The sequence below is a fragment of the Pagrus pagrus genome (assembly GCF_965226575.1).
Source record: "Pagrus pagrus genome assembly, chromosome: 19".
NCBI classification, from domain to species: domain Eukaryota; kingdom Metazoa; phylum Chordata; class Actinopteri; order Spariformes; family Sparidae; genus Pagrus; species Pagrus pagrus.
In genome coordinates this window covers 27,139,097-27,211,185 of record NC_140203.1, presented here as the reverse complement: position 1 = coordinate 27,211,185, position 72,089 = coordinate 27,139,097, and the positions used below count along the sequence as shown (strand labels likewise).

At 43.3% G+C, this 72,089-nt stretch overlaps 1 long non-coding RNA gene across 1 annotated transcript; it reads left to right on the top strand.

Annotated features, from left to right (window-relative positions):
* The first annotated feature begins 39,704 nt into the window (after positions 1-39,704).
* Positions 39,705-40,062, top strand: LOC311275013. Its single transcript, XR_014624810.1, has 3 exons — positions 39,705-39,746; positions 39,818-39,883; positions 40,007-40,062. It is a non-coding gene; the product is annotated as an uncharacterized lncRNA (long non-coding RNA).
* The last annotated feature ends 32,027 nt before the right edge of the window (positions 40,063-72,089 follow it).

The window sequence follows — 72,089 nt, the reverse complement described above, 5'->3', positions numbered from 1 at the left end:
GTAACTTTAAAATTACATAAACTCACCGGCATTTCAGACATTTATTATTATGGCAGCAGCTGAGGGGCGGTGTGACTCCGGTGTTAGCTCCGGCTAACGTTAGATTGAGAAGCAAAAGTTAAGATTAAACTTTTTTTTTTTATCCCAAAAGCTTGAAAAAATAAACTACTCCTGCCTGTAAAAAGCTCCAGATTTAAAGTAGTTGTCAGTAGCTGTCCCTCGACAAGCAGGAGCTCAATCCCCCGTTCCAGTCCCGGCTCTCTACTCCATAGCTTGACATTTTGCCGTGTAAAGCCAACAACGTCAACCTGCGTTGGTACACCTCCATTTGCCTCTTCAACAACCTAAAAGAGCAACCAAGAAATGACAAGAACCTTCCCTTCTCATTATCTTTAGTCCAAAAATCAGGTGTCTCACCTTTGGCAGGGGTGTTTGGGTTTTATGTAGTTTTATTACAGGAAGCTGTGTTCTTAGGTTCACTATTTTTATGGGCTGCTTGTGTGCCAAAAATATACAGCAAGCTAAGACTCTTTAAATCCTATGCATGATCTTAACATCGCTAATACCACTGCAGATTCTGACATGTACTGCATCCACCTTAAACATTCAAAATATGAAGGGAGGGTAAAGGTCAACTGTTATTTCACAATAAATGTTCTGTTATATCTTCCATGACCACCAAGGCATCCATGTGCAAAGCATCTCTACACATTTCTACTTCACATAATTGTAGAATGGCAGCTCTGTCCCCCTGTGCACACATTCTAAATGTATGTGTGCGTGCGTGCGCATGTGTGTTAATCTGGTAGAAGTTAGAAATGCAATTACAGACAATGAATACAACTGAGGTGTATTTAGTGAAATCTGCTCACAGTGTAGACATTTTGCATAAAAAAGGAGCAGGTCTAACAGAGTTCCTGTTACTGTGGATAATCCACAGAGACAGCTTGCACAGGGACTGCTTCCTTTGTGGGTGTACAATATTTGGATCACAATTAATGCTAAGAAGCTGAGCTAGAGGGCGCTCTAGCTATATTTTTAATCTGCTTTTAACCCCACTCACTCACTCACTCACTCACTCACTCACTCTCTCACACACGCACGCACACACAGACACACACATACACGTGTAAGGGCTTTCTACTCTATATTTGGAATCAATCTGGAAACATTCGGAGGACACATACCCACACCCAACAGATGTGTGTACTCATGGGGCCCCTCATCAACGTTATTCATTTCTTTAGCCCTACCTTACCCTAAATGCTTGAGCTTAAAGCTACAATGTGTTAGGTGTGGCCAGAATTTTGCTTTAAAACAAAAAAATGAGCTAACATTATTAACAGACTGTGAAGAAACAACAGTGTTGATGTTTTGTCAAAAATTACTTCTACGAACTGTGTTGCAGAGATGTCATTCATTAAATTAAAAATTCTTATCGCTATTTTCTTTAATAAACAGAAAAATACAACCATACACCTTCAAGTTTCTCTCAATTACCAAACTAAGACAAATTTGAGTGCCTCACACCGCAAGTCAACATTTGTTTAAAATACTCACAAACACTGTAGCACAGAAAGAACAGGTGAGTTTATGTTCCAATTCTATACTTTCTTTCCTGATACAAATTCCAATATGTTGGTGAATCAAATATATGCAAGTACACATTCCTGGTAGATTACTGTATAAACATGAGGCTGTTTTCTGTGTGAAGCCAATCTGAGGCAGTTTTCATCTACTCCTGGAAAAGAAAATGACAAATTTACAGCTGGTTAGGTCCATGAAGTACTCTTAACAGGTAGTTAACATATTAATGATAATTTTCTAAGTTCCTCGTGGTCTTTTACAAACTGGATACAATCCATTTTTGCAATGGATCAATGTTCCAGCATTCTAATAAGGTGTTCGGTGGGGCAGATGGAGAGCATATATTTTTACTGCAAAGGATCTCCCATGTTTTTGATCTCCAGTGTGCTCTTGGATGTCTTTGTTTGACGATGTTTGTGCTTGCCTCATGTGCAGATTTCTCTGTCATCTCTCTGCTCAGCCTTCATCTCCATTGTCCTCTCCAGCTCACCTGTGCTGCCTGCTATGTCCCTGTAACCAAGTGAGACCACTCAACCCTGCAACTCGTCTCCTCCTGCTCACCTGCCTGCCCTGAAAAGAACAATCTGGCCAATATGGACCCAGCAGAGATCGAGCATCTGTGACAGGCTCACTCCACCAAAGAAGCCATGGTTGGCCAGCATGAGCAAGCTCTTCGTGAAGTCATGGATGTTCTATGAGGACTAACTACCAGTGTGTCTCAGCTCAGCGGCTGCATGGATCAGGTGGCCACACAACTTTACTCCATAGCCCCTAATCCCAGCTCTTCACCCCCTGCCTCATTGTCTGCTCCCGTGGCTTCTTACAATCTCCCTCATAAACCAAACATCCCCATCCCTGCCAGGTACTCAGAAGAGTTAGGTAAATGTGGACAATTCATATACAAATGTTCACTAGTTTTTGATAAAAAAGCCTAACACCTATGTCTGATAAAACTAAAATTGCTTTTGTTATGAGTTTTTAATTGATAGAGCTTCCCAGTGGACAGTAGCCGCAACCAAATTAAATGTGTGTGCCAATCTTATCCGCTATTTGTTGCAGAGCTGCTAAAGATCTTTGACCACCCAGTACAGGGTAAAGGAACACCTAAACGGCTTCTCTCACTCAGCTAAGTATGCTATTGATTTTAGGATTTTGGCTGCTGAGAGCGGGTGGGATGATATGTCACTGCAGGGGATGTTCATTCAGGGGTTAACCCATTAAGACCGGGAGAGCATGTGCGCATTTCTACCTTTGAAGCGGGGGGCGCTGTTGCGCATTTCTACCTCTGAGGCCGGATACGTCATTTTGTAGTTCTCAGTACATTTCATCTAAGGATTTCATCTCATAATAAGGAGGGTGATTCTTACATGTGCTTCAGGCAGATTGTAAACAATGGCGGAGACAGAGAGCTTTACCGGAGGAGAAAAAGATGTCAGCGAGGGCAGTGATAACATCAGTCTAGTTTTAGGAGAAACCACAGTACCGAGACAGCACTTTTAAAGATTTTTTAAACGACATCAGGTGGAATTTAGATAACAAAAAGCTCACAGTGTTGGTTCTACTGGATCTAAGCGCCGCTTTTGATACAGTAGACCATCACATTTTATTAAACAGACTCAGACATCTGGTCGGCTTCTCTGGTACTGTTCTTAACTGGTTTTGCTCTTATCTCACAGACCGGTGCTTTTATGTAAGTATGGATACATGTTCCTCAGGAACCCATGAAAGTGGATGTGGGGTTCCCCAAGGGTCAATTTTAGGTCCACTCCTTTTTAATCTTTACATGCTTCCTCTTGGGGACGTCATCAGGAGACACGGCATCAGCTTCCATAGTTATGCTGATGATACAAAACTGTACATTGCCGTGTCTCCTGATGACACAGGGCAAATTAATGCCCTTTTTAACTGCATTATAGACATCAAATCATGGATGGCGGTGAATGTCCTACAGCTCAACCAGGACAAAACTGAGGTTTTAGTTATAGGTCCTGAAGGCCAGAGAGAGAAACTTTTACCAAGACGAGGACCAGAGGGCGGGAACACATTACACCGGTTTTAGAGTCGCTGCATTGGCTCCCCGTCCGCTTCAGGATCGATTTTAAGGTTCTTTTACTGGTTTTTAAATGTCTTAACGGCCTTGCGCCCTCATATTTATCTGACCTGCTTTTACGATATCAACCCTCGCGGACCCTGAGGTCCTCCGGCACCGGCCTTTTATCCATACCAAAACCAAGAACAATAACCCACGGTGAGGCGGCATTTAGCCACTATGGCCCCCACCTGTGGAACAGCCTGCCGGAGAACCTCAGGTCTGCAGAGACTGTTGATATTTTTAAGGGAAGGTTAAAGACACACCTTTTTAATCAGGCTTTTAACTAATATTTTTAATTCTTCTTACGTTCTTATGTGGTTTCATCTCATTTTACGTTGTTTCTTTTATCTTGTTTTTTAAGACAATATTAATCTTAAATAATTTTATTTGTTTGATTTATCCTTCGGTGCCATTTTATTTATTTTATCTATTATCTTACATATTTTAATCTTTTTAACTGTTCACTCTTTTTATTCATCTCTTGTCAGGGTTTTTATCCTATCTTATGTTTTTAGTTTTTTAGGTTTAACTCCAGTGTTTTCCCCAGGGGGGTCCTCCACACTGGGAGTTGTGCCTGGGCTGCTGCTGGGGGTGCTGTCCTTGGGTTCCTTCGGCCCTGCCAGCTGTTGTCTGTCGGGGTCGGGGGGCCTGGGCACTGGTGCCCCCTGTGGCACAGCCTGTCACTCCTCCAAGTGCGGACGGCCCCGAAGGTGGCGTTTCCTCAATCCTCGATGCCATGCCATGTCTCCCTATTGTCAGTAGTGAGAGTGTGCAGGTGTGTGTGTGTTTGTGTTTGTATGTATGTGTGTGTGGGTGTGCATGTGTGTGTGTGTGTGTGTGTGTGTGTGTGTGTGTGTGTGTATGTGTGTGTAGTATGGAGGGTGGGAGGGAGGGGCCTTCTTTGAAATTGTTTTGTCTTTTATGTGTAAAGCACTTTGTGCTGCACAGCCGTGTATGAAAAGTGCTATATAAATAAAGTTTGATTGATTGATTGATTGATATTGCCGGTGGCAGTGGCGATGATGGCATTGCCGACCCAGATTTTGAAATTCCTGGACCAATTGAGAAAGATGTATGGGGAGATGTTCTTAGAAGATGACGAAGACGAAGAAGAAGATTTTGAAGGCTTCGCGTCTGAGTGGAAGACGGACAACTATCACCGTGTCACCGCACCACTGTTTACCCGGACACCAGACGTGAAGATAAACATACCTGCAGACGCAACTCCATTGCAGGTATTTGAAAAGATTTTTACAGAGGAGCTCTGGTCACGTCTTGTGAAAGTCGGCAAAGTGGGATCCGGTGAGTCACTGAGATGAAAAGTTTTGTGTAGCGATAGGGCTAATGGTGCTGCCTGTTAGACGAGACTACTGGAGGAGAAATAAGGATCTGGTCAAGACCAGCCTCTCTAAACACATGTCCCGGGACAGATTCGTGGCAATCTGGAGGTAATAATAATAATAATAATAATCATAATCATAATCATAATCATAATAATTGAAATAATAATGTTTTTTCTGACTGCACTTTGAAACTGGTAAAATGTAAAGTGCAATATATGTTTTATTACTGTGATCTATGATAATTATAGGAAATTTTGATGATGACAGTATACTTATTCTACATCCTAGGTGTAAATGTAACTTTTTTCTATTTTTTTATTTGTTGTTACACACTTTGCGTCTGTTTGACTTGGAAAGTGCTTTGTAAATAAAAAGTTTATTGATAAGAAATAATAACTAGAGAGATTTGTCATTTATTTTATTGGTTTTATTGTATTTTCAACTTTGTAATAGTTTGTGCAATGTTTTAAATATTTTGATAAAGATTTGCACAAATAAAACATTGTTCTAGTCAAAGCCACAGGTGTAAGCTCTCAAATACATTTTGAATTTTGTTTCTATCTCCTACAGAGGCTGAGATATCAGCTTTTTAGTAGACGTTGACACCTGGGTGCTGTTTTCCAGAAAACCTCAGGTTTTAGGGGTTCTTTCCAAAATCGCCCATAGGTTTTACAGGCATTTTTTTTAGGCGTTTTAGGCCTTAATGGGTTAAGTAATAGCATTAAGGATGAGCTAGCTAACCAACTTCTCTGGAGAGTCTCATAGCGTTAGCCATCCGCCTCAACAACAGGTTGCATGAGAGACATAGGGAGAAGCCTAGTGGAGGAGCCCCCCCCCACATTTTCCACCCCAGCCCAAAAATCCCCCTCACTCTACACCTGTTGATCCTTTTACTGGCGCACCATCTCTCCCCTCTCCCAAGGTACCCATTCAGCTGGGCCATAAGAGACTAACTCCCTCGGAAAGAAATCAAAGATTTTGAGAAAACTCTGCATCTATTGTTGTGCGTCCGGTCAGTTCCTTTCCTGCCAAAAGGGCAGGCTCTGGGGGATGTTGATGAGTCAGACCACCACTTTACCTTCTCCTCCTTTGCAGATTCAACTGCAGGTATCCTCTTGTGCCCATAACACTCCTTAACCCTGCAAGTTCTCATTGACTCTGGTGCTGATGACAGCTTCATTATCCTTCAAGCTGACATTCGACTCTCCCCTCTCCCACTGACTTTTTGCCCTTGATGGAAGACTCCTTGCCTCACACTTCTCCTGTCAGGTAATCACCGTGAAACCATTTCCCTCTTTGTAATTCCCTCTCCACTAGCTCCTGTTGTTTTAGGTCTCCCCTGGTTAAAACTTCATAATCCTAACATTGCTAGGTCAGCCTCTAAGATAGTAAAAAAAATAATTCATAAACTCCCACACTGCTGGACTCATCCGATCCTTGTCTTCTCCTGCAGGTTTCTTCTTTGTGGCTAAAAAGGACAGCTCACTCTGCCCGTGTGTTGACTATTGAGGGCTTAGTGACATCACTGTTAAGAACAAGTTTCCACTACCCCTCAGTGACTCAGCATTTGGCACCCTCCATCAAGCAACCATCTTTTCCAAACTCAACCTCTGCAATGCCTACCACCTGGTCTGGATTTGTGAGGGAGACAAGTGGAAAACTGCTTTCAGTACCCCTCTTGGTCACTTTGAGTATTTGGTCATTTTCTTTGCTCTAAGCAATACCCACTGCAGTTTTTCAAGCACTCATTAACAACATTCTCCTGGACATGCTGAACCACTTTGTTTTTGTCTACTTGGATGACATCCTCATCTTCTCCCGAAGCCCGGAAGAGAATGTCCAACATGTCATGCTGGTACTGAAGAGACTCCTAGAGAATAAACTGTTTGTCAAGGCTGAAATTTGTGTCATTCATTGGTCCACTGGGAGTGTTCTGGGTTTTTGTCATTAACCGGGTGAAGGTAAAGGGGAATCCAACCAAGATACAAGCAGTCGCTGACTGACCTATTCCCTCCCCTCGGAAAAAGTTCCAACAATTCCTCAGCTTCGCCAACTTTTACCTGAGCTTCATCCGTAACTACAACTGTGTGGCTGCACCATTCATCCAGCTTTCCTCCACCAAGGTCCCCTACTCCTGGTCCCCTGAAGCTGAAAACACTTGTTCTCTGCTCAAAGAAATGTTCTCATCTGCTCCAGTGCTCTCACACCCTGACCCCCACCTGCAATTTGTGGTGGAAGTAGATGCCTCAGATTCTGGTGTGGGAGCAGTACTCTCCCAGAGATCCCCAGTTGACCAAAAGCATCATCCCTGTGCCTTCTTCTCATGCCACGCCTGTCCCCAGTGGAGAGTAACTACGACATTACGACAAAGAGAACTGTTAGCCATAGTACTCTCTCTCCAGGGGTGGAGGCATTGGTTGGAGAGAGCTGCTCATCCATTAAGAGACCAGTAGTAGTACCTCAAAAGTAATTGGAATAAAAAAATAACTATCGACCATGCCAAAAGAGTTGAAAAGAAAAGTTTTGAGTGAGAAAAAGAAAGGGATCAATTCTGGCTTTACTGGCAGAGGGATACAGTGAGCGTCAGGTTGCTTCCATCCTTAAAATTTCTAAGACAGCGGTTCATAAGAACTAGGTCAAGCAGCAGACATTGGGGACAACAAAACTACAGACCGGCAGAGGGCAAAAATGACTCTCCTCTGACCGGGATGACGTCAACTCATTCAATGTCACTCAGCAACTGTAGGATGACATTAAGTGACCTACAAAAATAATGGCAAATGGCAGCTGGGGCGAAGTGCATGGCGAGAACAGTTGGAAACTGGCTCCTAGGGGCAGGGCTCAAGTTGTGTAAAGCTAGAAAAAAGCCCTTCATCAATGAGAAGCAAAGAAGAGCCAGGCTGAGGTTTGCAAAAGACCATAAGGACTGGACCACAGAGGACTGGAGTAAGGTCATCTTCTCTGATGAGTCCAATTTTCAGCTTTGCCCAACACCTGGTCGTCTAATGGTTAGATGGAGACCTGGAGAGGCCTACAAGCCACACTGTCTTGCAACCACTGTGAAATTTGGTGGAGGATCGGTGATGATCTGGGGATGCTTCAGCAAGGCTGGAATCGGGCAGATTCGTGTTTGCGAAGGACGCATGAATCAGGCCACATACAAGGTTATCCTGGAAGAAAATGTGCTTCCTTCTGCTCTGACAATGTTCCCCAACTCTGAGGATTGGTTTTTCCAGCAGGACAATGCTCCATGCCACACAGCTAAGTCAATCAAGGTGTGGATGAAGGACCACCAGATCAAGACCCTGTCATGGCCAGCCCAATCTATAGAGCTGAACCCCATTGAAAACCTCTGGAGTGTGATCAAGAGGAAGATGGATAGTCACAAGCCATCAAACAAAGCTGAGCTGCTTGAATTTTTGCACCAGGAGAGCATAAAATCAACCAAAAGCGATGTAAACGACTGGTGGAGAGCATGCCAAGACGCATGAAAGCTGTGATTGACAATCAGGGTTATTCCACCAAATATTGATTCCTGAACTCTTCCTAAGTTAAAACATTAGTATTGTGTTGTTTATAAGTGAATATGAACTTGTTTTCTTTGTTTCATTTGAGGTCTGAAAACACTGCATCTTTTCTGTTATTTCAACCATATGTCATTTTCTGCAAATAAATTCTCTAAATGACAATATTTTTATTTGGAATTTGGGAGAAATGTTGTCAGTAGTTGATAGAATAAAACAAAACTGTTCATATTACTCAAACACATACCTATAAATAGTAACATCAGAGAAACCAATAATTTTGCACTTAATTTTTTCCAGATGTATATAAAACCAAAATGGCACTATGTCACTGTCAGTGCTGAAGAAAAGTTGATGCCAAAAATCGGAAATTCGACAGCAACTGGACTGAGAAAAATGTCTATATCAAAACTGCTGAGGGCAAGCCAATATGTTTGCTCTGCAATGAGTGCACCTCCATTGCAAAGGATTGCAACCTGTGGAGGCACTTCCACACAAATCCTCAGCTTCCCCAGCTTTGATTAAATTTATCCGCCGGGTTTGGAAGTTCAGCAGCAGAAAATCACAATTTCGATGGTGTGTTCAGACCAAACGCGAAGAAAATATTCACCTTGTGTTACACTCGCAAATTAGATCTTGGGATTATTTTTAATGGTGCAGCACCCAGGTCAGTAAAACTCACTGTCTAGAGCTGCGTCTAGATTACTGCAGCTTCCAGTGCCACCTGAGGCTCACGGGTGCCCAGTTCTCAGCTGCAGAGCACCTGTCCATCTGGGTCTGGTGAGTGGCAGCATCTTAAAAGGTGTTTTTAAATCAATAAGTAGTAACTGTTAACAGTAAGTAGATGTAGACTGAATTAATCTGTTTTACCGGCACAAACCCAAAACAAAGCGATTTGGCTGTGATCTGGATGCAATAAATGGATCAAAAGGATGACGAAATAACAACGTCATAATGCTGCCTTGTAAAAAGCCTGAATTCATGCTTTGTTGGGTCTGTTGGCTAGACAACAAGCAAACAACTTTTAAAATGCTCGTTCCCTGGATGGAGTTATGCTGTGCCGAGACCATTTCCATGACTTGCCAGGTAGTCTGACTTCCCTGCTCACTTTCTTGCATGCCAGCTCCTTTTTTGTCCTGTCCCTGTATGAGTAGACATGTAACTAAGTGTTGTGTGGCATTAAATACACTGGCAAGTTCAGTTTAATCTTTAACATTTACAATCTTTTTGCTCTCTTCCGTGGTTTGCTGGTGAGGAAATGCTGTGATGTAGAAAGATGGGACTGTCAGTGGCTGTGCTGGGTAGCTTGTGTCTATGGTGCCTCCAGCTAACCAATGAGAAATGACACTACCTCAGAGGGAGGAGGGCTGATTATTTCCTTCGAGCAGCCCCATGCATTTTAAAATCCTCTTTAGTGTACACATACTTATCACAATGTCATCCACCATGCTCAATAACAGCAAAATCTCACCACGTATCAACCCAAACATGAATTAGAACTTAATCAATTGTGTAAATGAGACATAATAGCAGTATAAATTATCACGTTATAACATGAAACTTTTCACAGTCTTATAACATAAATTATCATGTTAAAAGTTGAAACTTTTCACATTGTCACATTATAACTTCGTAGTGTTGGTTTTTTTTCCCTTGTATGGCAGCAAAATGCTTCCATACAGTAGATAAACAACAGATGTTTTTTAAATACCTCACTCACCACACACACAGCATATCAATGCATGGTACTCCAGAGATGCAGCCTTAATTTATTTCACTCAGCACACAGATATCATGGCACAAATGGCCTCAAAATTAGTTTTGCAGGTAATTTTCTGGTGTTTTCATCAGGGCTCTAGGTGCATCTCATCATCTTAAAATGATTAGTCAGAGAAAAAAACAGAGGTGAAGCCAGACGATAAGTTAAATTTATCTGCTCTTCAACAAAACAGTATGTGATTAAAAGATAAAGATGGAGTGGTGATTGACAAGTGATGTGTATTTTTGGCTGAGTTTTGTTTATACATGCAATCTGCAAGTCCAGAAAAAATCTTAAAGGTCCCATATTATACTGTTTTTCATCAATTTCACACAGCTGTCAGAGATCCAACAACGCTGTATTTGAAATGTATTGCCCCACACCCATCCGTGGTCCTGAATTTCAGCTGTCTAAAAGTTGCTCAAGTGAGCTCTACTGAGAACAGGCTGTTTCTGTGCCTGCACCTTTAATGCTAATGAGCTCCGTCTGTCAGCGCGTGCCTTGCCTGCTACACGCCCCTCCCAGGGAGAGGATGCCGCTTATGCTAGCCGTAGCATGCGCTAATGTTTACGGTGGATGTATCGCTATGGCTCGCTGAGATGCTGTCGTTCAACCATACTGGTTTGACCCAGAATCGGACCTAGAAGGAGAGGCTCAGAAAAATACAGACTCTATGGCTGCAGCAGGACGTTTCAGAATGGTTAGTGTGTCTGAAAGTTACGAGGGAGCTTAGTTACCAAGCTCCCTCGTAATGTTATTAACATTAAACTCGCTCCAAACGCCATTGCATAGTGGACCGAAGCGGAGCTAACTAGTTAGCCAATTTCAAGCTGACTTCACCATACTCGTAGGCAACTGTAAATACTATCAAAACGTGGCGACACTTACCTGTGGCTCGGGTGCAGTTGCTGGGTCCCGTATGGTTGGGACGGACCCTTTTACGAGGGTCAGTACAAAGCTGGCTTTGCCTCGACACTCACTGAACGTCCACGTTACTGAAGCAGTCCAATGTGAAGTGGTTAGCACATACAAACAAACTTAGACGAACCGTAGCTGGCACATTGTCGTTAAAAATGAAACACAATCACTGTCTCTTCTGTTCTTCCGTAGCTGGACAGAGTATAGGAACTTATGTTGATTTTTATAACCAACAACAGAACACTTCTCGTTGCGCTTCGACATGGTGCCTTCGATAGCGTGATGGCGGATCTCCGAGACGGTAATGCTGTACCTGGTGGGTGGAGACACTGTGGGTGGGAATATTCAAATGATCGGTCAATGACGTTGGTGACCGATGCCGAATTTGACTCGCTCATCTGGAAACTGCAGGCAAGACACCGTCAGAAATCTGTATCTCACTCCAAAAAGAATGGATGGTCTTTTTTACAAGTTTTTATGCGTGTGGCAGCACCATAGACCCAAAATAACACCCCAAGTCCCAGAAAAAGTAAGTTTTTCATAATATGGGACCTTTAAAATGCCCTGAAATACATGAAGTGAACTCGTGACTTGAAAGGGCTCGAAATGACGAAATGCAGATACTGTCACTGTTGATGGAAACGCATTGATAGACACATTGTTGCTGTTGAAACATTGATACTGTTGGTTGACACACTGTTGCTGTATGTTGAAACATTGTTTCTGTTGTGCCTAGTAGATATCATGCATTATGCCAACAAGAAAATATGTTTTAAATTCTAACCTCCCAACAGCAATGTCTGCCTTTCATTGACTGCTGGCTTCTTCTGTCCTGGGGATAAGCAATGTGTGTGTGTGTGTGTGTGTGTGTGTGTGTGTGTGCATGCGCAGACTGGGGATTGATCACCCCTGTCATGGCAGGATTGCTGCAGAGTGCTGAACACAGGCTGCTAATTGATAGAGCTCCTCTGGGCCTCGTTCACTGTGACAGCAGAGAGGAGACAGAAAATCTCTCCAGGTTAAAAGGAATGAAGGAATCAAGGAGAGCCCAGTAAATATTAATCTGCATGACAGATAATATGTCATCACCATTGGCACATCATCATCTTCATCATCATCATCATAAGATTCACTCAGGTCAATGTTGCTGCTGCAGAAAGAGGTGTTTCACTTTCAGTAGAAATGTCATTTATGTGGGTAGAAACATCATTTCATGACTATAAATGCCCCTCACTGTGAGTAGAAACATTACCTCTGTTAGGAAAAAAAACCTCTGTAACATCAACATTAGTAAAGTCAAATGTCTTTGTTGCCTTCCACTATTGTTACCAAATGTTACTGTCTCTGGCAACTTATATAGAAAAAAATCATCAGATTTTATGTGGAAAAGTCACATAAGTGAGTCACATGAGTTGGTCAGCCCTTCCGACTGAGTCTTCAGTGAACTTCCTGGTGGAAAACAGCATCCCTCTCCACAAGTGTGAGAGCCAGACAGGGACTGCTATTTACTGATGGTTATTATGTGATGTAATTTAGAGCAAAAAACATATTTTTGTCACTCTCCTTTTTGCAGCTAAAAACGTTGTAGTTGGTTGCCTGGAATGGATGAGGAGGAATAGACCTTTTGCACAGCAGACATATTGACTTCTTATCTGTTTAACATATTCATTAGTCTATTTTTACTCCTTGCAATGCAGACTGGCAGGAGCGCAGAGATTTTTTTATCATGCACAAACATACTCGGGTGTTTTAGAGCAGTGATTACCACAGAGTGGGCCCTGAAGGAACTGTGGACCGCGAGTCATTTACAATACTGTTAGGACAGGTTTGGTTATTAGCGATTGATAATTACTAATACTCTTAATAGATAAATAATAAAATGTATTAATATAAATTAATAAATGGGGCACCACCCTGGGATCAGGGACCAGTGGTGTAGTGGTCACTGGAGAAGTGGGTATACCCTCAATTTTTTCCCTTTTTTTAACGCAGCCCAGAAAAACGGCCTGTTTTAGCAACAGTAACATGTAAGACTACTCTATTTAGTTTACCCCAAAATCCATCAGTAGTATTTGCTTATTGTCACATAATTTCTGCTGCTTGATCTCAGGGAGGAAGGATTATGAAATTATTTAACCAATACTGGCCCACAGACTAGTGAGAGACAACTATGCATTTTGAGTGAACTATTCCTTATTCCTTGGTCCATCCACACTGTGGATGGACCAAGGAAGGTAGTTGACGTCTTCAGCCAGGAGGATGATCTGAACAGCTGTTCTATTTGCACTTAAAATGTTTTTTGTCTTTTCAATGTAATTTTCAATCTATGAAATCAATCTGTTTCTTTATTTTTGCCAAGCTTCTCTCAAGTTTCACTCTTTCAAATAATCAACCATCTACAGAACTTTTCAGTACGCTATTTTTCTACTTCTTCTCATCATCATTATTATTATTAAAAATAATATTGTTTACAGTGAGCCTCTTATCGTTTAACAGAAAAATACATCATACAAGCAGCAACTTTTGCAGCCTTGTCAGTCTGATGGCGAGTTATAACTTTCTGTCATCACTAACATGTTAATAATCAAAGAAGCTCTGAGGCTTTGTTCTGTATGTTATAATACAAGATTTCAGCATTGAGCTACAGTCAGGCTACATTCATGACTCTGTACAGTCAAACTAACCAAAAACTTCTTATTGATCATCAGTATAAAGTTTCAGGGCGGTCCTGTAACCATGGTAACTCACGGTGCCAGAGGGGAGGGAGAGACGCTGAATGAAGCCGTTTACACAGATACACTGTAGACAAAGTCCAGACTATAGTTGTTGTTTCACACATGTAGCACACAACAGGAGACTCTCCGTGTCAGACGAGTTCTCACGTGCTGACTAAACTCAGCTGATAACGTAGCAGCGCGACGAGTCCTTGCTAGCTAAGCAGCTAAACTTTAGCGCCGCTCCGTGTTGAGATCCCGCCCCGTGTGGGTCTCTGCACTGTCATTGGTCAGGCGAGCACGCTGTTAACGATACCATTGGCTGTAGAGTGTGACAATCTGTCAATAAACATCAGCCAACAGTTCTCCGATCTACATTGATCTCACAATCGTACTGCCATGCTGCTACTACTAGCAGCAGACCTAACGTTTGCCTCGCCATAATCACTTTGAGTGCGCTTAAAAAACGTGGAAATGAAATTAACTTGACTTTCAGGGGGGTCCCGGTGGGCGGGGCGCCCCCCCCCCCCCCCCCCCTATACAACGGTAGGGGAAACACAGGGGGGATTTAGAAGTGGGTATACGCAATGCTGACTGAAAAATAAGTGGGTATACGCCGTATACCCGCGTATACCCTGGACTACACCTCTGTCAGGGACCAATAACCAAACAGGCTCGAACGAAGAATGTTCACTTTAAAAGGTAAATATAAAGCATTTAAAATTAAAGGAACAATGAAGTAGCTGAATCTGAGCACTGACCCTCACAACCATCTGTTATTACAAAACACATGCACAAATACTCACAGACAACTGCTCTGTACCGTATAATAGAATTTATTTATCACTAGTGAAATTTAGCAATAATCAATAATACTAAAATTAATATCTATTATGCAACTACAACTACGATAACCATGAAACTAAACACTAAAGCAACAAGAACAGGAACTGATTTGTTTATGGAGGTAACTGCACGATTGGACAAGCTGGGACTGAAATGGGACAAACTGGCAGGTGTTACAACCCATTGTTGTGGAGGGTAACATTCTCACCCACATGCCAACACAGAAAGAAGCTACGCCATCAGCTGATCACCTCCACAGGTACTCATCCATGAAAGGGGCACTGAATGGTGAGTTTTCAAGGTGATTTAAAAACTTCAAAACAGTTGAGAGTAGGACTGGGCGATATGGCCTAAAAATGTAATCTCCGATTTTTTCACACAAAACTCAATTTACTATTTCAATTGATTTTTTTCCTTCTTACAAACAGTGTAGGTTTTATTTTAATGCTTTTATTGTAAACAAAATGGCCCTGCCATTGTAAACAGTGCACCTTCAAGCTCATACACAGGGCATGTGTACCATTATGATGAATCATGCATGAATTTTTTGTGTGAATAATGTATTAATTTGATTAAAAGGAATTAATTGCATAATACATTAAGGGGGCCGTTAATGTGGATTTTCCCAGTGCGGAACTTGTTATTCCGACATCACTTAAATGCAGCATTAGTCCTTAAAACTCTTAACTATAAGCCTTGTGCAGTCTGTCCAAAGCACTGGAGGTTTGGCCACCCATTGTCTTTCAGAGCTTTGATCATGTTGGTGCTGCTGTCTGTTGTCATACAGATGTGTCTTCAGCAAGGTTCCAGGAGCTCAGAGCATCTTTTAGCCCCTGGGCTATTAGGTCACTCTCTAGTCTTTAGGGAAGTAAGCTGTTTGGAGGCAGACACTTCACAGAGCCCAGTCGTTGTTGATAAAATGCAATGTCAAACTCATGTAGGGCTGCGTGGTTCAGCTAGACCATAGGTCTGTTGTAGCGGGCTGGTAGCACATACCTGGGGTCGAAAGTTTTCAGCATGTGAATAAACCCTGGCTTTTACCCCATAGAATATCTCAGATCTATTTCAGCCCAAAAGGCTGGTTTAATCATTCATTAGTGTCTAATGTAACCCCACTGGAGTCTGGTTAAATTCCTCCAAAACATTCCTTAATGTAATTCCTGTGTTCTTAAACAAACTAGAGTCTAGCTGAATCCCATTTGAGTCTAGTTTCACTCTAATGACCTGATCTGACCCGATTAGAGTCTAATTTAACCCAGTATTGTCTGATTCAACCCTAGCAGAGTTTAACCCCGACAGTTTCAATCCAGTTAGAATTCTGTCCAATTAAAGCCCAGAAGTCTGGTTTAGAGTCTGGCTTAACCCCAGTCTAGTCTGGTTCAATCCTACTGGAGTCTGATTTAACTGTAATGAAGTTAAGTTGAACGCTTTTAGTCTACAGTACAGTTGTCTGGTTTAAGCACAGTAGAGGCTAGGTTAACCACACTGGAGTGTAATTTAATCTAGTCAAGGATGAATTACTCCCAAAGGAGAACTTCTGAGTCTAGTTTCACTCCTGTGGAGTCTAAATTAACCTCACTGGTGTAAGGTTTAACCACAGCATAGTCTCTCTCACAGTAGTGGCACCATAAAACAGGAAATTGCTATTACTCCACTGTCAAATCTCAGCCTAAAGACATTGACATGCCAGTATTCTGTTACAGTCATGGCACTACCTAGTGGCAACAGGAAATTACATTTGTCTTTACTTCTTACAACAGCTAGTTACAGTCAGGGTACTGTTGGCTATGACATGGAGGTCTGTGCGACCCTCCAAGGATATACCTCCCCAGACCATCACTGACCCACCGGCAAACTGGTCATGCTGGATGATGTTACAGGCAGCATAACATTCACCATGGTGTCTCCAGACTCTTTCACACCTGTCACGTGTGCTCAGTGTGAACCTGCTCTCATTTATGAAGAGGACGGGGCACCAATGGCGAACCTGCCAGTTCTGGTGTTCTCTTGCGAATGCCAAAGGAGCTGCATGGTGCTGAGCTGTGAGCACAGGTCCCACTAGAGGATGTCAGGCCCTCATGCCACCCTCGTGGAGTCTGTTTCTGACAGTTTGGTCAGAAACATACACACCAGTAGCCTGCCGGAGGTCATTTTGTAGGCTTCTGGCAGTGCTTCTCCTGTTCCTCCTCACACAAAGTAGCAGATATTGGTCCTGCTGCTGGGTTAATACCCTTCTACGGCCCTGTCCAGCTCTACTCGTGTAATGGCTGGTCTTCTGGTATCTCCTTCATGCTCTTGAGACTGTGGCTGGGAGACACAGCAAACCTTCTTGTGACCGCAAATTTGCATGTGCCATCCTGGAGGAGCTGGACCACCTGTGTAACCTTATTGGGCTGCAAGTACCGCCTCATACTACCAGTAGTGACAATGACACAAACAGCACACAAAACTACAGAAGAATAAGTCAGGAAGGATAAGGAGAGAGCAATTGTCTGTGGCAACCACATGCAAAATCATTCCCTTTTTCAGGGTTGTCCTGCTCATGCCTTTCCATACAGTGCCTATAAAAAGTATTCACTCCCTTATATGTTTTTCCTGTTTATTGCTTTTATAAATGTAATCATGGTCAATATACAATAAATATACAAAAAAAAATATGTATGAAGAGATGAGATGTAGAGAGATGTTTCACTTTTCAAAGTGAAAACAGAATTCTACAAAATAATGTCAATTATTTAAAAATATAAAATGTAAAATAAATTATAGCGTACGTATTCACCCCCTTCAAGTCAGTATTTAGTAGATGCACCTTTGGCCACAATCACAGCACTGAGTCTGTATGGATAGGTCTCAATCAGGCCTGCACATCTAGACACTGCAATTTTACTCCATTCTTCTTTGCAAAGTTGCTCAGGCTCGGTCAGGTTGCACAGGGATCGGGTGTGAAAAGCCCTTGTCAAGTCTAGCCACAAATTCTCTATTGGATTGAGGTCTGGGCTTTGACTCGGCCACTCCATAACACTGGTGACTGGTGTAGAACCCTTGCAACAGTTGTTGTATGCAGAGTCTCTTCCATCTCAGCTACTGAAGCTTTTAACTCCTTCAGAGTACTCATAGGTGTCTTGCTGGCCTCACTCACTAGTCTCCTTCTTGCACAGTCACTCACTTTGTGAGGATGGCCTGCTCTAGGCAGATTTACACGTGCCATATTCCTTCCATTTCTTAATGATGGATATAACTGAACTCTGGGGGATGTTCAGTGACTTGGACATGTTTTTGTATTGTTAGATCCCTAGTATACCCCTGTCCAGGAGGTACTGGACAAGCTCGCTATTATAAGGGTTAGGTCCCTAAACCTACAGGGTGTTACTTTAAATTGGAATTAAATAGGGACTGCTTTAGCTAAGAGCGAGGAGACTCGCCTAGCTTCTCACTGCCTACGTCCGAATGTCTACCCTGCTTCCACTGGCTTGGCACTTGACTTGAATAGCCCTTGATTCAGATACGGCCACCAGCCACACCCGTTAACGACAGCTCTCCTCTAAATGATCTGCACACTCGGTATGGTGCTAGGTTGAATTTTAGGGGCTTTTTGTAAACCCTAAGGGACCGTTTCAATTTGTTAGGCTAGAGTTACCTTTAAGAACCTTTAAGATATTTTTCACACTTATCACCTACATTTTACTTCCATCAAAGAATCATAAAATTAATGTCCACAACTTCTACTTTAACTGTATTATGTTGGTTAGTTTTAGCAGAGGCAAAGCATTCAGCTCATAGTTATCTTAATTACTATCAATCCTCATCAAGAATACCTATTGGTATAAAAATCACAATTTAGTTTATAATAAAGATTAATCTAAAAGATCTGAGGCTGGTTAAAATACTTAGATTTAGTATAGATTGAGAGGGTCAGGCATTCCAGTAAGCCTCTCTATTCTTGCTGAAAGTCCAAGTCCTTGTGGTAATTCACACCCCGTCCGAGGTCCCCAAATTTCCGCAGTGTGCGCAGTGCTCCGGACAGTGGCTTTGTTTATTTCCTTATAAGGACATCTTAGCTCGTCTCTCCATTCGATGACTAATGGTCTGGTGATATCTTTGCACATCGTGATACTTCAGCTTTCTCAACCTGAGCTTAGTACAATCACTTTTTAACTGATTAATATCATCATTTTGATCCTGTTTCTTATTTTCATCATGTTTTAGCTTCAATACTTACATTATAATCATGGTAAAACATTACATGTTCTTTCATTGTAATCTTGGCAAAATCATTTCATGTTCAACACAATACAATTGGCAAAGCTTTTATATCTGTCTAAATCACCGTTAGGACTATGTCTAATGTGTATAATGTGTGTTTGTACTTGCATTTGTGTATGGCAAAGTGTATGGATCTCAACTTTTCTGACAGTAACCATCCCCTGACTTATGCTTTTCAATAACCTTTTCACAGAGTTGCTTGGAGTGTTCTTTTGTCTTCATGGTGTAATTGTAGCCAGGAATATTGATTAACCAGTGACTGGACCTTCAGACACAGGTGTCTTTATACTTGAGACAAATTCACTGCACAGAGGCGATCTCCATTTCACTAATTGTTAGACTTATATCACCAATTGGCTGGACCACTGTTGAATTAAGTCAGTTACTTTAAGGGGGTGAATACTTATGCTATCACTAACCCTATACCCTAATTGACATTACAGTGTAAAAATCTGTTTTCACTTTGACATTAAAGAGGTTTATTTTTGTAATTTCCTTGTTTTGTATATTGTTTGTATGTTGACCATGATTCCATTTATGAAAGCAATAAAAGGGGAAAATAAGGGGTGAATACTTTTTATAGACTATAACTTAATATACACCAATCAGCTACAACATTAAAAACACTGACATGTGATGAGAATAACATTGATCATCTCATCACAATGCGATGTTCTGCTGGGAAACCTTGGGTGACACGCACCACCCATCCAAACACTGTTGTGGACCAAGTACACCCCCTCATCACAACAACACTACCCGATGGCAGTGGCCCCCCAGCAGGACAATGTGCCCTGACACACCGCAAACACTGCTCAGGAACAGCTCGAGGAACACATTAAAGGGGCCAAGATGTTGACCGGGCCTCCGAATTCCCCATATCCCAATCTGATCGAGCATCTGTAAGACGTGCTGGAGCAGGTCTGATCCATGGAGGCCCCATCCCCCAACATACAGGACCCAGATGATCCACTATAAAATGCCCTGGTGTCAGACACCACAGGACACCCCCAGAGGTCTTAAATCCATGTCTTGACAGGTCAGAGCTGTTTTGGCTGCACAAGGGGAACCTTCACAATATTAGGCAGGTGGTCATAATGTTATGCCTGATCGGTGTATATATCCTTTGTGCGGTCTTAACTTCCTGTATACACTGGTTGTCTCAGGGGTCAAAAATGACCCGCCTTCATTAAACCCATAATATTGAGGAGCTTTATTGTATTTTCAATCCAAAATCTTTTTTGCATGAAGAAACAACTTGTTACCCATCACAAACTATATAAATGTCTGAGTTTTCTCTTTTCACAGTGTAGAAAGACTGTATTTAGTCTGTGAATACCATTCGTTTTTATTTCAACATACCTGTTATAATTGTTTTTTAGTGTAGTAGAGGTTTAACATTGTTATTATTATTACTAAAGGCATGGCACAGGTGTACAGATAATATTTTAGCAAAAGATTATATTATGTTACCCTGTATAAGTGGCAGAAATGGGCACAAAGTAGTTTTGAATGCACTTTATTGAAGGTAAACAACATTCTTGCAAACAGTGATATAATCTTAGATATGAATCCAACTTCAAAAATCTTCTCAAATATGTTTAACCATTGCTCAAACAATAGAAGATAGCACAGAATCAGAACAAAATACAAAATAAAAAATGATACAAAACAAAAAGATGAAGAGCATAACTACATTTACTTTATTCGGCACATGTTGGACAGTATGAAACTGTGTGTGCATGGACTTTGCATATGTATTTCTTACACATGCAACACAGAGTGTTTGTTTTGCAGTCCTTCTTTGAAGGGCAGAGCTGACATCTCCTCCTCTTGCCATGAGTAGGGGCAGCTGCAGCCTCCGATAAATCAGGGCAAGATTCAGCCCCCTGAACAGCTTTCACAATTGCTGCAGAGGCTGCTGTGTGAGGGAGGCGATCCCTTCTCCGAATCTGTGGGGAAACAAGTGCCTTCCCCAGCTGCTCCAAGAACACCCTCCTTTTATTCTGCTTGTCAGGCATCCACACAGGGTTGGTCTTGCTCCATATCACGAAGGCATTGTATGAAGACACATCAATGATATTGTAGAAGATGACCAGGGGCCAGCGGGCCGTCTTCCGCCTGACACTGTAAGTTCCAACCACCTTATCCAGGTTGTCCACGCCTCCTTTGTTGTGATTATAATCCAGGATGGTGGCTGGCTTCCTGTCCTCACGATCGCTGATCTCAGGTTGTGTGTGAAGGGTGCTCAGGAGGACAACATTCTTGGTTTTTTTTGGCAGGTAAGAAACCAGACTGGTGGTCGGGGTGAAGGCAAACTTTGTTGAAAGAACCTCTCTCCCCCTTGTTGTGAGGAGTGCAGGGGGGAGCTCAGGCTTGTTTTTTCTTACTGTGCCCACCATGGTGACCTTTTCTTCAGTAGCTGCTGGCTGAGTTCATAAGATGTAAAGAAATTGTCACGTGACATTGTGCCCCTTCAGTCCATCTATCATATCAAGTACGACCCGCATCCCTTGATTCTTCTCTGGGCCTCCAGTGGTTGGCTTCCCTGTATACACTTGCATTTTCCAAGCATAGCTGGAACGTGCATCACAAGCAACCCAGATCTTGATTCCATATCTTGCTGGGCATATACTGCCGGAAAGGACAGCGACCTTTGAAAAGACAAAGCCATCAGTAGTTAGTGTCAGATTAGTGTAACATAAAACAATCACATAAATCAATGATTACATAAATATATTATTAAAAGTTATTATGGAAATAACTTATATTACGGATATGCATATAAAAATCTACCTCTGAATGGAACCAGTTGCTCATCCACGGTTACTTCAGGCCCAGGGTTGTACAAGTATGGTAGACGCTCCACCCACTTCTCCCACACTTCTCTTATTGCTGCCAGTTTGTCTGTCACACGTCTTTCAGGTCTTGAGTCACGGTTATCAAAACGTAGAATTCTTGAGAAAGTCTGGAAGGCTTTTAGTGGCATTGTAGCACGGAAAATTGCTCTTCCATTCTCTGCATCCCAGAGACTAGAAGTAGCCTCGCCTCGGGACCTGTAAACACCTGCTAAGATTAGCAATCCTATGTAGGCACGCAGGTCAGTGTCATCCACTTTCTTCCATTCATCACCATATCTACGGAATCCCTCCATATTTGTCATCTCCAGGATGATTTTTTCGATGGCTGGTGAGATGAACATGAGGAATGTTGAGGCGATGTCTTTTGCATGGGCTGCTGCATATGTTGTGGGCCCTGGGGTCATCTTTATGATATTTTGTGATGCCCTTCTGCCCTGGTCATTGAATGGTGACGAGGACCATGTTATTTCGCCATTCTTCAACAAAAATGTCTCTCTTTCAGTTTGGGGAAATTCTTCCTCATCTGAAGAGGATGCATCGTGGTCTGGGTTGTATTCTTCCCCATCTTCCTCTTCAGATGCCTCCTCCTCCTCTTCCTCTATTTCTTGTTCCTCCTGGTATGAAAAAATCTCGTCTATGACCTGTTGGGTATTGAAAACTGCACTCATGGCTTCAGCTAGAACTGAGGGTACTTTCATCTGCAGCACCTTTTATAGACTCTGATTGCAATCCCCATTAGTAAACAATGCTCAACAATCAATCAGTAGCACTATTCTTAATCTCTTCCTCTCTCTCTCTCTCTCTCTCTCTGTGTTTTGTTTGTGAACAAGTCAAGTGTAGGGTCGTGGAGAGGTGACCTTACACCTGCACCCGAGATCAAACAGTAGCACAAAATCTCAATGTCTGTGTGTGTGTGTGTGTGTGTGTGTGTGTGTGTGTGTGTGTGTGCATGCATGTGTTTGTGTGTGCCTGTGTGTGTTTTGTCTGTGAATGACTCGTAGGGTCGTGGAGAGGTGACCTTACACCTGCACCTGAGATCAAACAGTAGCACAGAATCTCAATGTGTGTGCGTGTGTGTGTGTGTGTGTGTGTGTGTGTGTGTGTGGTGTGTCTTTGTTTGAGTCTGTATGTGTGTCTGTGTGATTTTATGTGGTGTGCAATTTACTTTGAAGGTGATTTTAACTGGTGGGTCAAAAATGACCCTAAGACGACCAATGTACCCTGTTGGTGTATGGCTTTGATGGAAATATAAACAAATAAAATATTTTACTTTTTCTATTGGTGGGGTCACTTTAGGAAAAGTCATCGAATTTCAAGTCGAAAAAATGTTGTTTAGTGGGTTTTTTCTGCCCTTAAACGTGCCAACCGGGTCATTTTTGACCCTAATACCACACAAGGGATATATATTGTTCTTGACTTCTTTCATAGCCCTAGTGTTATCATCATACAAGCTTGAAGTGGTACTTAAATGTATTAGATCCGCGTTGCACAGTATGGCCTACAATAAACTTAAAGGTCCCATATTATGAAAAACACGTTTTCTCTGGTCTCTACATATATAAACTGGTCCTCCGTGAGCCTACCAACTCCCAGAATGAGGAAAGCAAACAAGTCCTGCATGGTCTCTGCAGCCCACCCACTGGTAAAACGGGACTCCGACAGGCTGTTCAGATTCAGCTCCTTTCGTTATGTAACGAAAGGAGTGATTTTCATAGGCCAGGCTCCTCTGCGCGAAAACACTCCCCCCTCTCCCCGGAGATATCCGAAGATAGCAGTGTTTCGCAATGTCATCGCTCAGAGCTGGACACGCAAATTGTACATGGTAGTAACTGTAACAACACATACGAACAAACTAAGTAACATATTCAGACACACTAACCATTCTGAAACGCCCTGCTGCAGCCGCAGAGTCTGTATTTCTTCAGGAGAAGACAAAAATAGCGTTCCCGTTTGTCATCGCTACACGACGAGTTGGAAGAACATGGACGCCATCAGGGCAGTAGCAGGCTAGTCATTGTTATTGTTATTGTTAGCTACATTAGCCTCTTTAGCAAACCAGCTGGAAAACAAAACTTTACATTGTATTGCACGCACAGCAAGACCGTGCAATGCATGAATTGGGACCAGATTAAAGCAGCAATGTAATCAAGTGTGTAAGAGCATTTAAAATCGACATTAAAACGACCAACGTGGTACAAATACAAAGAAAATACATCAATTACGGGTGCAGCCATCTTTGTTTGTCTAGTCGTTTTTCTATCCTCGCTCTACTCGGTGTACTCTCAGGAGCACCGAGTCGGACAAGTGATATTCCGGCCAAAAGGGGGGCGTGCCTCGGTGAAATGTCGCGAAACAGCTGCAAGATTTCCCACTTCGCAACTCGGGCGAGTGGCCCCCTATGTATCTGGAATGCAGCATAAGCGGCATCCTCTCCCTGAGAGGGGCGTGTAGCAGGCAAGGCAGGCGCTGACAGACGGAGCTCATTAGCATCAAAGGTGCAGGCACAGAAACAGCCTGTTCTCAGTAGAGCTCACTTGAGCGACTTTTAGACAGCTGAAATTCAGGACCACTGATGGGTTTGGGGTGATACATTTTGAATACAGTGTTGTTGGACCTCTGACAGCTGTGTGAAATTGATGAAAAAACAGTATAATATGGGACCTTTAAAATATTGCTTAAATATCTATCTTTATGTGCCATTAAGTCTGGTTGAACCCCAGTGCAGTCTAGTTTCAACCATATGTTGGGAAAAGCTTTTTCATTGTGCATTTGATGGAATACTTTTGCTGGAAATAGGAGTTCTCTAGAATTCTGGAGATATCTTCAAAACTACAGTCGACATTGTTAACGACCTTTTGGCTTTTTCAAAGATGATCAGGGATTTATTCCTCAGAGGAACGAAAGCTTTGCTCTGACTTGAATTGTAATGAGAATACATGACAGGCAAAAAACAGGGCTAGTATGCAACTAAAGGCTGCCACCTCTGACTCCTCTCCAAATAAATAAAATAAATGAGGCGTTTTTGTCTTAGGAATAAAAAAATACATTTAAGCATTTTTCCTTTGGATATGAAAATGGAAAAAGAAAGCAAATGTTTTCCCTTTCTGTTGAGAAAAAGGCTATGATGCCGAGTGTCTGATTACAGGTTTTGAAGGTAATTTTCTGCAGGATCCATACAGTAAATGTCAGAACTGGTCGCTGTATTGAATGGATGAGGTAATGAGCCTCTGGCCTTCAAATCGTTCAGCTCTTTAACAGGTTTGAAGTTCAAATGGTCCTGCAGCATCATAGTCTCTGCCATGCTGTCCATATCCTGAGAGGCTCCACCTTCTGTCTGCTCCTAATGTTGTCAGGCTGACACCACCCTTTGCCAAAGACTTAATGAATACTTTCTCTCAATTTCTGTATTGTATGTTTCCATTGATTCTCGCAGAAACATGATGACATTAATGAACCACTGAAGATGATGGTCATGTGCTAAACACGGTGTCCAGATAAATCCTAATGATTTTGGTAAGTCCTTGAACATTACTAAGATGTAATTTGGATATTGTTTTGCCTGTGTGTCCACATCACCACTCAGATATCTGTATATGAAATGAAAAAGGATAGTGTCAGCGTTCCAGGATAGTGTCATCCAATTCTGTTGATTGTGATGTGTTCAATTAGCACTGGTGTTGTTCATCAAAAATGCATCTATAAAGCAAAACAGCATTTTTGGCATTTGTAGACAGGAGAGTAGTTCTATTGGGTAGTTCTAAGTGGGAATAATAAACAAAAAGGAGCTGTTAGATGAAAAGCTGCAGGCAACCTCATACCTCCAATTTGTCAGTGAGTAACAACTTCATTTCCCTCATTAATGTTATCAGGTTTTCTATTATTACTGAGCTTGAATCCGAAATAATGCCAAACAGGTGCTTTTGCTTTTTGCTTTGACAACAAATCCATTGTCTTATCAGTCAGCTCTCCTAACTCTCTCCACACTTAAAGTTAAATGTGACTCCTGTTACTTGTAATCGTAGTGTCTGTCATATTTACATCATCTGAAAACATCAGTAGTATTGATTCAAGTAAGATTCAAAATGCCACATCACTAAATCCCATGTGGAAAGCATTTGCTGTTTTTGTAGACATAGGCATCCTGTATGCAGGGGTGCAGATCCGATGTCAGGATTCGGGGGGACACAAAAGTGATTTGTTTTTTGTCCGTATGCAACTCATACCATGCCACCATAAATCACAACTTCGTAGAGGCTCGCCATATCATTCAAAAAGTACTGCACAGGGAATCATTTATTGTGCTTACCTTTCTTGTTTATTTGTCCTAAGCAGTGATTTATTTAAAAAATCACTGCTTACTTAACTGTTATATTAGTAAATCATAATTTTGAGGGTCTCGGGCATGTAATGTCTACTCATGTTCTTATCTTTCGCCTCCCTCCAACCCTCCCAGATCCGCAATTCTTCTCACCATCTTCCTTTTTTCCCAATGTATGGGACTACTTTATGCATGATTGATTGATATGGATGAATATCAAAATATGAAGCCCTAACCAAGTTGTGTAAAATAACTGATCATGTTTTTACAATGCCAGTTATGCTGGTAAACAGTTCTAAAAAAAAAACACACAGTTCTAAGAGCACAATAAACACAACACAAGTTGACCCAACAAAATCTGATTTATTTAAAAAATCATTCCTTGTTTGTTTTCATCTGTCATTTTCCAGGACTCCCTGGAAGAAGAGATCCTGTATCTGTATAACTCTTATCATCTGTATAACTCTTCTTGTCGGTATAACTCTTCTTATCTGTATCTGGACAACTCCTGAATAAAATAAAGGATAAATAATTTTACAACTTGACAATTAATTCATATCCATTCATTTATATAGTCATGTTTTATAGTAAAAAAAAAAGTCCTTATAACAAAATGTACCTATGTTGCCCTTTTTTTATCATCAATCTGACCAGTAGACTCAACACAATCATGAAAAATATTCAATTCAATTCAAATCGTTTATTTCAAACCAATCAGATGAAACAAATACCAATCAACAACAAACAAAAACACCAAACAGAACAACCACCTTGGTTTGAAATGGGGGTGAAGAAGCAGAGCTGATCTATTTCCAACCCCAGTTGTCATTAATGTCATCAACATCATCAACAAGTAGACTCAACAACATCATGAATTCATATCCATTCATTTTACAATCATGTGAGTATTGACCACTGAGTATGTGAGTCTGATCACTACACTCACAAACTATCATAACTAGGTCAAAGGTGTGTTTGCGAGTTTCACCGCCAGCAATAAATTGCTGACAGAGATTTGGTCTATCCAGCTCATCAACCTTGTCTCTGTGTACATGACACACGACATCCTGAGACATGGTGGCTCTAAGCCAGGTTTTAAGCCTTCTCAGTGTGCTAAAACTCCTCTCTGCTTCACAGGAACATGCTGGCACTACCAATAAAAGTCTAACCTGAGCCTCCACTTGTTCGAACAGTACCCGCACCTCTATTGGCAGTTCCCCGAGTACCTCTGCTGCTTCCTTACTGCAGCTCTACTCATATTTACTCTTAAATAAAGGCAACTCAACAGCAAGAGCACCTCTTTTCAGCTCAGGGTACTGGTCTACCACATCATCCACCTGCCTAGTGAGGAGCATATTCTCCAGTTTCTGCAGATCCTTAAAACTCTCCTGATCAAAGCGTTCAGCAAACCTTGAAGAACTCCACACAGTAATAGTCAACTGCTTCACCAGGAAAGCGTCTAGCGTTTGGCACCTCAATGGGTTGTATCTGTGCAGTCATACTGAGTAAGCACAGCCTTAATGGCTGTGTCCTGGACAGTCCACCTGGTTGGGCACAGCAGTTTCAAGGTTGTCATTGGCTCAGGCTGGTTGTCTGTTGTTGCAATGTCTGCAAACATGGCCTTGAATTTCTCTGACTGACCAAAGAGCACACCTAGCTGGTGGACCCAAAAAAGTGAGTCCTGGATCAGTGGGGAGGCTGAGCAGGCAGCCTGTGTAATAAGATTGGAACAGTGTGCCCCACAGTGGACATACAGTGCTAGTGGCTGCTGTCTTCTCAGAATAGCCTGCGCACCAGAGTATTTGCCTGCCATGTTGGCTGCCCCATCATAGCCTTGCCCCCGCAAACCAGCCATCGGTAGGTTGAGCCTCACCAAAACATCAGTGGCCATGTCAGCAATGGCCTGACCAGTCGTCTCAGACACCACATAGAGTCCAATAAACTCTTAATGTGACACTAGGTCATGATCGACATATAGCGGAGGCAGATAGACTCCTGCTCTGCACCAGATATATCTTGTGTACCATCTACAATTATAGAAAACTGCAGAATGGGAAGAGACCTGATGGTGTTTGCTATGTCACGAATGACAGTGTTTGCCATTACATTCAGTATCTCATTCTTTGCATGACAGCTGGTGTAAATAGTGGTGTGGGTCAGCCACGTTTTCAGCACAGGATCATCTTCTGTCCTCAGCTTCAACAGTTGGTCAAGAGTCCCACTGCCAGATTTACCTCTCAAGGCTTGACCCTGTCTTGCCAGGTACTGAAGAGCTGACGATTCTCAGGAGGCTATGCCTGGCCTCCTCCTGTTGTTTAGGCCATGAGCTGGATAGCTGGACACTGACAGGGTTAGAGTCATGTGCACTCACTGTTACTGCATGACAATGAGAGTAGGTTTTTTGGTGAGCTGCAAATTTCTCTAAAGCCTTCTTCCAGTTGCGGAAGCCTTCAGTTACAAAAGCAGCGTCCACTTTTTTGCCAAAAGAGGACCTGTTGTCAGTAAACACTTTGTTACAATAAAAGCACAAGACCCCTTTGACCTGCAAATTGTAATGTAGCCAGGTGTACTCTTGAAACCATTTTTCTTGAAAAGATAAAACCCTCTTTGACAACTTTTGTGTTTCTATGTGTTTTGGGTGTGGCTGATAAGGGTTTGTGCCACCTTCTACCCCTGTACTGCATCTGGGTTCTGGCCTGGTCTGGTTGTTCCCTGGCACTGGTCTCTCCCTTGGTCTGTAGCTTGAACCTGAACTCTGAGCCTGACACTCCACCACGCCGCTCTCCCTCTCTCCCTGATGTCCTCTTCTGCCTCTCCCCCTGACTGAGAACATTCTGCCTAAAGAAATAAAATAAATACCAACTTCATTTCTAGAGGACATCCACTTTTTCCCTCTTCACATTTTTTTAACTCAAAATGACAGGGCTTCTCTTACTATAACTGTGAAACCTTACCGGAGACTCCCTCTCTACATCCTGTCGACTGCTGCAGCTTGAACCTGAACTCTGTGCTTGACACTCCACCACGTCGCTCTCCCTGACGTCCTCTTCTGCCTCTCAATTCAAAATAAATAATCATCATACTATGAAACCTTACCTGAGACTCCCTTTCCCCATCATCTTGTCTGGTAATGTTATTTAAGCTGCTCACCACCTCTTCAGCTGTCTTCCTAACTTTCCTTGGCCCAAGAAAGAAACCTCTTATGTCCCCTCTCCTTTTTTCTGCCATGCTTTGGCAAACAGTGACCTGGACCACACGTACAAACAGGACAGACACTGGTTGATTATGGAATGATTCAAAATTCTTCAACTTAACTTCAAAGTAATATAGCTAGCTAATATACGTAGCTAAGTTACATAGCCTGCCAGTGAAGCTTCCCATGCGGCGGTGCGGGACAGAGAAAAACTCCGCAGCAGCTGCCGATGGGACTATGCTACTACTAGCAGTTGCTAGTTGGCATGCTAACAACTAACAAGCTTGTGGCTAAAACTATCTGGAGTGCCCGTGGTATCTAATGTGATGCTAACTGAGAGAAGCTGCTACTGACTGTATGCACGGCGCAAGAGAAAGAGAGACCCCGGCTCTGTTGGCAGGAGAGCCTTGGACTGTGATTACTCTGAGCAGCATTTATGGGATATAATATATTTGAATATACTTTTCTTTTTTTTGATTTTCCAGAGCCCCAGGCTGCAGCCACTTTCAAGAGCTGAGAGAAAGATTGAGGGGGTCATTTTTTTTAAAGCCTACTGATGTCATCAGCGTCTGTGTAAGAAACTACCAATTCATTTGCATTGTAGTGGGGGAGACCACAGATGGAATGTGGAGTCAGAAAATATATTTGTCAAACATTATTTGTTCCACCATTTCTTTTTAGATATGAATCTAAAATGTGAAAAATTTGAAGTCAGAAAATACATTTGTCCAATTTTGAATAATTTAGGGTATTTTTATTGGGGGGGGGGGGGACAATTCATGTTTTTCGGAAATTGGGGGGGACATGTCCCCGTCAACCCTGGGATCTGCACCCATGCCTGTATGTGAGCAAACTTAAACTTTTCACCATTATTTACTAAAGAGTGAAGCCTTCGTCACAATCAGATATATCAGCAAGGGGTGGAACCCAAGCAGGGGTGGGAAACAAATCAGGGGACTGAGGTACGCCATCAGAAGCCCCTGCAAGATATTTGCCTTTGAAAACACTGCTGGAAACAGTGTCATGATCCACCTTAACATACTTCAGGTGTTAAAGGTGATCAGAACCGGAATCATAAGTTGAACCAACATTGCACCTCAAGGGCCAAGCCCATCAGTCAACCACTCGTCCACCAATCGTCTTGAGAGGAGTGATGACAGAAGTGATGTCATCTGAATTATCGGGGATGAGGGTAGCGCAATAGTCTCCAGTTACGTGTCACACAAATACCTCAAGAACGAGCCATAAGGAAATCTAGGGCCATTTCACGTTTTAGCAGGGTGAGTCTATGTGATTTTTGCGTGGCGGAGAGGAATGTAAAGCCTAAAATTAGCAAACATGGACATAGTGTAAGTGATATTGTCAATATGGTCAGCTAGAAAGTTAACTCCATACCATGGCAGAATACCAATACCCCACGTTTCCCCAAGGGATATACACCAGTGGTAAGAGTCATTGGTGTGGAATTCGGCCATGTCTCTTTTCTGTCTGTTAGAGGACTGTCTAGATCCACAAAGCATGACAACATTTTGAATTTTCAGTCTCACCAGAAAACAGCAATCACTCCAATCATGTGGCAACATCTCATAGGTACTATTACCACACTGCCAGTAATTAAGGTTCAGAAATCCTACGCCTTAACCGACATGATACCATAGGAGGTTCCTCACAGAAATCTGGGAGGTGGTAGACTGAAGTGAAATGGTCATGCTGACATTTAAGTCTGTTGAACTATCTACTGCGATTGTGAAACTGCCATTATCATATTCTCGACCATTCATGCGACCAGTAATGTAAACATCACATGCAGAAAAACCCATAATCTGCAACACTATCGTTGCATACACATGTGACTGTCTTTGGTGTTGTAACATCAGCTGGGAATTGTGCAGGAAGGATGGTTCTGAAGTAATGGCTGTTGACAGAAACTATGTTTAAACTATGTGAACATAGCATTAACCAACATCTGACAGTGTTAGGTGGGGGTCTGTGTGAGTGTATGGCTTTTAAATATGCTTGTGCAGCTCTATTGCAGCCCTTAAACGTAGATGCAGGTGATGATCATCCTAATTTAATAACATTAAAATGGCCAGTAAATTCAATTTCCTCTCTTGTACAATCCTCATGAACAACCGTCAATTTAAAAAAATTATCCCAATTAACCCAAGTGTCTATACTCTGCCAATATTGGTATCTTTTCTGGGGCACTCCGACTTAGGAACTCCAGAAAAGACCATCACTCGGGAAGCTAATCTTGTAAGGAATCAGCGTCAAAACCCCAGTTTCCTTTTTTATTATTATTCTATTTAACCTGTATTATAGATGTGATTCTGAATGGGAGGAGCAACAAACCACAAAAGTGGAATTACCACTATTTCTGCCACACAAAAGAAACAACAAATTGTTCCCATTAGACCACAGAAACACTAACCCCATTGACACTGCCTGTAAGAGCCATTTTCATGTATGGTGTGTGTTGGACACAAATTATCCACTAGGTGTCACTGTTGTTTTTCGGGTCACATGTATCCTATTTAGGTAGGAACCTTTTGATAGGTAACAGGTGTGTGTTGCTAGTCGGAGAAACACTTATAGTTTTTGACCACTGTGGAACACAACGATATGCTAGCGCAGTGGATGTAAATGCTTATGGAAACAAATGGACACAACTGGATGTTTGCATGTGGTGAGCAATAAACCAAACATAAAACCCCAGAGGACGAAGTTGGACTGTGTTATTTCCAAACACTACGAAATAGGTGTCAGCTACGTCATTAGCCATATTACTATTTGTTTTTAGCCCGTCTAGCAGTCCCTCAGTGGCTTTAAGTTTTAGGCTTAGGTAAAGATAGATAAACTTTATTGTCTGTCACAAGTGACAGAAATTCTTCTTTGACAGGCTCGTATAAAAGAACATTAAAGACAAACATTAGAAACAAATGTTAAAAACTACATTTAAGTGCAATCATGCTTAACAAAAAGGGGGCTGTTAAAAACAGCAAAGTGTTCATTTTTGGTTATTCAGGGTGGTTATTGCAGAGGGGATGAAGAATTTTTTATAGATGTTTTTCCGGGCCAGTGGAACCTTTTAACGTTTGCCTGATGGCAGCAGCTGGAAGCAGTGGTGGAGGGGGTGATAGAGGTCTTCTGTAACCAGGGTGGCCTTCCTGATCACAGACCGGCTGTACAGTTCAGAGAGGGGGGTTTGTGGTGCTCCAATGATTTTGCTGGCCTGGTTCTGAAAATGGAAATGGTGTCTGCATGCTGAGAGAAGGAGAGGCAGTTGTCCAGGTCAGTTCCAAGGTATTTAAAAGACTCAACCTGCTCCACAAGCTGACCCTAGATGCTGAGTGGTTTGAAAAGAGCGGTTGCTGACTCTCTACTGCCCCCACAACACAGCTCTTTGTTTTTTTTGACATTTAACTCAAGACAGAGCTGGTTAAAAATCTGGGCCAGGTTTTCAACAGCCTGCTGATACCGGTCCAGAGCAGTTTTGTCAGTCAGGTGAGCCACCAGGGCCATGTCGTCCACATATTTAAAAAGGCTCATTCCCTCACTGTCACAGGTGAAGTTGTTCGTGTACACAGAGAAGAGAACGGGAGATAAAACACAACCCTGGGGTACACCTGTGTTTAAAATCAGCTTGTTTGATTTAAAACCATTAAAAAGCACCTGTTGTGGCCTGTCATGTATAAAATTCCTGATCCATAAAACCAGTGTGGGATGAACTTGGAGGTCTAAAAGAGCATAGAGCATCGTGTCTATGTGCACAGTGTTAAAAGCAGATAAGTCCATGAATAAGATCTTGGTGTGAGGATGTGCATTGAGAACATTGTTTCTGTACACAGAGTTTACTAAAAAGAAGGTTTTTGAACAACTCACATTAGCAGTAGCCATCCTGCCAGTCGAGATGCGTCAACCTTGTTCTGCAAGGGGGCGGGGTCCGGACGGCTGACCACAACGGGTTTGGGGGCTCTGTCCATCATGATATTTAGACCCTGCCATGCTTCCCTTGCATTGCCAGATGTTAATTTTTGCTCCACCTTGTTCTTGTAGTTGATTTTTGAAAGCCTGGCCATCCTTCTGAACTCTTTCTCCAACTCCCTCACTCTGAGTGTGTCCCCTTGCAGGAATGCTGCTTTCTTTTGGACTAGGCAGATTTTCATGTCCCTTGTAACCCATTTTTTATTATTTGGGTGAATAGTTATCTGTTTGGTCTGTGTCACCGTGTCCTCACAAAATAAAATGTAGGAGGTAAGCACATCAGTCAGCATCTTGAAATCACAACCACAGGTATCAAAAAACAAGTCCCAGTCTGTCAATTCAAAGCAGCCTTTCAGTGCTTCAGTTGCTTCATCATTCCAGACCCTTATTGAGAAAATTCTCGTGGTAAATAGTGCGGTCTAAACGACACAGTCATCAGTTCATAATGTTTGCAACACACAGTCTCTCTCACTGTGACGTTTGTTGTCCATCTGTTGTTGACAGCCATGCAGAGCCCGCCTCCAATCGAAGGAGCGTTTGACCTGCAAAAGTTGTGGTCAAAGCCATCCAAGTGTGCTTCATATTGACAGGAGAAATGAAGCTAACACAGACAAAGGACATTCCAAAGAAACAGTCACATGCAACATCACAGCATCTCATAAAACCTGTAGTCATAAAGGGGCTGGTAGGGATCGCTGTCTTCTTTCCATCTTGCCAGTTCAAGTCAAATCCATCAAAGGAGACCTGATAATCATCACCTATGCATTTTTGGATCCTGGCAGTACTGCCACCTTCTGTTCAGAGCATCTCATGAAAAGACTCAATCTGGCTGGTAGAAGAACACACATTCTGCTACATATCATGGGACAACAAAAAGTTGTGCCGACATATGAGTGTTCAGATTTGGAAGTATCTGGGTTGGAGAGCAACCTCTCCAACCAATCTTCCAGAAGTCCTCACCCAAGAGAAAATGCTTGTCAGTGTAGACAACATCACGACTAAAGGAGATTTGGCAAAATGGCCATATCTGTCAAATGTTCGAATCCCCAGCATAAAGGCTAATGTGGACCTGTTGATTGGAAGCAACGCACACAAGATGTTGGAACCTTGGGAGGTCATTAACTGCCGCGGGGACGGCCCATATGCTATAAGGACAGCATTGGGTTGGGTTATTAATGGACCTTTGAAAGGTGGTAACAGCAGCATTCCTTCAGCAGTTGTCAACAGGATTTCTGTGTCAACAGGGCTCCAGACTAACTTTTGGCATTGGTTGCACTGGTACGCCAAACTTTTATATTTAGGTGCACCAGCACAAAAGTTAGGTGCACCCAAATTTTTCATCGTGTCGCTTTTAACGCCACAATTCACATTTTTGTCGCTTTCCATGTACATTCATATATTGTGTAAATGATTTTAAACAAGAATTAGGTGTAAGTAAATGCCAGTCTTTATTTGAAGCACAATTACATATAAAAAGAAAAAAATAAAGTGTTTAAAGTGCTACACTAAGCTGAAATTGAACAAACTAAAACATATTAAGCAAACTAAAACATTTCAAAATTAAAAGTGCACACACTTTTCCCTGCATGAAGTGTGTTTTTGCGAGACGTTATGTTTCTTAAACGTTTCGATACGAAGCGTTGTCGAGCTGCTTACGAAGGCACTGTTACCAGCCATGTTTGGACCGCACTCCTTACAATAAATGCAGTGCATCGAGTTATCTATTTTATTGCATAGGAAATTGTTCTAGCCAGTCCTTCCTGAAAGTATACATTTTTGGCTTTTTAGTCTGACTACTCTCGGGCTCTATGATCTCAGACTCGAGGCCTACACTCCATCTCTGTCTCATCAGATGCCATCTCCGCTGAAGGGCTTGGCACCTTAGGGACTGAGGAGACCGGTGGCTGAATTAGCTCCTTGTCTGGGCATGGACTGGGAATGACAGTAGGCCTACTCGTACTGGGCGGAATAGTAGGCTTACTTTTCTAGATGAAAAAGCTATCTATGTGTCTAACCCTCTTCATTTTTCGTCGTCCGTTTCCTTTATCTGTTTACCGCGGATGGTCAGGTCGCAATTTTGAACACACACAGCCCAGAGCAGTGGACAGGAATATCTGGACCACAGCCAATCAGAAGCAAAGACCCGCCCCATCTCTGTCTCTGATTGGTTTAGACCACGATATGAGCCTACCATTACTGTGAGTTCGGTCAAAGGAGATCAAACGCTTTGTTCGCAGAGAGGCAACAGATGCGATGAAAGTTTAGGCGTGCGCATTGAAAAGGTTGGGTGCACCAGTGCGACCTAGAAATAATTTTAGGTGCAGCTTTACAAATTTAGGTCGCATGTGCGACCAAATTGGTCACACTCTAGAGCCCTGGTCAAGATTGGGAGAAATGTTGAGTCAGCATTATAATCATGATTTCAATGAGAGAGCTACAGAAGAGAAAGGTCTATCAAGAGAGGAAATCAAGTTCATGGAAAATGTGGAAAATTCTGCAACACTTGAAGAGGGTCACTACAGCCTGAAATTGCCCTTTAGGAAGGAGAACATTTATCTGCCCAACAACTTCTCTGTAGTGAAGCAAAGGCTACTTAGCCTGAAGAGGAAGTTCCTGAGCAACAGGCAGTTTTATGAGGAGTACACAACATGTCTTAACCAGATGATAGTCAAGGGCTACGCAGAGCGAGTACTCACACAGCAACTGGATCGTAATAGTGGCAAGGTGTCACCCAAAGAAGAGGACGCTAAGGGTTGTGTTCGACTGTGGTGCGTCATTCAAGGGAACATCTTTGAACCATCAGCTATTGCAAGGTCCTAACCTCACTAGCACATTGCTTTGAGTCCTCCTCAGATTCAGACAGGAACCTGTGGTGGTCATAGGTGATATACAATCAATGTTCCATCAGGTTAAGGTGGCTGAAGAGGACAGAAATGCCCTTTGAGTGCGGGGGTCCTGCGCCAATTCTCCAAATCCTCCTCTGCGTGAAAGTTTCAGATGTTGCGAAAAACGTAACTTTGTCACTTTCCAGGATGTATGGTGGGTAAGGAGCTCAATCACAACACATTATAACAGCATCCATATGATTATAAACAGTCAGCGGGTACATGTTTAGATTAACAGGAGGACACCGGGAGAAACATGTTGAAAAAAACACACCGACGTCACCATCATGACATGTAACATCACGCCTCTCTTGGAACCGCAGCGCTGGCTTGTTGTATGAATTGACACACTGGTGCGGCTTTACGCCAGAGCTGCTTGGTTCTGTGTGAACAAACAAAGGCAGAGAATTGGCGAACCACCGCTGTGGAGATAATGTGGAGTCTCTGTGTGAAAAGGGCTACTGATGCCTTAATGGAGGCCATGGAGGTCTGCGTTCCATTGCTGATCCCTCATTGGTGACCCAGGCTATGTGCTAGTGCTTCACCTGGTTCCAACACAGCTTTAAGTTAGGTTAGGTACAGCGTTCAGCGTCCACCCCAGTTGTCTTCGTCAACGTCTGGGGGGGTTGTTGCTTGTGGAGTAGGAATACCTCTAGCTACATTATAGATTGCACAGATGACACATGATTGACAAAACTTTTGTGCATAAATGGAGAAAGATCTAGTGTACCAGTGCTGTTGAATAGCAGATAACATACCCCCTGTTGACACGCAGTCTTTGCCAGGTGTCAACTTTGCATAGTGAGGAAACAAACATTTTGGCAAACATTGATTACCATTGGGACCATACCAAATCCCATTTTTGAAGATTTAACCACTCTTCTTCCAAATGTGTCTCTCATCAACTGTAGCTCGAGACTGCAGTTCCTGTGCATCTGCTGTTAGTGTGTGAGGAGTGCTGTTAGTCAGGAAAGAGGAAGTTGTGGTTAGAGGTCTTTTCCCGGCCAATTTTCAGCTGCATCTGCATGAGCATTGCCTTGCCAAACAGGATCTGAGCTTTTGGTGTGTGCATCACATTCAACCTGTGTTGGGAGCAGAACAGCATCTAGAAGATTAGAGACTCATTGGTGATGGTGAAAAAGGTTTACATGATGAGGTTAAGAATTTCCTGTTTTTTGTCATGCAACCTTGATCAAATACAATCCCAAAAGCATATCTGCTGTCAGAGTAAATATTTACAGTTTTATCCTTAGCAAATGTACATGCTTCAATGAGAGCAGTAAGATCTGCAGCTTATGCTGACAAATTTGACGGCAATGGATTGAGATCAGGATGTAACTCAATCATAACTCTGTTTTGGCTAGTATCTGGGTCACGAGATGCTGATCCGTCCACTAAAAGCTCAAAGTCAGGATCAGACAGTGGCGTTTCCTGCAAATCAGGTCTTGCAGAACAGACTCCAGTTATTGCTGCAACACAGAATGCATTCAGAAAGTATTCAGAACCCTTCACTCTTTTCACATGTTTTATGTTGCAGCCTTATGCTGAAATAGTTTCAATTAATTTTCTTCATCAATCTACACTCAATACACCATAATGACAAAGCGGAAATTGTAGACATTTTTGCAAATTTATTAGAAAGGAAAAACTAAAATGTATCACTGACATAAGCATTCAGACCTTTTGCTTTGACACCTGCTAACTGCTTTCAAGTGTTTACAACCATGAAGACCTATAAACACAGGTTTGCTATCACATTAAGATTATTTTGGAGTGATACAAAATGCTATGTTTTCTTTAGCTGTAACTCTCACTAGTTTTTTAAACTCAACCTGAACAGTTAAATCCTGATATTTTTTACTCCGTTGTGCATTGTTATTGTTACAAAAATAGATATTGAACCCAAATTTCTTGGAAAATCTTGACTTAGAGCATCAGGCTTATTTCACAGGATAGGAGTATTGATGTGGGGAATTTATGAAATATTACAAGCAAGCAGGGCACTATACATACTCAGCTGTAAGTCTGAGTCTCCAGCGTCTGCTCACCTGTAGATCACAGGCAGGCACACCTGAGGTGCAAGAAGTTTTGGGTCACCAGGCCTTGATTTCTTTTCCAGCTGAATAAAAAACAAACATAATGTTAAACATCATCTAACAAACAACATGCAGGTTTTCCGAAATTATGTTTTAGTATTGAGCTATTGTTTTCTTTAAACATACATTTCTACATTTTAGTGTTGATTTACTGTACATATTCTTTTCTTATGCAATGCCTGATGCTCTAAGTCAAGATTTTCCAAGAAATTTGGGTTCAATATCTATTTTTGTAACAACAATAACAATGCACAACGGAGTAAAAACTATCAGGATTTAACTGTTCAGGGGTCCGTTTCACAAAGCAGGTTCAACAAACTCTGAGTCTAACCTTCAACTCTGAGTTGATCTACTCTGAGATAGGAAACTCTGAGTTTTCGGTTCCAGAACAGCTGATTTGAGTTAGTTTGATCAACTCGGAGTAGTTTCACCAGGAGTTAAGCGCGTGCACCACAAGTATAAAAAGACAGCATCAATGGAGCCCCGATTCGACGAGTCACCATGGCAACGGGGAAGAGGAGGGCTACATTTTTCACCCCACTGGAATTAGAAATTTTAATGCGCTCATACGGTGAGTTTGAGCACGTTTTTCGGAGGAAGTGTAACACCGCTGCAGCAGCAAAAGAGAGGGAGACGGCGTGGGAGAACATTGGTGCTCGGGTCAATGCGTAAGTTTAAATGTAGTCCTTTGCAATCACAATAATATTACAGGGGGAAACTGCTTGAGTAGCCTATTAATTTATTTCATTTAGGTGCAATCCCGCGGGGGAGAAGCGCACTTGGCAGCAGCTTAAGATGAAACATAAAAACATTGTTCAAACAAGTAAGACCTCGGCATAATCTCATTTGGGTACTACCTCATTTTGATCATGTAAAGTAAATATTAAGTGGCTGTTTGACTGTACAGTTGTTTTATCCCCAACATAATGCTGTTTTCACACACATAAATGTCTTCTCATCTATATCATGTTCTGTTAAATAATTAGGCCTATTTAAACTAACACAGACTTCTACTCAGCCAACAGAAAGAAAGCGGATGCCCGTAAAACGGGTGGTGGCCCAGCACCGCCACCTCTAACAGAGGCAGAGGAGCTGGCCCTAAGCCAGAATGTAGGAAGGCCAGTGGCTGAGGGAATCCCCGGAGGGAGCTCATCCTCTGAGCTCACCCCCCAAGACACAAGTGCTTTTATAAAATGTAATATGCCTATATATATATATATATATGTATATATATATGGGTTTTTTAAGCATATTCCTAAAAATATTTATTTCCCTTTCATGACTTTTTTTTACTTTTGTCCCAACAGATTCTGGTGCTATCTGCCTGGTGGAGCCCCCTCACGCCACAACAGACCTTGTAACTGTAAGCAGGCAATACTCCAAAGATTTTGTCAAATGGTAGTTTAAATATACTGAAACGTATCACTCATCTAGGATGAAGAGTACGAGGAAACTGTATCTGCTGCCTTTACAGAGGGGGATCCAGAAAGGCCTATAGAGGTAACATCTTGATATGTTACTGATAGTTCTCTTCCCATTTACATTTCTTAACATTCTGGTGGAATATAGAGTGATATTTAGCCTACACTGAAGTATTAACACATTCTCATCCTTTTTTAACAGGGCATGGCTGGGCAGCAGCAGGAGGGTCCCTCAACTTCCACTGCACAGATTGACACAGTGAGATGGATGCTCAGTAAACACCAGAGATTGATTCTGTGGAATTCATGTGCAACTGTATAATGTCCTCCTTGTATGTATTCCCAGTTACCAGTGAAAGAGATTTACAAAATTCACCTGCTGAAAAAAATTTAAAAAACTGACAAAGAAATTCAATACTTGGACCGCCAGATTAGGAGGGCAGACCTAGAAATTGAAATACTGGAGCACAAGTTAGAGGTAGGTGCATCGTCAAAGGTGAATTATGTTAATTATGTTAAATATTGGAACATTAACTAAACTAGCTCTTGTATTTGCAGGAAATAAAGAAGACCAAATGAAATGTGCATTATGTCTTTATTTGGTGGCGGTGGTGGTGGTGGTGGTGATGGTGACTCAATCACTAAAGTGATGATGGCATATGGTGTCTCTGACTGCTCTGCCGTCCTGCATAGCTGACAGGTGGATGGGGTCATCATCAGGGTCTTCAATTTGTAGGGCAGGGTGTTGCTCTCCTCTAATAGTGGCAATATTATGAAGAACAACACATGCCACAATAATATCACAGGCCCTCTCAGGGGTCACCCTGAGATGACGTAGGCACTGGAAACGGGCTTTCAGCAGGCCTATGGTCATCTCAACCCGGGCTCTCGTCCTGCAGTGAGCCCGGTTGAAGTTCTGTTGGGGGCCTGGTTCAGGGTCAGGGTAAGGGGTCAGCAGCCTAGGTTGGCATGGGTAACCCCTGTCACCCAGCAGATGGCCATCAAACTCTCCTGTAATGTATAGTGGATACATTGGAGTATATTAAAAGGAGGGAGACAAGTGAATTATACAGTATTGTGCAAATCTTTAGGCTGCTTACCACGTTGCAGTCTGTTGCTCAGGTTAGACTCCCGATAAATTCTTGAGTCATGTACAGACCCAGGCCACTTGGCCTCCACATTGGATATGATGTATGCAGCATCACATACGATCTTGACAGTGCAGAGAATGACAGATGTTGAACTATGATGCAATCTTTAACATTTTGAAACAGTCAATCCACATGTACCTGCACATTTATGCTGTGAATGGACTTCCTATTCACATAATCTGCTTCATTGTGTGATGGAGCAGTGATGGGGATGTGTGTGCCATCTATGCAGCCAATCACACTGGGAAATCCTGAAATAAATTAAAATTAATAATCCCAGTCTGAGGTTGCAGCACAATGTCATTAACAGAATATTATTTAATGTTCATTAAATGGATCTCCACATCATTCACCTGCAATCCTGTGGAACTCCTCCTTGATGGCTCTGACAGGTTTATGTCCCGGGAAAATGACGAAGATCGGTAGTATCCGTTTCAGGGCGAGGCACACTTTTCTGACCGCTCTGCATACAGTTGCCTTACTCAAGTGCTCTGCATCTCCGACGTTGTACAAAAAGCTCCCATTTGCAAAAAAACGCAGCGCAACACACAGTATCTGCTGGGATGTGAGAGCATGACTACGGTTGGTAATGTTTGAAATGTAAGGACGGATTAGGTTGTGTATGTAAATGATGGACTGTGATGTGAAATGGTACCGCTCAAAAAGATAACTGTCTGGAAATGCAAGAACATCTATGCGCGGTCTGATAATCATCTCCCAATGAATATTTAGTTCTCTGCGCAGTAATGCTGCACCTTCATCCACGGGATCATTATCGAAAGGACATGCCATGGTGGTGAAAATAGTCGCCACCTAATATAACTTCTAATGTAGGCCTACTGACTGATTTTTGCAATGATTTTCTCATAAACCAGACGGCAAACCCATATTACGCCGAAACTCGCCTGCTGACTGAATGAATGAGGAAATCAAATACCGTGTATGGCTGAAAGAGGGCGGAGACAGAGAGAAACTCGAGGTTTGTTGAGGAAAACCTGGTCCCGACCAGGTTAGGTTCATAGAGTATGTTACCACGGTAACTGACCGAGAGCTTAAGTTACCTCTCTCTGTGAAACAGGCTAGAGTTACTGTACCCCTCTTTCTCTGGTTTGAGTTACCTCCCTTTGTGAAACGGAAAACTCAGAGTTTCCCTCATTTCAGGGTTAACAGACTCAGAGTTTTCACTAAACCTGCTTTGTGAAACGGACCCCAGGTTGATTTTACAAAACTACAGTAAGAGTTACAGCTAAGGAAAACATAGCATTTTGTATCACTCCAAATAATCTTAATGTGATAGCAAACCTGTGTTTATGGGTCTTCATGGTTGTAAACACTTGAAAGCAGTTAAAGGTATAGTTGGTAATGTTGGAGAGCTAGCAAGATTTGAAAGTGGAACCTCGTCTAAGCTCCATCCCCTTCTCCCCCTCCCGTCAGTGCTCCGTCCAAAGCCCCGCCCCCAAAAACTTGAACGCGCATCAGACAGTCCGTCAGCAAGGCAGAGGAGAAACGTTAGCATTGGGCTAATACAAGCTACAAAAGTAGCTAAGTTGGCTAACGTTACATATTTCATGAAAATAACAAATCCCCTGAAGCAAAACAAATAATTACCTGTCCAACAGAAAGACAGCAACCTCTGCATCACTTCTGGAAGTGCTACTTTAGCTGCATTTCCTCTGCCACTGTTCTCTCCTGCTAACTGTGCTAACTCTTCTTCTTCTGTTGTTTTATGGATGTTGGCAAACAACTTTTAGGTGTGCACCTTCTGACCTGGAGTGTGGATCTCCTGCTAACTCCATATGGAGTGTGCTGAACATATCCGGCAACAGTGACACGTGATGAGTGCGCGCAGGGAGGAGGGGGGGACAGAGGGGGGTGCAGGCAGGACGAGACATGAAGGCATCTGATTGGTTCCTTCAACTTGGACCGAGAGGGAGGGATTGGTCAGAGTTTTTACAGGCCTGCAGCTGCCACAGAGGTCTGATTTATGTCGTTCCTTTTTCTGAACACATTATGTATGGACTACTCTCAGGGTGGAAAGACCATTTCACCCAGTATAACATAAAGTGTTTCTGAACAGGATTACCAACTATACCTTTAACAAACACCAGATAGACAGAGCACCTGCATAGCACAGCAAGTTAAAAGCTAACATCAGCTAATGTTTGGTTGTACGTTAGCACACTGCTAATGTTAGCTGCCGTGTTAACGTGCAGAGTCAGACAGCTGTAGTAACAACTCTGCTGCTACTTTACAGCTAACATCATAATAACAGCATATCTTGACAAACTTGACAGTAAGTTGAATATCCAGACAGGTAACATTAGGCTACTGTTTATCTGAAGCACAGCAGAGCTGATGTTACTCGCCTGTCCACTTTCACTCCGGTCCGTTGGTCCCTCGGATTGGCACGCAGTGAGTGGTCTTTATGCGCGCTGATTATGGTTTTTATGCGCGCGGATTTTGGCACTGAAATGACGCCATAGAAGCCTTTCCTCAGTGAAAGTTTGCAAAAAAGCACCTCAAGGACAGAAACAAGATTCTCTGGTCCTATGAAACCAAGATTGAACTGTTTGAACTCAATTCTAAGTATCATGTCTCGAAAACCAGGCACCGCTCATCACCTGCCCAGTACCATCCCAAAGATGAAGCATGGTGGTGGCAGCATCATGCTTTGGGGGTGTTTTTCAGCGGCAGAGACTAGGCAACTGGACCCAACTCTTCTGACAACACATCTGACAACACATCAACACCAGCAGTGTTAGGTTGAGTGGGTTGATACATTTTTATCCATTATTAAATACCTGACTTGATTAAAATCCCCCCCCAAGAATTATATTATTGTTCCCCATATTTCTAATTAAGTTACAGACTTTGTGAAAAATTCTGGGTTAACAAAATTAGGAGCAGAAATATTAGCAATAGTCATTCTTTGACCCTCTAAAGTGACATCCAATATAACCCGTCTACCTTCCTTGTGTGAGACATGTTTATGTACCTGACAGTCTATATTTTTCCTTATCAGAATACTCACTCCTCTTTTTCTCGAGGAAAATGTACTATGATATTCCGATGCAACCCATTCTCTTTTGAGTTTGGCTGCTTCCTCATCATTAAGATGGGTTTCTTGAATGAGGGCTATATCAGCCTTTTTTTGTTTCAGATATGTAAGGATTTTTTTCCTTTTGACCACATTATTGCACCCTGATATATTCCAAGTTACAATTTTAAACAGCTCCATATTGCTCCGCTAAGATATTATTATACTACCATTCCAATAAAGTATCCCACTGTCGTGGTTGCCCCTCCTCTGACATTAGAAGTTTTCGGAAATACAGGATTACAAGTATTAAAGCTATATCTGCATGAGACACCTAGGTTTACACACCAAAAAAACAAATACAGACTTAGAAACACACTGCAACAGCAGCCTACGAACATGTTACTTTACAACATCAAACCTTCCGTTAGATACGTGGTTCACTCTGCTGCGCCTTCAAGGTCAGCCAACTCTCCATTCCCCCTGAGTGGAGAGTTGGCTGCTTCCTGCAGGAAGCAGGAAGCAGGCAGGAAGCAGGCAGGAAGCAGGAAGCAAGGGCAGCAAGTGTTCGCTGCTGCACAACAGAGCTCCCTAAGCCTACTTTTTAACCCAGTTTTAAAACGTTTTAACCACTCTGCTTGCTTTTAACGCTGCCTTCAACTGGGTGAAAGATTTTTATTTTTTATTTCTTTAATTTTTTAATTAGTCATCAGACATTTGGATTTTAAGTTTTTAAGTGTTTTACGAAAGGCCCGGTGAGCCGCCATGTCAAAACTGGATGTTGCAGACTCACCTGGAGAGATGGAGCAAACTCTGGATAAGGCGCTCAAAAAGATCGCCGACCTCTTCGAGGACACTGAAAGGATGTCAAACTAGCTGCAGAGGAAGGACTACCTGCTGACCACCCTCAGGTCCCGTTTCCCGGCGTTAACCAGCTGGCTGGAGACCTCACTGGCCGGTGAGTTAGCACCACAAAACACCACCTCTGCTCTCGGGCACACAGTCCTCTGGGAGGACTGCTCCACTCCAAATAGGGGGAGCCCATCGACCGAAGTGGTCGTCCGCGGGCAAAAGAGGGCTTCGAGCGGGATTCATGGCGGGGCTCCTTCTCCCCCGAGCCTACAGCTCTCAAACAAATACGTGGCTCTATCCGTGAGCGAGAAGCCGGTGGGCCGGGACCCGCACCAGGAGACACCACCTGTTCCTGCGGCCACAGACATCATGCCCCCACTGACGGACACCACAGCTTTCCCTCCACTCACGGCTAGCTGCCCTCCATTAGGTGGATGTCCGACACGGGGCCGTCCGCCCCCAGCGCAAGCGGCTCGTCAGGGACGCGGTGCGCTGGCACTGAAGAGTGTGTGTTTTTTAACAGTTATATGTCTTTTGAGCACCATGCCTTTACTTTTAGCAGCCCTCCGATTCTCTGCATTAGTGTATATAGACCACCCCTTCACTCTAGTTCTTTTATCAGTGAATTTTCTGAACTTTTATCAATTATTCACACCTCTTATAGCAGGATTTTAATAACTCGTGATTTTAATCTACATGTTGATGTTACCTCGGACCCGATATCCAGAGAATTTTTAAATCTTTTAAGTTGTCTTGATTTTAAGCAACACGTCACACAGCCAACTCACAACAGAGGACACACCCTGGACCTGGTCATAACCCATGGCCTGTCCATCGGTGTGTCCTCTGTTGTCGAACTGGCTGTGTCTGACCACTACTGTGTATTTTTTAACATCACCAGTTTTAACCAAGAGGAGGCCCTGGTGAGAGCAGTGAGGAGGCGCTATCTAACTTCTGAAGTGGCTGCAAATTTTATGGAGATTTTACAGAGCACTCCTGCAGAAATTTTACCTGCACCTTGTGATTTTATCGTTGATAATTTTAACAGTAGACTGAAGTCAACTCTGGACTCAGTAGCTCCACTTTTAACAAAAACAATAAAAAGAAAACCTACACCCCCGTGGAGAAAAAACAAGGAAATCAATGAACTGAAAAGAAAATGCAGGAGTGCTGAGAGAAGATGGAGAAAAAGTAAACTGACAGTTCACCGTGAGATTTTACGTCAACAACTCAAAACCTACAATGATGCAGTTAAGAAGGCACGAATTTCCCATTTCTCACAACTCATCACCAACAATAAAAACAACCCCCGGTTCCTCTTCTCCACTTTTGATATTTTAACAGGCTCTAATTCTAATAAAGTTTTTATGACACCCACAGACGTTCTCTGCGAGAACTTTGCAGACCACTTCAGAACCAAAATCAAGGACATCAGATCATGCCTCTTTTCCCATCAAGTTTTACCTGTTAACACACCTGAACTGTTGTCCTTGCCTGAGGAAACACTGGAGAGTTTTGCCCTGGTTGATGCAAGGACACTTGGTCGAGTTTTCTCCCAAGTAAACCCAACAACCTGCCTTTTAGGTCCAATTCCCACATCACTCTTAAAATCGTTTTATGGATTCTTTGAGGAACAGTTTTTAAACATCATGAATTGCTCTCTTCAGACGGGTGTCTTTCCCACTGCCTTCAAAACGGCGGTGGTGAAGCCCCTTCTGAAGAAGAGCAATTTAGACCCCAACATTTTTAATAACTACCGACCTGTATCCAACTTACCGTTTTTAAGTCAAATTTTAGAAAAACTGGTTTTTAACCAAGTTAATGACTTTTTAAACAGAAATAACATCTTAGAGAAACATCAGTGTGGTTTTAGGAGAAACCACAATACCGAGACAGCACTTTTAAAGATTTTAAATGACATCAGGTGGAATTTAGATAACAAAAAGCTCACAGTGTTGGTTCTACTGGATCTAAGCGCCGCTTTTGATACAGTAGACCATTACATTTTATTAAACATACTCAGACATCTGGTTGGCTTCTCTGGTACTGTTTTAAACTGGTTTTGCTCTTATCTCACAGACCGATGCTTTTATGTAAGTATGGATACATGTTCCTCAGGAACCCATGAAAGTGGATGTGGGGTTCCCCAAGGGTCAATTTTAGGTCCACTCCTTTTTAATCTTTACATGCTTCCTCTTGGGGACGTCATCAGGAGACACGGCATCAGCTTCCATAGTTATGCTGATGATACACAACTGTACATTGCCGTGTCTCCTGATGACACAGGGCCAATTGAAACCCTTTTTAACTGCATTGTAGACATCAAGTCATGGATGGCAGTGAATTTCCTACAGCTCAACCAGGACAAAACTGAGGTTTTAGTTATAGGTCCTGAAGGCCAGAGAGAGAAACTTTTACCAAAACTACAAGATCTTAAACCAACACAATCCGTAAAAAATCTGGGCGTGATTTTTGATTCTGAGCTGAATTTTATTCCACATATTAAAAATATGACAAAAACAGGTTTTTATCATCTTAAGAACATAGCCAGAGTCCGCCCGTTTCTCTCCCAGGCCAGTACGGAGGTGCTAATGCATGCCTTCATTTCCTGTCGCCTAGATTACTGTAATGCCCTGCTCTCTGGTCTTCCCAAAAAGAGTATTTATAATCTCCAATTATTACAAAACTCAGCAGCACGTGTGCTGACGAGGACCAGAGGGCGGGAGCACATTACACCGGTTTAAGAGAAGCTGCATTGGGTCCCCGTCCGCTTCAGGATCGATTTTAAGGTTCTTTTACTGGTTTTTAAATGTCCTTGTGCCCTCATATTTCTCTGACCTGCTCTTACCATATCAACCCTCGCGGACCCTGAGGTCCTCCGGCACCGGCCTTTTATCCATACCAAAACCAAGAACGAAAACCCACGGTGAGGCGGCATTTAGCCACTATGGCCCCCACCTGTGGAACAGCCTGCCGGAGAACCTCAGGTGTGCAGAGACTGTTGATATTTTTAAGGGAAGGTTAAAGACACACCTTTTTAATCAGGCTTTTAACTAATATTTTACGTTGTTATGTGGTTTCATCTCATTTTACGTTGTTTCTTTTTTCTTGTTTTTTAATCTTAATATAAAATCATTTTATTTGTTGATTTATCCTTCGGTGCCATTTTATTTATTATCTTACATATTTTAATCTTTTTAACTGTTCACTCTTATATTCATCTCTTGTCAGGCTTTTTATTCTATCTTGTGTTTTTAGTTTTTTAGGTTTAACTCCAGTGTTTTCCCCAGGGGGGTCCTCCGCACTGGGAGTGGTGCCTGGGCTGCTGCTGGGGGTGCTGTCCTGGGTTCCTTCGGCCCTGCCAGCTTTTGTCTGTCGGGGTCGGGGGGCCTGGGCACTGGTGCCCTCTGTGGCACAGCCTGTCACTCCTCGCAGTGCGGACGGCCCCGAAGGTGGCGTTTCCTCAATCCTCGGTGCCATGCCATGTCTCCCTATTGTCAGTAGTGAGAGTGTGCAGGTGTGTTTGTGTTTGTATGTATGTGTGTGTGTGTGTGTGTGTGTGTGTGTGTGTGTGTGTGTGTGTGCGTGCGTGCGTGTGTGTGTGTATTATGGAGGGTGGGAGGGAGGGGCTTTCTTTAAAATTGTTTTGTCTTTTATGTGTAAAGCACTTTGTGCTGCACAGCGAAGTGTATGAAAAGTGCTATATAAATAAAGTTTTGATTGATTGATTGATTGAGTTTTTGCGTATCATTTCTATCCATTGCAATAAGCTATAGGTCCGTTAGTAAAGCTTGACCAAACCACTACATCATAATCCACAATAAATTTGCAAAATGACTGTAAGAGAGCTTGAATTGGACTCTATTGCCCCTCTGAAAAAGAAACCTATAAAACACAAGAGGTTAGCACCTTGGTATAACTCGGATACCCGCAAATTGAAGCAAACATCATGGAAATTTGAAAGGAAATGGCGTTCCACCAATTTGGAAGAATCTCGCTTAGCCTGGAAAGATAGCCTTAAAATATATAGGAAGGCCCTCCGCAATGCCAGAGCAAGCTATTACTCGTCATTAATAGAGGAAAATAAAAACAACACCAGGTTTCTTTTCAGCACTGTAGCCAGGCTGACAGAAAGTCACAGCTCTACTGAACCATGTTTTCCTACAACGCTCAGTAGTAATGACTTCATGAGCTTCTTTAATGATAACATTTTAACTATTAGAGACAAAATCCATCATCGCTTGGCCTCAACTGGCACTATTGTATCTTCAAACACAGGAACTTCAGAAACAGTTGCAAATTCTGACTTATATTTAGACTGCTTCTCTCCCATTGACCTCCACCAACTAACTTCGATGATTTCTTCATCTAGACCAACAACTTGTCTCCTAGACCCTTTACCTCTAATTAAACTTTACCTTTAATTAGCTCATCTCTACTAGAAATGATCAACCTGTCTCTATTAACAGGATACGTACCACAGTCCTTTAAACTAGCTGTAATTAGACCGCTTCTTAAAAAGCCTAATCTTGATCCAGAAGCTTTAGCCAACAATAGACCTATATCCAACCTCCCTTTCCTCTCCAAGATCCTTGAGAAAGCAGTCGCCAACCAGCTATGTGACTTTCTTCATAACAATAGTTTATATGAGGATTTTCAATCAGGTTTTAGAGCACATCATAGCACAGAGACGGCACTGGTGAAAGTTACAAATGACCTCCTAATCGCTTCTGACAAAGGACTTGTCTCTGTCCTGGTCTTGCTAGATCTTAGTGCTGCATTTGATACCATTGATCATCACATTCTACTACAGAGACTGGAACACTTAATTGGCATTAAAGGACCCGCATTAAACTGGTTTAAGTCCTATTTATCGGATCGATTTCAGTTTGTACATGTTAATGATGAGTGATCCCTGTATACCAAGGTTAGTCATGGTGTTCCTCAAGGCTCCGTGCTTGGACCCATACTATTCACCTTATATATGCTCCCTCTAGGAATTATAATTCGGAAACACTCCATAAACTTTCATTGTTACGCAGATGATACCCAGTTATACTTATCAATAAAGCCAGATGAAACTAATCAGCTAACTAAACTCCATGCATGTCTCAAAGACATTAAGACCTGGATGACCTGCAATTTTCTGCTGTTAAATTCAGATAAAACCGAAGTTATAGTACTTGGTCCTAAACACCTTAGAGATGCATTATCTAATGATATAGCTAGTTTGGATGGCATTAACTTGGCCTCCAGCACCACCGTCAGGAATCTGGGAGTTACCTTTGATCAAGATATGTCCTTCAACTCCCACATAAAACTAATTTCAAGGTCTGCATTTTTTCATCTACGCAACATTGCAAAAATCAGGCCCATCCTGTCCCGAAAAGACACAGAAAGCTAGTCCATGCATTTGTTACTTCCAGGCTGGACTATTGTAATTATCTATTATCAGGCTGCCCTAACAAGTCTCTAAAGAGTCTCCAGCTGGTCCAGAATGCTGCAGCATGTGTACTGACAGGAACTAAGAAAAGAGATCATATTACTCCTGTATTGGCCTCTCTGCACTGGCTCCCTGTAAAATCAAGAATAGAGTTTAAAATCCTTCTCCTCACCTACAAAGCTGTTAATGGTCAGGCACCATCATATCTCCAGGATCTCATACTACCCTATTACCCAACTAGAGCATTACGCTCCCAGAACGCAGGATTACTTGTAGTTCCTAAAGTCTCCAAAAGCAGAATGGGAGCCAGGGCCTTCAGTTATCAAGCTCCTCTTCTGTGGAACCATCTTCCTGTTTTGGTCCGGGAGGTGGACACCCTCTCTACCTTTGAGAGTAGACTTAAGACCTTCCATTTTGATATAGCTTATAGTTAGGGCTGGCCCAGGCTTGTCTTGAACCAGCTCTTAGTTATGCTGCTATAGGCCCAGTCCGGGGGACAAATGACACACTGAGCTTCTCTCTCCTCCTCTCCTCTCCATCTGTATACATTATGCCTGTATACATGCCCCATCTCTGCATGTCACTGACTTCACTTCTTCCCCGGAGTCCTTGTGCTTTCTAGTCCTACAGGCTCTCATGGATCCTGGCCGCACCTGGGTCGTGGATGCGCCTACTGCCATGGCCCTGCCTGACACCCACCACTACTGTTGCTAATATTAGTGATATCTCTGTTACATACGTTTCACTACTATTATTGTAATGCATTACTACATACTATCCTTACCGTTAACCACTACTACTGTTATTACTAGTAGTCACATTTCCATTATGTGCATTCATTATTATTGCTGTAATACCTCGTTATGTACTTTCATTCCTGTCAATCATCTATTGTAATTGTATACATTGTGATCTCGTTGATCTGCTCTATGCGACATCTATTGCACGTCTGTCCGTCCTGGGAGAGGGATCCCTCCTCTGTGGCTCTTCCTGAGGTTTCTTCCACATTTTTTTTCCCTGTTAAAAGGGCTTTTTTTGGGGCAAGTTTTTCCTCACTCGAATCGAGGGTCGAAGGACAGAGGGTGTCGTCTCATAAAATTTGATTTGATTTGATTTGATTTGAATTTAAAGGCTTATTATTAATAAGCCGACTGAGGAGCAGGAGCAGGCGCCGGCAGGACCGCCGACTGGGGAGCTGGGGTGCTGGCCAGGCCTGGTTCCGGGGCGCTGGGCAGCAGAACAGCTGGGCCTGATGCTGAGGTGAGGGCCTGGGCTGGTGGCTGAGGCTTGGGATTGTTAAGAAATGCCATGAAATGAGGTGGCACTCTTAACCAGGGCTGTGAGGAAATCTTCTTATTTGCCAAAGCTCTGATAGCCTCCCGATGTCCCTCATGGGTGGAATCCGTCCACATGCCACGAAGGCATACTAGCTCTTCAATTAAATCCAAGAGTTCGTCAAAGATGTGTGCTGGGTCTGGTGTCGGCCAGGCCGCCGACGGGGAAACAGAGTCAGGTGTCCGCCGGGCCGCTGACGGGGAAACAGAGTCAGGTGTCGGCCGGGCCGCCGACAGAGGAGCAGGTGTCGGCCGGGCTGCCGACGGAGGAGCAGGAGTCGGCCGGACCGCCGACTGGGAGCCCTTGGCAGGTGTCGACCGGGCCGCCGACTGGGAGCCCCTGGCAGGTGTCAACCTGGCCGCCAACTGGGAGCCCCTGGCAGGTGTCGACTGGGCCGCCGACTGAGAGTCACTGGCAGGTGTCGGCCGGACCACCGACTGGGGAACAGGAACAGGAGTCGCCCGGCCCGCCAGCCATGCCATTAATGTCACATACCCACAGGGGTGATAGTAAAAAAAAATCCTGAGCCTGAACTTTTTTTGCTGGCAAGGTGCTGTGTTTTCACACTCCCTGCATCCTTGTCATAAAATCGGACAAGTACATTTAGAATTTTATCCATGTTTTTGTCCGTGGCCTCATCAATGTTGAGTGAAAACATGTTATTCTTAAGCTTGTCAGACAGATTTCTTTTAAATTCTGGTGAGATGCCGTGTGTAATGAGATAGCTTGCATGCTGCCTTGAGACAGACAGATGTGTAAGGGCGAGTTTATCCTCCGCTAATTTCTGGCACAATGGGACAAGTGGATGAGCGATTGTAAATGATAGATCATTCTCGGCAATAAAGGTGCACAACCGAATTTTTAAATCAGAAAACTTGTTAAGCCCAGTAGTAGGGTGGCCCACCAGTGGCCCACCGGTGCCCAAGCGTGTTTTTTTGTGTCAGGGGCCTGACCCTGACCATTGACTGATGGCAGGGCCCTATAGGTAACATATTCATTAATGGAGTAGCAGAACTTAGAAGGAGTGATTCCATAAGGCTTTAAGATCAACGTTAAAAGTTGACTGGAAATTTAAAAATATTAGCATTATCATGTGTTATTATAAGACATTTATGTAACACCAGGTCTTACAGATTGCACTCTTGAAATGCTGTTCAACCAACCACAAAAATAAATAAATAATAAAAACACTATTTAGATAAATAATATCAACTGTCTGCACTAAAAACTAGAAAACAACTGCCTGGTGTCTCCAGAGATTTTTACAATCTGGAGTCACGTAAACATGGCCACGCGTCTGTTTCCGGTCAGTCGTCATGGAAACGTGACAATCACGGATCTACCAAAGATACTCTGTAATCTACTGTTTGGACCAGAGAAAACAAACGTGTGTAAACACGAACCGTACGAGCTGAAAAATGAAACGCTGGGTCATTTTCACATCTGGTGAAAGCACCTCGGCTCACAGAAGTCCGGAGCTCTGACGCTGCAGGGGACGACGTGCTAACAGCTAACAGCTAACAGCTACTAGCCGCTGCAGCAGCTGGCTGAGCCTCTAGAGCCGCGGCTCGGCTCACGTTAACCGCTACGAGGTTGGTCATCTGGTCAAGCAGCGGTCTGATGAGCATGATGTCCGTGACATGTCCCGTTATGCGCGACGAAGTTGTGACGTTGTCAGGTGATGAAAAAGACACCTGATCACGTGTTGATTGAGCGCAAAAACTGATTTAAAAAAATAAAGAAACGATGCTTAGCCTGGCGGGGGGGGGGGGCAAGTAAGACCTGGCGGCCCGCCAGGCTTATAATACACTGGGGGAAACCCTGAGCCACGCGATCTGTCATTGAGGGTCGGGTATCTGCTGTGGCTGTTGCCCCTGGCAACCGTGAGGTGTGTTGAATTGCTCGTGAAGCTGCTTGGTGACTAGCGTCTAACTCGTGCCGTGGCAGCACTTTTTTCCAGCTAGTTCCATATAATATTTTCCTTGCGCACAAAGTGCAGAAACATGCTCCTGGTTGCTGGAGTTTCTGGCACCAGCTCCCAAAGGGCTTTCCGTCTCTGCCTACCTCCTCAATCCAAGACCAACGCCATTTATTTTTTATACCTCTGTCGACAATTTTGGTGTCTTCCCCTGGCTTCATAAAATTGCACTCCATGACTCCACGCTATTGCTCTGCACGCTGCCAAACACATTCGTAGTGTATAGGAAACACAACACATTCGCACGTGGAGTGACTGCTGAATCAATGGCCAATGCCTACTGGTAGTCTGGGGCCGTTGACTGACTCGCTGATTTGGTAGGAAGTGGGGCGAGAGAGACAGGCCTTTCCGTCAAAATAAAAGCACCAAGCTAATAAAATGCGGTGAAACTCTTTAATTTAAGGAATATAATTTACAAGAAAGTCCCCGAGCCATTAAGTTAACATTTTGCTTTTATTGTATTACAAGTTAATGTCTATTTTATAAGTTTTATGTTGGTGAACACTTTTATTTTGGTGATTTCTGTATCCGCTACAGTCCGGAACCCGAAAGCAGACAAAATTCGGAGTAAATAGACACCAGGCTCTTCGCTTGTCTGAGTGAAAGCGCTCTCGGATCTCCGCGAACGCGAACCTGATTTTTTTTTTTTTTTTTTTTTGCGAACGCGAACCTGTCTTTTTTTTTTCCGCAAACACCCCTGTACCCAGCAGGTATCGGCTGTACTGCCGACTGAGAAACACCGGCAGGTGCTGGCTGGGCAGCTGTTACTGGAGCTGGGGCTCTGGGATGACTCGGCTTCGAAGCCCCGGGCTGCAGCGAGGAACCAAAAAACAGGGCGCCCGTCCTCAGGGAGCCAGGACGCGGCTGAGAACGTCGCCTTCCTGGCCTCCCCCTGTATGCCAGTCGGGTTCCAAAAAAAGGGTTGTCTGCTAGGTCCATATTACTGGTCGGATCGTTCTGTCACGGTTTTAAGGGGTAATTAAAGAGGGAAAGCTAGGAGAGGACCCAAATGCAGACACACACAGGAACATACAAACAGGATCACTCACGAACACACACAGGCAAACACAGGAGACAGAATAAGGGGAACAAAAGGCGAGCTTTTAATAACTAAAGCTGAATTAATACAAACAAGGAGAATACAGACAAACTAACATGAGAACAGAAGACAAAAAACTGACATGGCATGAAAGGCTAACACAAAGAGCAACAAAAAGCAAAGTATAACTTAAAAGAGAAACCAAACTACAAACATACCAAACTGGAAACAGGAGGAGACACTGGAGACACGAGGAGACACTGAGGACCAAGCTAGGAGGCAAACACGGGGAGAGACAGACCAAGACGGGGAATGACAAACACAGGCTAACACAGGCTAACACAGGCTAGAAGCTAACACGAAGTTGGGAAGACACATAAACAGGAACGGGAACATGAAAGAGAACGGCGGAGTGACAGCAAACATAGACCAAGACAGAGGGAAACGAACGAAACACATGGAAGTGAATGAACGAAACGATCCGACAAAGACGGGGAAGAACAAAGGCTAAATACAGAGACACTTATGACGAGACGAGGTACAGGTGCAGTGAGGACGGACAGGTGAGGTAATCAACACAGGAGGAGTGACAAGTAGGACGCAACACACAAGGGAACAATTTCAAAATAAAACAGGAAATAAACCAAACAGATACAGAATCATGACAGCTCCCTGCTCCATCCAGAGATTTTACTTACGCCAGTATCCATGGGATTAATTTTAGCCCTTAAAACGCACAATGTCCCTGTCCACATTCATGTAGTGACCGTTCCCGCTCAGTTCAAACTTTTCAGCATTTTTTTCTTGGCATCATTCCAGTACCGTTGTTCCATGTGATATTTTCATGTATTGTCGGTGTCGAGCTCTTCTCCTCCGCTGAGCCCCGTTTTCCCCTCACCATCGTGGCGGGTGAGAATTCGTGCGGGTTGTCCAGTGAAAAAGTCATTGTTGCTGGGTATCGCAAGGCATATTCCACATTACGCTTACGGAGAATTCGTCTCACCTCTTCAACTTTTTTGCATTTCTCTTGTATCTCCTGTGCATAGTCTTGGAAGAAAAAAACATCCTTGTACCGTTCCAGATGACTTGCTTCTTTTTTCTTGCCGCCATTAGCACAGCAGCCTTGGCTTTGTCCCGTAGAAACCGGACAATGGTGTGTCTTGGCCTGGCGTTGTCTCCTGGTCGAGGACCGACCCGGTGGATCCTGTCAACTTCATACTAGTCATCGACATTAATATCCAATGCCTCTGATAGTAGTGTTTTCATAAAGCCATCCCAGTCGCGACCTTCCATTCCTTCTTTCACACCCGCGATACGTACGTTTTGGCGCCGGGAAAAACATTCCAACACTGCTATTTTCTCCTTCAGTATGTGATTCTGTCTCGCTAGGTCATTCACCACCGGGGCCCTTTTTGCCTCTTCGTCCTCCAGTTTGGATATTCTGGATTCTGCCTTGGTAATTCTGCAGCCCAGACTTTTCACTCTCATTCACCTCCTCAACTCCTCTTTTTACCCCCGATATGTCCATAGCGAGGCTCTCGTAGATACCCTGCAGTTCCGTCATCACGGTTGTGGCGTCTTGTGGAGATGATTCCGCCATCTTAGTTGCATCCGCAGTCTCCTGGGTGTTCTTGCTACATTGGTTTTGAGAGGGGTTACAGGTAAAATAGTGGCTTTTTACCGACATATTCCTTTGCAGTTGCTGTTTCGCCAGCGGTATACGTACTTTTGCAACCTGAATTTATAAAAAAACGGGGAAATCAGCTAAGCTGGCTCGACCGCTTCTCCTAAGCAGCCATCTTGGGCATCATTTTCCGTTTACCAAACCCTTTCAAGATAAAATATATCTGTTTAACAGGAAGTGTCAAAATAAAATATCTAAAATAATACGTAGCAAATAAAAACCAACATGCACTATGTTGATGTCCTTTACACTGTTTGGATCGTTCAGGTTATCCGTTGTGAGAGGACGGCTGTTTACAATTGCAGAAGCCTCATCCAATAAAGTCCTTAAGGAGGCATCATCCAGTCTTCCAGGTGAGAGTGAGAGTGTGGAGTTGAACAACAACATCTGTCGTTCCCACACTCCACCTTTGTGACTCGCAAGAGGTGTATTGAACACAAAATAACATTGTTTTTCTGCAAGGAAGGTTGCCAGTCTCTCAGCATCAACTTCCTGTAGAGCTGCACTCAGTTCATTTTTGGCTCCTACAAAATTAGTGCCTTGATCACACTTAACCGATCTCACTGAGCATTGCAGTGCAACAAAGCAACGCAGACCATTGATGTAAGCATCAGTTGACAGATCATCTACCATTTCAACATGGATAGCACGAGAGCTAAAGCATGTAAAGAGCAGGCCATATCTTTTTTGCTTTTTCCGTCCTTGTTTAGTCATGAGAGGGCCAAAACAATCCATCCCGCAGTATGTGAATGGGGGAGAGCATTCCATCCGTTCTGCAGGGAGATCACTCATTTTCTGCCCTAAACATGTCCTCTTGGTCTCCGACATACCGCACACTGGCAAATGTAGGATGTGACTGCCTGACTTAAACCTGGGATCCAGTAGCCATTGGTCCGTATTTCATTGATGGTAAAGCCTTTGCCCTGGTGTTTAACTCTTTCATGATAGTGTGCAATTATAAGTCTTGTGACATGATGTTGTCTGGGGATGACTGTCGGGTGTTTGATTGATCTAGGAAGGGCTGAATGGCGCAGTCCTCCTCCCACCTTGAGCACTGCATCTCTGTCCAAAAGGACATCAATATGATGTAACTTGTTATTACTTGGTAATAGATTTCCATTCCTTAATGTCTTTATTTCTTCTGAATATGCTTGTCTTTGCAAGTCTTTGATGATCACAAGTTCTGCATTTTGCCGTTCACTGACTGTAGAGTGTGTTTGATTTGTCTTTTAGGAGTCTGCGTCTGAGCCGTGCCACAGCACTGACAGCCTTAGACCAGGATGAAAATTTCACCAGGTTTTAACTTCTGGGTCTCCTTTTGGAAGACCCAGAATCACCGTTGCTGGAGGATGTATTTCCCTTTCCCAGAAAAACCTGGGACCCGTGAGCCAATCAGATGACAGTCAGTCCATCCACTGTTGTTCCCCTGGATGCATGGTCTGCAGGGTTTTCCTAAGTGGAAACGTACAGCCACTGCTGAGGTGTTGTGCTGTTGCATATCTTTTGCACTCTATTTGCAACAAAAGCGTGGAAGCGTCTTGCTTCATTATGTATGTATCCAAGGGTGACTTTTGAGTCTGTCCAAAAGAACTCTTCCACAATGCTTTGAGCTAGCTCTTCTTTGAGCATATTACTCACTGTGACTGAGACTGTTGCTGCTGTGAGCTCTAACCTTGGAATAGTGGAGACCTTTGTGGGGGACACACAAGCTTTTCCCATGATGAAGGCACAGTGAACATCGCCATTCTCATTGATAAGTCTCACAACATCTGGCTATCTGTACTTTCTCCAGATTGATGAGATCCTTTCTCCAGCACTCCCAGTGTGGTTACAGGTCTTCAGGCAGTGGATCATCCCAGCTGGTACCCTGACGACACATTTCTTGCAGGATTTTTTTTGCCACTGAGAAGATAGGGAGCGACAAATCCCAAAGGATTATATACAGATGCAATTGTGGATAATATTCCATGCCGTGTGGGAGGTTGGTCTTTCAGTGTGATGTTGAATGTGAAGCAGTCTCTTTTTATATTCCAGTGAATTCCTAGCGCTCTCTCTATTTGCATCTCACTGAAAGCAAGGTCCTTTGTTTTGATGTCAGTTGCATGTTCTGATGTCAGTATACTGTTTAGAACAGTGTCGTTGTTTGACACAAACATGTGCAGCCGGAGGCCACCATTTGTGCATATTTCTCGTGCCTCTTGTGCCAGCTGTATGCCTCCCTTCACTGTCTCTACACTTGTGACTCCATAATCCACATAAAAGTCTCTGGCAATGAACTGGGCACCTAAAGGAAATTAAAGGTTGTGCTCCTTGGCCAGATGTTTTAATCCATAGTTTGCACACCCTTGGGAAGATACTGCGCCAAAGAGATGTACAGCCATCCTGTGCTCTTGTGGTTGTGTGCTTAAGTCTCCATTTTTCCACCATAAGAAGTGGAGGTAGTCACGATCAGTCTCTTGAACCTTGAACTGGTGGAACATTTTTTCTATGTCACACATTAATGCTATCTGATGTTGCCGAAAGCGCATGAGGATGCCTGTTAGATTGTTTATCATGTCTGGCCCAGAAAGCAGGTGCTCATTGAGAGTTCCCCTGTGCTTTGCTTAACAATCAAATACAACACGCAGTTTTCCTGGTTTCTTTGGGTGATAAATACCATGGTATGGTATATACCATTTCTCGCCGGGAAGTCAGTCACCACAACGGTTCGGTACAATGCCAGCAATACTGCAGACACTGCATCAAGCCCTCTGTCCACCTCATGCTCCATTCTCCCATCACTCGTGAACAAGACCCCGAGATACTTAAACTCCTTCGCTTGGGTCAGGAGCTCACTCCCCAACCTCAGGGGGCAATCCACCATTTTCCGGCAGAGAACCATGGCCTCAGACTTAGATGTCGTACAAGGACCAGATATGGTCGGACCGTCCTTTCCAGCACCCTGGAATAAACTTCCCCAGGGAGGCTGAGCAGTGTGACGCGACACTGAAAAGACGTGTCAGCCATGACAGCCCAACAATGTCCAGAGCCTTCAGCATCTCGGTGCGAATCTCATTCACCCCTGGCGCCTTGCCACTGGGGAGCTTCTTGACTACCTCAGTGACCTCCGCCAGGGATATGGACGAGTCTTCCCCCAAGTCTTCAGACTCTGCCTTGGTTACAGAGGACGTGTTTGCCAGAACTTCCTTGAGGCCGACCGAAAGTCCTCCATAGCCTCACCAAACTCCTCCCACACCCGGGTTTTTGCTTCAGCGACCGCCAAAGCTGCAGCCCTCCTGGCCTCCCGGTACCAGTCTGCTGTTTCAGGAGACCCCTGGGCCAGCCAAGCCCGAAAGGCCTCCTTCTTCAGCTTGACGGCTTCCTTCACCACTGGTGTCCACCAGCGGGTCCTTGGGTTGCCGCCCCGACTGGCACCGATGACCATCTGATCACAGCTCTTAGCGGCCACCTCTGCAATGGAAGCTCTGAACATGGTCCATTCGGATTCCATGTCCCCAGTCTCCCCCGGGATGAGTGAAAAGTTCTTCCAGAGGTGGGAGTTGAAGACCTGACGGACCGAGGCTTCACTACTCATTTGGGTTTCCCAGGTCTGTCCGGCAAGCTCCCCGCCACCTGATTCAACTCACCACCAGGTGGTGATCAGTTGACAGCTCCGCTCCTCTCTTCACCCGAGTGTCCAAGACATACAGACGAAGGTCCGATGATACGACCTTCGGCCTAAGGTGGCCTGGTACCAGGTACTCTTATGAGCCACCATATGCTCAAACATGGTGATCGTTATGGCCAATCCATGACTAGCACAGAAGTCCAATAACAAAACGCCATTCGGGTTCAGATCGGGCAGGCCGTTCCTCCCAATCACCCCCATCCAAGTTTCCTCATCTTCACCCACGTGAAGTCCCCCAGAAGAACTATGGAGTCCCCAGGTGGAGCCCCTTCCAGGACACCACCCAAGGACTCCAAGAAGGCCTAAGTATTCTGAGCTGTTCATACGCACAAACAACAGTCAGAGCCTTCCCCCCAGCGACCTGCAGTCGCATGGAGGCGACCCTCAGGGAGAACTCCAACACAGCGGTGCTCAGCCGGGGGCTTGTGAGTATCCCCACACCCGCCCGGCGTCTCTCACCCTGGGCAACTCCTGAAAAGGAGAGAGTCCAGCCCCTCTCAAGGAGTTTGGTTCCAGAACCGGTGCTGTGCGTGGAGGTGAATCCAACTATATCTAGTTGGTACCACTCTACCTCCCGCACCAGCTCCGGTTCCTTCCCCACCAGAGAGGTGACATTCCACGTACCGAGAGCTAGTCTGCGAAGCCGGGGGTCAGGACACCCAGGTCCCCCCCTTCGCCTGCTGCCCGATGTACATTACACTCGACCCCATCGCTCTTCCCTGCGGGTGGTGAGTCAACAGGGGCGGATTCCCTTTGTCACTAAATAGTTCTGAAGGACAAAGAGCATGGATGGAGGTGACTGGGTTGCAGGCTACTTCTGCTTCCAACAACAGAAATTCAGCAAAATCACTTAAACTGGGAAAGTCTGCCATCCAACTGGGCTTTTGTAACTTGGTGGTTTCATCTAGCAGCTGCCCAGTCAGGCAGTTTCTGAGTCAGTTTTTGGTTTTGTTCGCAGTCGTTTAATATTTCCAGGCCCTTTACATGAGGAATGGCTAGCAAGCAAGTATTTATGAAATCTGCGAAGATCCTTAGTCCTTCAGCATCCTTGGACTGTATTTTCGGCCAGCTTGCTAATTTCTCTCTAAATTCTCTTTGGACAACAAAGGCTTGGCCGTATCGCTGATTGAGTTTTTTCCATGCATCTTCATAAGCTTGCTCATCATTTCTAAAGAACGTTCCTTCTAAGCATTTACGAGCTGGACCGCTGACATACCTTTTCAGATAATACAGTTTATCAGCAGCGAAAATGTCCTTTTGGTCTATCAGCGATGTGAAAGAGGCTTTCCATTCAATAAAATGGAGTGGTTCACCACTAAACACTGTTGGCTCAGGCATTGGAAGTCTGTTAATTGTTATACTGTCCTGAACAGCTTGTGCTAGTTGAGCAACATCAGAGGGCGCAGGCGGCCAAGTTGTGTTAGATGAGTGTGGTGCAGGGGACTGGGGGACTGTATGTGGGCTCACCCGCTCACTTTTAACTGACTGAACATCACCCATCTGTACCATTTCTCTGTTATAGGCTTCCAGTCTGGCTCGAACTGCCTCCACGTCCCTTTCAGCCTGCAGACGTTCTAGCTCAGATCTTTGAATTTTTAAGTTCTTTCTGTCGTTGCTCTTCCAAAGCCTTTATTCTTTCCCTATTGTTTACTTTCCTCTTGTATAATCTTTTTTTCAGCCTCTTTTGCTGCAAGGTCTGCTGCTGCCTCAGCTCATTTCAAAGTGATATATAAAGATGAGGAATGATGAGTGATACCTGACGGTGCAGCAGTAGAACCGTAAATGGAGATTGCATACTCACGATCCAGCAGCTCACACAGACGATGTCTTTCATGTTCAGCATCGAAATCTCCATCAATTCCTGTTAGTCTCTCATATATGATTTTGGTAATGTCACAAGTTATGTGTCAATTTTTCTCCTCAAGTCAGCTGATGATGCTATGTGACTTCTTATATCAGTGTAAGGTCTCAAAATGTCATCCTTTCCCTTTTCTAAAATGTCCACAAGAGATGACGTGTGCTTCAGTTATGTCTGACTTGAGTTTTTCTCTTGCCTCACGCGCTTGCATTTTCCACTGCTCATATGAGCTGATAAGCCTTTTCTCCTTTTTACTTACTTCTTCTTTCTGATAAGCAAGCATTTTTTTCTGTTGGAACCTTGGGACGTGCAGAGCGGCGAGGTTCATCTGTAGTACTCTGGACTTTACACTGTAGCTCAGCCTACATTTTTTCTTTACACTGGATTGTTTGCTGTATATCCTGCCTTGTATTTTCACTTGCATTTTGAAGCAGTCCTTTAGAATCCTGAACTTCCATTTGCAGGCAAACAATCTGTTCATCAATGTCCTTAAAGGGGAATTGCCGTTTTTTACAACCTGGACCTTATTTCTAGCATAAAATCCGATGATTTACTCACCCAGATAACTTTGGTGTCATTTGGCATCATTTGGACAAAATTAGATCCAGTGAGCGCCACGTATACCATATAATGCGAGTGATCCGGGCACTGAAGCGCAGCCTCTATGAGCATTATCTGCCGCAAAACTAGTTCATTTCACCAATATTTTGTTATGATACGCTCGTGCTATCGTGAATTGAGACATGCGGCTGATAACAACTTCCCCTTATCATCATATGCACATCAATCAGTCTGATTTCCTTAGAACTTAGAGCGTATGGCCCTGAACATAGCACTTCAGAATTGGCTTAAATATTCTTGGCCAGAAACACAAGTCTGTCAACATGTTGAGGCTTCAGTGACGAACGGTGACATGTCACAATGTTCCCCCCTGTACTGAACAGCCGTTCAATAGGTGAGCTTGTAGCAGGAATATACAGGTATTTCCCCGCTAGCAGACAGTCGTGGATATTGACCCTTATTTTGCCCCCACCAGATTAAGGGGTAATCTTCACTATGAATGTTGCTTGTCAGAATTTTTTTTAGTTTTGTAAAAATCATTTATCTTCCAATGATAGAATTACTACTATAGCTCTGCCAAAGCAATGTTTTTTTTGTTTTGTTAAGGTTCATCAGTGCAATAAACATTTTGTGAAAAAAAATTGTGCCAGAGAATCGTGATCTCAATTCTAAGCAAAAAAATCGCAATTTACTGTACATTTTTTCCAGAATCGTGCAGCCCTAGTATGAACCTTGGAGCGTTGAGACCACGTCGTGCAGCATGGCGGCGGATGGTCAAGCTCTTACTGTAGCGTCAGTTGAAGTTAATGAAGCTTTTACTGGTGGTGGTCTGAAGTATTTTATTCCTTTCAGCAATTCTATATGACCAACAACAACAACGTAAGAGCTAAGATAAAAACAAATAAAAAGCCATTAGTCCATACATCTATAATTAGCTTGTGGCATTTAGCTTTACTTTACATAAAATTAACTTAAATTTCAACACAAACATAAATGTACCATAAGCCTACCTTGTTGCCACTTTCAACTGGGCTAATAAATCACTCTTGTAGTTTAGTCCAACACCGTAGTTATTTTCCTTTATCCGTGAATTTCCTTATATCCATGTCATGGTTGTTTACCTTTCTCTATCAATTTACCATCAATTAGCTCATTTTCCGTTCACCAAACCCTTCCAAAATAAAATAGATCCATTTAACAGGAAGTGTCAAAATAAAATATCTAAAATAATACATAATAAATAAAAACCAACATGCACTATGTTGATGTCCTTTACAGTCAGTTAAATTTATCATTTTGGATTGTCTGTTGTACCCTCCGTAGGAGGACAACGTAACACTGCTTGTTTCGAGCCCTCCACAATGAGAGCTCACAGCTAACAGAGCTACCAGCTGACTGAGCTGAGCTAAACACAGCAGAACTGTTGAGAGGAACATGAAGTGTTAAACTGTGAGCTACAGTTAAATGTGACAACACAGAATGTTTACACTAAATAAATGTACTGAAGTACTTTAGCTGTGTACAGTTTGTAGATTTAAGTACTTTGAGTTTGGAGTTACAACCACTTTGCATCTGTGTGTGAAACAACCTCTGCCACAACTGCGCCCAAGGCCTCTGGTATTGCTTTGGTACATGGTCAGTGCAACCATGTTCAGCTCTTTTCTCTCCTTTTTTCGTCTAGTTCTCTTTGATGATTTTCTCAGTGTGGAGAGCATGTGCTTCGATGAGGGACAATTGTGGAGCCCCAGGTGATGCAGGCACATTTCATCATGTCTGCAATGAATGGTGTGCACCGTTTATCGTCCAGAAACCTTCAAATGAGATGGAAATATGAAAATAAAGTTCATTTTTCTCTTTGCTTTTTAAAAAAAAATTACTTTTCACGCCTGTAAAAGAAACATTATAAATACACAAATTACAAGTACACAAAAAACAATTAAACCATTCTAATATTAGAAATAGGTTGATTCTCTTGAATTCCCTGCTTAAACAGCCTTATAATGAAACAAGATTATTGTTGTACTTAGCAACAGACATAATCAGTGAGTGGTCCTAGGTCCATGGTCCTAAGCCGCGTCAGGAGCAGGGCACTGAACATCATCAGGGACCCCTTCCACCCTCTCCACACATTCTTTGAACTGCTCCCGTCAGGAAAACGGTTCTGGAGTCTAAAAGGCCGAACAAACAGACTAATCAACAGCCCCCTTCCACAAGCTGTTAGATTGTTGAACTGCTGATCTGTAGCATGCGCATTACTGCACTTCATTAGCTTTAGTCATAGTTTTAGATTTAAATTATTATAGTAATATATTGTGTGTATTAATTGTGTTCGTGTTATGGAATCTCATTTTTGCTGCACTGCTTTTGTAGGTACAGCTTAATGACAATAAAGCTTTGATTGATTGATTGATTGATTGATTGATCAAAGTCTAGGAATTAGGATGTCAAAAGGCTACACTTGGCCCATGGGCTGCCACTTGAATAGGTCTGCATTAAGAATCATCTAAAGAGACTGAACCATATAGTACACATGGAATCCAGAAAAATAAAACTATGTGAATGACTGTAGTCTTAGGAGAGAAACTTCTGATTCTGTGTTTTCACCTGCTTGCTACACATTCAGCTTCTAGACTAGTCCCAGTGGGGGAAGTCATTTCATAGAGCTGAAACTTAAAACACCATACACTGACAACAAATGAGTATAAACAAAAAAAAACAAAAAAAAAACAGAAAGCAGTGGACCTAATGAGGACCATTCACCTTCTGAGTTGTAACTCCATATTTTCCTACAACTATGACCTAAACCACTTCATGACCTAAATGTCCCAAATGGGAGGATTGTCCTGGTGAAGAATTCAACACAGTAATATAATTACAGTAAACAAAGTGAGGTGAGTTCTCAACAGAGGTGTTAATAGGGAACTTTTAGGTCTGTTTGTTGTTTTGCTTTCATCAAGTCTCTCTCTGGAGACACATGATATTGTACATATTGAGAATAATAAAGCAGAAGACAGAAATATCTGAATTTTAAATTAACTGGTGGACAGAACTGAAACAACATTCTTTAAACATATACAAGAAGATGAGAAAACCTTTTTTTCCCTGCTCTTGTAATGATGTGACCAGGGATCACAGATATTTTTTACATCTGTCGCAGCCAAACTGATTTATACTCATTAACATACAGAAAGAAAATAACCATGTGAAGACATTTACTGATCAACTGGGTAACTGATGACTTGTGAGTTGTAAATCATGAGACTCCATCACAGATGTCTGGGTGAATTATTAGAGGTAAGTGTAAGGTAATGTACTTTTAACTTCATTCTTTTGCATGCAGTACCTGTTTCATACAACATCAAATAGGCTGTTTTTTTTTATTTCTGTATTTGATGTATACGTTTAGAAGACAGTATGACTTAAAGGATAACTACCGTTTTTTACAACCTGGACCTTATTTCTGGCAAAATATATGATCATTTACTCACCCAGATAACTTTGGTGTCATTCGGCGTCGTTCGGACGAAATTAGATCCAGTGTAGCGGCGATATATCCATATAATGGGAGAGACGGGGCAGCGACACACAGCCTCTATATAACGCATTATCTGCCACGAAACTAGTTAATTTCATCAATATTTTGTTATGAAATGCTAGCGCTATTCCCCTCTGAGTCCGGGCTCGTCCGTTATCAACATCCGGGGTCAAACTAGCAGTAGCAGCTACAGGTAAACAAGCCGCGCTGTCGCGGGTGCGCGCGCAGCTCAGAGACGACATCTTCCAGGTCAGAGGTAGTAGCTCAACCTACAGACCCCGGATGTTGACAATAGACGAGCCCGGACTCAGAGGCTAATAGCGCTAGCATTTCATAACAAAATATTGATGAAATGAACTAGTTTCGTGGCAGATAATGCGTTATATAGAGGCTGTGTGTCGCTGCCCCGTCTCTCCCATTATATGGATATATCGCCGCTACACTGGATCTAATTTCGTCCGAACGACGCCGAATGACACCAAAGTTATCTGGGTGAGTAAATGACCATATATTTTGCCAGAAATAAGGTCCAGGTTGTAAAAAACGGTAGTTATCCTTTAAAGCACACATAATTCACTTAACACTAAAACTAAGGCTCTATCCCATTTGCAAGTTTTACACCTACTCCTTGTTTTCGAGTGAAACCCTTGCCCCTCAGAACAGAGTTACAAGGGGTAATGGTTGAAATATGTGGCTATGAAATGGAACAACCCTTCAAGACCCTCACATGTCATCAGTTGAAGTCAATGGTGTTTATATTACGACCAGACATTTCCAACATGGTATCTTTCACTGTGTTGATTGTGTTCACTTGTGTTACTGTGACAATCTTATATTATCGCAGTGCCATTTGCCATTTATCTGACGGAGATGGAAAAGCACAGACACGCAATTGATTCACGACTTCACACTATCAGTGAAGTCCTTTTTACAAGAACCTCCCTTTATTACCCTGCTGCTAGCGTTAGCATCTTAGCAGCTACCTGGGCTCCTACCCTGCCAGTCTGCACTGATATTAGAGGAGAAGTACCAACTGCAGCAACTTCACTGCTGGACTTAAATTTCCGTCATCAAAGGGGGTAAATGCAACATTGACGTGCATCAAAATGTGGGACTGTCATGCACAAATCAGCAATAACAATGTAATGTTAGCAAGCTGACTAGATAGCTACCACTGACAACACAAGAGAGGTACACGTTTCCAGTTTTATTCTAGATGATATAACTATTATACTATTATCTGTTACACATTATTGTTTAGCCTGTTTGAGAAGCTAGCATACAACCAGCATTTTATGTAATGTCTATTAGGTTGTATTTTTTTGTTAATTTCACAAAACATAGGTAACACATCTAACACACAAGAAAGAATATTTAGTTTGTTTTTACCTGAAAAACAACATTACAATGATGCTACTTATAGTCTTGATGAAAGAAATGTGACCATTTTCAAATCTGCAAAAAACAAAAGATTTAAAAAACAACCACTGAAGGAAGTGATGCACCTGTCACCCAAGGATCTTACTCTCTTTCCTTTGGCCCACAAACCTGGAAATGCAGAAATATCTCTACATTTTGTTATAATCAAACTGGTCTTTGTTTTTTCAATAAACTACCACAGGCTTTTCTGTTACTGTAATAGGGGAAGTACATATTTAGACATTCACTTACACTGACTAACCATTATGCAAATTGAATTAGTATCTTGTTGGGTATTTGGTTCTTCCTATAACTGTGTATTTCCCTGTCTTTGTCATTGCCTATATATTAGTTGTATTTCACTCTCACTTTTGTTGGGCACAAAGTCATAGAACAACACAGCGCTGGAAGTGGTTTCTAGAAAGACACAGGCTGTGTCTCAATTCAGGGGCTGCAGCCTTCAAGGACGTGGCCCACGAAGGCCGGGTCCTTCGGAGAGACCTTGAAGGCCTCGTCCACCGTTGTTAATGGGACGGTCTAGCCGTAGGAGTATTTCCTGGTTGGCCACCAGATGTTCCTGCCCTTAGCCTTACGTCACGATTATGAATGAAGAGATGCATTAAAGTCTATTTTGGCTCAAATCTATCAAACGTGTACATTTATTTGTGTGTGTACAAAAAATAACGACAAAATCTAAATTGAATTATCAACATTACAAAATAAACATTAACCCATTGGTGAATAACAACTCTATTTACCATAGCATTACCAGCGTCACGTATTTTAACTGAAAGTTAAAATTTGGAGGTTTTATAGTCCCTTGAAAATTAACATATCTGGCGTTGGATATTTAAATGACTAAAAACCGAGTATAAACCCATTACTTAAATTTGAATGTCTTGTCTGCGCCACTTGATGTCGCCATTTTCTCTTGCTTCTTCTTCTGTTTCGGGACCGAGCAGTGGTGTGCAAAGGATCTTGGGATATGGGAGGCCGCGAAGGATAGTTGCGTTGCATCTATCCTTCGCAGGGCAGGCTGCATTTGTGTGCTGCGTTTGAAGTAGCCTTCCAATTGGGACAGGCTTCGTGCGGCGTTGTGACGTAATTGGCCTTCAAATGCGCCCTTCGTGGGCTGCAGCCCCTGAATTGGGACTCAGCTACAGACTGACAAACTAGAAAGAGCCGAAGCTAGCACATCAACTTAATGTTACTGTTATTTGCTGAAATCAAAGAGGACACAAGTTACCTGACTGCTGTTCCCACAATTCATTTTTATAGTGTTTTTCTTTTTTGTGACCAGAAGAAAGATCCATTTCATCCTCTCATCCAAGTATTAAACATTGATACCCGCTTTGACACGACGGGGAGGCGGTGCCCTACGCAACTTGAGTAATGACCATATAGTAGTAAGTAGTAGTAGTATAGTAAACTTGTAATTGGGCCAGCCTAGTGTCATTAAAGAAAAGGGACCATTGGGCCTCTGCCCTTCTTTTGGGCTGGCCATTAGCAATAGGCCAAACCAAACAGGCCTGCTCTGAGTCTTCAGGGGTATGATACAAAGAAAGTACTACATAGCAAGGCTTTCTTTGAATAAGCTGGTTCTAAAACCAAAAACCCCAGTCAGAGATAATGACGATCACAATTGTGTTTTTTCTTGTTAACCCAGGTTTTCTTATTCAGACTCTTTCCCATAAAAAGGGGAGCTTGGTGCACCATATGAATATTCCTCTGCACAAAATGGTTGTACCGTGTACTCAGGAGAAACATGTTGTCATAATGGAGAGCAATGGCAACAAACCACTGTCCCCTACTTTAATTATGTGGGTTTGTTTGGTGACATTACTCGAAGCATAACATGACATAAATGGCTTGCGATAACACCGGGGATTTAATGGCTAATAACCCAGCAGCGTAGTTACTCCAAACCAGTATACGACTGTTGGAACCATCCACATGGTTCTGACATCAGATCGGCCCGCATGTAGCTTAACACTTAAATGTGGCCTCCTTGCACTAACAAAGCCTGGTAAACAAAGGAATGTGCACTGACCCTACTGTCCAGTAGGTGGTGCCTGCTTGTCACAGTCCCCCAGGTTTGAAAACTCCCATTTCCCATTGTCTGTTAGCACACCTGAACGCATCAGATTTGCTGCCACCGGAGGAGATAAGTACAGCTGCAGAATCATTTCATAGCAGTCCCAGATGTAACATGTTGCTGGAAGCATCAGCTTTCACCTACGCAACTGTTACTCAAAGGGAGCATACAGACGTCTGGATTTTACCCGCCTAGGCCGCAGTCTTTCATGTCGCTGGATGAGCCAAAACTGCCCCGTGTTTACCAAACACGCTCAGGATCCAGAGAAGACGCTGTGCAACCAGCCTCTTTCCCCGCCTGCAGAAGGAGGACTTTCCTCAGAAAACGCCCGCTTTGCCTGTTTTCTTAATGCTGACTACGCTGTCTTAACAGCCAATGCAGGACGCTGCAACCGCCTTTAATCCACGCTGAGGAAGCGAGCTGGATTAAGTAAAACGAGATTACAAGTGAGGCTTAATTAGTGTCTGGGCAGATACTAGAAGTTAGCGTGTATTGTATGCTTGTAAGCTATATTGTTTGTTTGTGGACCGCTGAGTCCTTTTTATTTGCTGTTAGTTTTATGTTTTCCCTTTCACTCATCACAAGCTGATTGGAGCCTCTCCACTCCGTGGAGCGGGAAGTGTTAGCCTAGCCATTGCTAAGAGTGTTAGCCCTTTGTCTTTGTCTTTTGCTCTCTCTCTCTCTAACTAACCCACATGTATACACACATTAGGGGTACGTGCACACACACGTTGGCTGTGTCCAAATTCAGGGGCTGCAGCCTTCAAGGACGCGGCCTTTGCGGCCCACGAAGGCCAGGTCCTTCAGAGAGACCTTGAAGGCTGCGTCAACCATTGTTAAATGGGACGGTCTAGCCGTCGGAGCATTTCCTGGTTGGCCCCACCCGTACGTCACCTGCCGCCCAGGCCCGCAAAATCTAAAACACGAGTAGAGAGTCCGACGAAAATGTTTGATCCAATGGAAGTGCTGATTTTCTTTTTAATATTCCTCATTCTGGAGGAAGAGGAGATGCTGCTCCATCGGCACCGGCTCTGGTGTTACTCCGGTTGAGGGAGGAACGTAGAGAGGTAAAACATTTTAATTTGAACCCACAGTCATGTTATCATCAACATCATAATTAGTCAGGGGTCATTAACATGCCAATACAATACTCAAATGCTTGACATATAAACTGTAGAAAGGCACATATGGTGAATGCCATATAACCGTGATAATTGATTGACAGACCCGATCTCAATTTAATATTAAGATATACTGTCATGAATCACCAAAACCAGATTGAGAAGCCTAGATAGACTGATAAGTGGATCGATAAACAGATTCAGCATTATCTGTCAAAGCTCTAAAATGAACTAGAATTATCTCATCAACTAAAATTATGTAGCTATTGTCTAATTAACCATTTCTCTTCTCCTGTTCTTCCCCTCCTTTCCCAATCCAGACCAGACCCCTGTACTGCAGGGTCAACATAGCCGTTCCCGTCCTTGACAGGTTTTTCGAGGACGGGGACAGCAGACAGGATTTTCGGCTGAGCAGAGAGTCACTGGCAGTGCTGCTGAACCTTCTCCAACAAGATCGGAGACACGGATGGGGTGCCACAATAGAGACCTTGGTGTTCCTCTTCTGGCTGGCGAGTGGGGCATCATACAGGGTGGTCTCAAGGGTGTTTGGGATGCCTCGCTCCACCGTCCACTGGATCGTCCACCGACTTACTGGGGAGGTGGTGGCCATTCGCCACAAGGTCATCTACCTCCCAAAGACCGCTGAAGACCTGGCGGCAGTAACTCGTGGGTTTGAAGGGCTGGCAAGACACAGAGCTTTTTTAAAAGCTGCTGGAGCGATCAACGGCTGCCATGTCAGGATCAAGCCACCAAGCAGCCCTGATGGTCACTGCTACAAGAACAGAAAATTGTTCTCCTCCATCATCATGCAGGCAGTTTGTGACCATCAGGGCCGCTTTATAGACACGTACGTGGGCTGGCCGGGGTCGGTGCACGACTCCAGAGTACAAGAGTACAGCCCCGTGCCTCCAACATCCACTCCCCCTCATCACTCCCTACAAGTGGGCCTGTGCAAGGTGTGGGAGCCCAGCGCTTCAATGTCCATCATTCCAGGGCGCTCTATCATTGAGCCTGCCTTTGGAATGATGAAGACCAGGTTCAGGTCCATCTTCCTGCAAGCGCTGGAGGTGCACCACACCTTTGTGCCTCAGGTACGTAATAACACACAAGGATTCATTTTTTGTTTCTTTGAGTAATGAAGTAAATCAAAATTGATGAGTATTCCCTTTCATTTCAGGTCGTAACAGCATGTGCCATCCTGCACATCTGCCTGGGGGCAGGTGACATCATGCCCCCAGAGGATGAGCTGCAGGACGTCATGCCGGAGGATGAGGGGAAGAACGAGTTGGAGGCAGCCAGTGGTGCTCCACAGCGGGACCAGCTGTCGTGGAGGTGTCTGCCCTGGAGGAGGTGATCCCCGACCATGACTATCTTTAGTTGGCAAGTAAAATGATCTTAAAGGCATTATTCCTATTTAAAGTGTTTGGTAGATAGTTGTGTTCATCGTAATCAGTCATCATTATATTATGATCACATCATGAAGTCATAGTTCTTGCCTCTTTCCTGAACA